Source organism: Manacus candei, unplaced genomic scaffold (genome assembly GCF_025592945.1).
Source record: "Manacus candei isolate 608988 ecotype Guabito, Panama unplaced genomic scaffold, ASM2559294v1 h1tg000078l, whole genome shotgun sequence".
Lineage (NCBI taxonomy): Eukaryota > Metazoa > Chordata > Aves > Passeriformes > Pipridae > Manacus > Manacus candei.
In genome coordinates this window covers 3,036,057-3,100,930 of record NW_026138126.1, presented here as the reverse complement: position 1 = coordinate 3,100,930, position 64,874 = coordinate 3,036,057, and the positions used below count along the sequence as shown (strand labels likewise).

The window sequence follows — 64,874 nt, the reverse complement described above, 5'->3', positions numbered from 1 at the left end:
GGCAGGGTTAGATGGGATATTGGGAAGAAATTCTCCCCTGAGAGGGTGGAGAGGCCCTGGCACAGGTTGCCCAGAGAAGCTGTGGCTGCCCCATCCCTGGAAGTGTCCAAGGCCAGGTTGGAGGGGACTTGGAGCAACCTGGGCTGGTGGGAGGTGTCCCTGCCCATGGCAGGGGTGGAATGAAATGAGATTTAAGGTCCCTTCCAACCCAAACCATTTTGGGATTCTATGATTCTGTGACCTTAAAGCCAGATTCACAGAGCTACTCCATCAAGTTCAAGACATACAGACATTAACTGATTAATCTTCATGGTCATCTTAATTTTGGTGCAAGACCATCATAAAGCTTTGAGAATTATCCTTTGTGAAATACTTTGAGATCTTGGGCAGAGCATACTTTGGAGCTGCAGAAAGGATTCCTTTCATCTCCTTGATTAATCATGTAATATGTCCAAGAGAGACTGATCCCATGCACATACTTTCTTATCTCCCTAGGCTCGTCTTCTCCCCTCTCACGTGCTTACTCAGTAAACTTCACCTTTGACAGAAGCTCTGGCTTAAAGAATCAGTGCTCCTGATGCATGCAGCATTTCTGACATTACAGTGCACGATGGAATAAGTAGATATTTCTTTCAAGGGGGAGACAAAGGTTTCTGCTTTGACCTTTCTTCACTAAAAACTGAGCTCCCAACACACCGGGAGCTGGTTTGTTTGTTTGTTCAACAGCGTAATATTGAAATCATTCTCTCCAGCGAGACCATGAAAAAGGCTGAGCCAGCCTGGCCAGACACGAGGAAGGGAACAGGTTACTGCAGCTGCTGGAGGAAAATATGTAAATAGCTCTATGGTGACTGGGCACCCAGCCAGCTGCAGTTGGGCTGCGGATTTGAAAATTAGGCGCCAAATGGTTGTTTTGAAAAAAACCCCGGATTTGTTGTCGTTAGTGCGGAGATCAGTGCCAGGTTTTATGTAACAGTGCAGGGGCGTGAGCGCTGCCCGCTCCCATCCCACAGCTCCCCCGGCTCCAATGACCTCAGTGATTCCTGGAGCAGCGCTGGGATTGCTCCTGGCTGATAAAGCGTGCTTTGTGAACTCGGAGGAACCTCATTCGGAGCCAGCCCCCACCCTCCTCCACTGTGCTCTCCGAGCTGCCAAATGTCTAAAAGATTCGGAGCCCGAACTCCACGGAGCGCTGAGAACCGGGGGCTCCCCTGGCAGGCTGCAGAGACACTTCTGTCTTTGGACCGCTGAAAGTACAACTACAGTAAAATCCAGCTCTGAAAGGCAAAACTCACAGTGTTAGAGAGACTACTGGCCCAATATTTCATTAAAGGTGATATGAATAATCCCTTCCTCGATTTAGAGTAATTTTTCTGTTCACCGCTCTGAACAGCAGCTGCTCTTCACTGCCCACGGCTCCGGCTCCAAAGGCTGCCACAGCCCGACGGGGAGGAAACCGGGAGATTTTTCCTACCTGGCCAGCTCATCTGTTTCCAGTGGTGCTTTCACAGCATTTCAGTGCCAAGAAATCTGTCTCCCTGTTACTTTGGAATAACTCCTGAACTCTGGGGAGCCAGCGAGGGTGAGACTCGGAGGTGATGCTCCCCGAAGGCCGGTGGGTCACACCCGACGCGTCCTCTGCGCCCCCGGGGGAGGCTGCGAAGGAGCCGAACTGCAGGAAACCTCCGTGGCGCTCCCGTGTGACAGACGGGGCTGCTTTTAGTAGGTGCTGTTATAAGCAAATCACCCGGAGGACAAATGACGAAGTGGAATTGTGAAAAGCTGGGGAGCCCTGAGTACTGAGCCCCCAGCGTCTTCCTTTGCCACTTTTCTGTTGAGATGGGGGGAATATATGAGATGTATTTTGAAGTAAATTCTCATTTCTTTCGGTACAAGAGTCTAAAGGGCCACCGCTCACCTTCCTGCCACAAAGGAGTGAACAATCCCAAGTACAGCCTGGAATTCTCTCCATCCAGACCTGGTTAATACTCCCCCCAGTGTAATATAACTTGACTTCCGCCTTGATAAGGAGGTAAATGCTGTAGCAAAAGATTATTATTGTTCAAAGTTCCTGCAAAACATTATGTGCTGGGATCAGAGATAAATACACCCTCTACAGCAGGGTGTCTTGTCTTGAAAAAAATCCTTGTCCTTAATCCTTTAACCCCACAACTGTGCACCTTGTTCCTCTTTGCTCTTTTTTACATCTCAGCAAACTTTGTTGTAGTGGATGAGGAAGGTTTCATCCATGACTCATGGCATACTGTTCATTTTCTCTACTTGCTTTGGTGCTTTCTGCTCTGACATTGCTGGAAGCAACTTTATTCAATGAAAGATGAAATTCTGGAGAAGAACTCTGTGGTGAGGTATGAGTGCTTCTTCCAGACTTGCAGTCATTGCTAGCAATTTTTTTGAGCAGTAATGCTGAGGCTAGTTTGAGTTCAGACTGATAAGAAAATGTTCTGAGGCAATCCTTGCCCCTTCCTGAAATTAATGACAATATCTGAGACAATCAATTAAACATTGTCTGGCTGTTCTGAGTGAGGGGAGGAACACGAGGGGAGAGTTAGACAGCTACAGAAAAGACAGAAATAATCCTGCTATTAAAGACATACAAATATAAAATGTAGAATGAGAAGGGGGAGGGCATGGCAGCAGCTGCTGATAAACCAAAGCAGCTGAGGTAAGAAATAGCAGTGGAAATCCTGTATCCCCAGTTCTGTGAAAGTGTCATTATGAAATCCCAGTCATTACGAAATCCCAGATAGCATCAGGAAACTAGTCACACCCAAATGTACAGGAAACTTGTCAACGAGTGAGAAGGTGCTGTGCATGAAAGGATGCACAAGGTTTTCCTTTGTCTTTTACATACTGGAACCAATTTCTTCATTTACCTGATGGGAGAAGCACTCCAGTGCTAGACAGAGCCTGTCCCTGATGTCTGTGTCTGACATCCCAAAAATTTATTCTTAACCTACCCAGGCAGTCAGATATGTTGCAAGTGCCTTTGAGCCAGAGCTTCAATACTGAGCCCAGGGCTCTTCCAAGTTCCTGATTTTGGATCAGGGTGGGACCTGTACCTGCACCAGCCTCCTCCTCTGCTCCACTTTCCACAACAGGAAAACCTGGGAGAGTGGGTGAGGCAGGAGCCTCAGCGTGCCCTGAGCAGGTTCCCAATCTGAATGGCCAGTAAAGCAGCCCCAGGGATTGCCACAGCCCTCTGCTCCCCCAGCCAGGTAGGGCTGACACATCCCTAGATTGTCCCTTTGGCAAACACTAAATTACTGTGTCTCGTGATAACAAATCCATTCCAACTGGTCAAAGCAGGAGGAGTTTATTGTAAATAAAATTGTTTTGGGCAGCAAAGAACTCTCGAGGGTTTTGATGAAAAACTAATTGCTAAATATTGAAAGATGAGTAACCACACTGACCCTGGTCCAATATTAAATCCCTGTCATAGGAGGCATCCAAGAGGACCAGTATTTGAACAGATGCCAATTCCACAACTAAAGCATGTGCTGCACTCCCTGGAAAACACAGCTGGTGAGTGGGCTCTCAGCTTTTGCACTTCCCTTTCTTCCCTGATGCTTCTTCTCCCCATCTCACCCTCAAAACATTCTCTTCTTTTTAGCAGAGATAGGAAAAGTGAACATACGTGTTCAGGTAACAAGGAGGGGAAACTGGCATCAAGGATGAAAGTGTGCAAGTGTTCTGGTTACTGCTAAAGAAAGGGACTTTCTAGAAAGTATAGGAAAAAAACCCAGGTATTATTATTGAGGCATATTTCAGGACGTATATTTTGGAAAAAAATATTTTACTTCAACACAGTAAAAAGCAGCACTATGAAAATATCCAGTAAAATTAGAAGGCAAAAAAAACCCCAAACAAACCCAAACCACACTAACTCTTGAAACATTTAAAGTTTCTAAGCCATTATCTACAAAATTATAGATATTTGTCTGTCAATTATTTTTGACAGACAAAACAATAGGGGAGCTTGGGCTAAACTTCATGAACAAAGGGGATTTACATCTGGATTATGTTGTCAATCAAAAATCGGCAAAAGGTTTAAAGAATTTCTAAAATATGACAGATGCACAGAGCATCACATCAAATCACAAGAGAAGAAATGACCTAACCCAAAAATGCTTATACAGAGGCTTGCTTTCACCATTCCTAAAATATTTTTTTTCTGGCTCAACACAACCAAAGTTAATAGCTGGTCTTCCACGAATTTGTTGGTGTTGGAAATCGGATACTAAAGACGGGAAAAGTTCACTCTGAGTGCACGGCTTGATGCTCAGAGGCGTTTTTTTTGTTGTTGTTGTTTGCCCGGGGGAAGCCGGCGCTGCTAAGAGACGCTCCGGAGTGCGGGGCAGGAGCTGGGGCAGGGACAGGGGCTGGGCCTGGAGCCGGCCCAGCAGCAGTTACAGTCCGGAGACAGGCGCCAAAATTCAAACCACGCGCGGTGCTCGCCGCGAACCCCGAGCGCGGCTCAACAAAGGGCAGCGGGCGGATGGGGCAGGATCCGAGCGCCCCGCGAGCAGCGGCCGCAGCACCCTGGGATTTGTAGTCTCTCGTCGCCGCTTCCTTTTCCAGGTGAATTCAAGCCAAAAGCAGCCTGGGTTCTGTCGGAAAGCTGAGTTTCACACCAAGGTGCGCATCAGACCCCCGCCAGCAGAGACCCTGGCGCAGGGAGGTTGTGGACCTGCCTTCGGAAAGGGCAGGGTCTCTGCCAAAAATGTTACGACCCGTCCCAGAAAAAGGGGAGGAGGGTAACCCAGGTTCTTATCAATAATTCCCTTGGGGTGGATTAGAGTGAAACGACACTGAATAATCGGTGTCTGAAAACATATATTGGTAAGGTTTATTTTAACAATTCTGTATCAACAGGTATGCCAGCATTTTGGGTGTTGTCATATAACAATGTGACATAGAGATAACTTTTGGGGGGGGGAGAAAATGCATAGGGGAGAGAAAGACAGGATAAGAGTAAGGGAGAGTAAGGAAAAAGAAAAGATGAGTGAGAAAGAAACATATATAGCCACCACCCACTGGATCCAGCGATGCAGCTTGGCAATCTTGAAAGCAATGGTCTCGATTCGCAGGTGGTGGGGGAGAAGGAGAACCCAAAATCTCGCTTCCATTTCAGCTCTCCCTCATGAACTCCCTCCGGGTAACCCACTGACACCCACGGCTCCTCAGGCTGGGGAGGGAATCCCTGCCCTCAGTCTCGGAGGGTGAAGGGGCAGTGCTATCCCCAGAGAGGTGGGACAGGCACTCTGCTGCATACAGAGGAGCCAGGACAACTCTTTTTGTACTGGATACACATTTTGAGACAAATGCATTCAGGTGAAAAACCCGTGATTTACCCTAAAGATAGGCAGTGATGGCAAGAGAGACTTACAGCTATTTGACAACAAGGGTATTGAGCATCCAGAATTCCTGGATTTATTCAGGTTTTTTTCAGTTTGAGGTGTACTTGTTATTAGAACCTCAAATCCTCTAACATGAGCATCGTTTTAGTTCTGTTTTGAGGACAAACACCTACTTTTTCACCCTGGCTACCTAAGTTTCTTTTCACGTGGTGTGCAGTATTTTCTTGCTGTCTTTCTTGTTTCTCTATCCAGACCTGTCCTCTCACCTTTGCATCATGCTCATTTTACTTTTTCTCTTTGCTCTCCACATGGACGAGTCTGTTTTTAGTACCTCTCAGGCAGAAAAATCTCCCTTTTCTCAGCCCTCCCTGGTAGCTAAAAGGCCCAAGAGCAGGAAGAGCTTTGGGAATGGTAATCCAGTCTCTACCAGTTAACGTGCAAGAACTGACAGAATTTGGGGTCTTGGGGAAAAATACTACTCCAAATCTTCAGGAAGGGAAAACTTCTCAGTGGGTTTTAACGAGTACAGAGTTTGGCTGCATTCCCTGGGACTGCAAAAGGATTTCAGGGTAGCTTCTTTCTGGAACGACCGGACCGGGAGGCACTGCACCCTCTCAGTAAAACTTAGGAAGAAGTTACTGAATTCTTGAAACCGACAGATCAGCTCTCCTAAAAACTCGCCCTTGGGAAATGCTGATCCGTGTTTTCTCCAAGACTCTCCACGCCCGATTTCAGCACACAGCCGGTCGCTGACCTGTGCAGAGCCAGCAGCAAAGCACGGCAAGCTCACACAGCCCACACGGGCCTGTGGACGATGTTTTAGGGAACTACCGTGAAAACGCACAAACACAGCCTGTCGGGGAACCCGTCACCCCACAGGCCCGAGCCCCGCGGGCTGACCCGGGAAGCGACCCCAGCGGGAGCAGAGCCGGGCGAGGCTCAGTCCTGTCCTGTCAGTTGTCCCGGTCCCTCCCGGCATTGCCACCAAAACCTCTTCCCCTCAGGATCGGCCCCGCTCCCGGGTCTGTCCTTGAGGCAGGACCGGAGCCGCCACCGCTGAGCGGGCGCGAAATGGCGGGCGCGGCTGCGGCCCCGCGGCCATCTTGGCGCCGAGACTGCATGTCCCAGGCGGCGCCGCGGCGGGAGGGGCCGCCCGCCCGCCATCTTAGCGCTCCCTCCCCCGGTGCGGCGGGATTGAATGAGCTGCCGCCCGCCCGCCCGCCAGCCCAGCGCCATGTCAGGCACCCCGAGCCGCGGCACCCCCGGCGGGACCCCGCTGTCGCCGACCCGCATCTCCCGGCTGCAGGAGAAGGAGGAGCTGCGGCAGCTCAATGACCGCCTGGCCGTTTACATCGACCGTGTGCGGGCGCTGGAGCTGGAAAACGACCGGCTGCTGCTGAAGATCTCGGAGAAGGAGGAGGTCACCACCCGGGAGGTACGGTAGGGGGTGAGGGGCAAGCAGCGGCGGCCCCTGGGGCGCTCCGTGCCGGGGCAGGTCCCGGCCCGGGCCGTTCCCGCCGTTCCCGCCCGCGGCGCGGGGCGCGCTGTGGCGGCTCCTCCCGCGGCCGCCGCGCCATGCGCGTCCCGCCGGGCGGGGAGCGGCGGCTCTGCGGGCACAGCTCCTGCCCGCGCGGGGCCTCGGGGCCGCCGGGGGCTCTTGGACCGCGGCGTTGGGCCGAGGGGCGCGTTCGAGGCGGCTCAAGCCGGGATTCGGTGGCGGGAGCGGGGCTGCGGCGGGCGGGGCCTGGCCGGCGCCGCGGTCGGTGCGAGCCCTCGGGTGCCCCGTAACCAGCACACGCGTCCCGCCCCGGCACCGCCGTGCTGGGTGTCCTGTCCTGACGGCTGACGCGATGGGATGGGAGATTTGAAAGCGTTTAGGCTGACTTTACCTCTCACCCGAGGAAATCTTTCACAGACTCCCCCCCCCCCCCAAACGGTCGGAGTCCAATCCTTGTAAACGGCTCTGATTTGCTTCCTGCGATTTCGGAGGCAAAACTCAAATGCTCCTTTTTCCGAAGCCACGCTCTGCGTTTCCCTATTCTGTGGTGTCCGCTTCCCCCCAGGACTCTCGTTCCCCTGTGGAGGAAGGATGTAGTAGGTGACACACTGGGGACGGTCCCACCCATCCTGTGCCAGCCCAGACCCCCTCAGCGAGGTGCGGGGTCCCACCGCCGAGCTGAAGTTGCACTGCTTTGGAAAGCCTGTCAGTAAACAAAACAGCCCGTGCTGTAGCTACTGGGATGTGATGGATTGCTGTGCCGCTGTGTAGGCTTTTTAAATTTTTTTTCTTTTTCCTTCTTTCGCCCTTTAAGAGTCTGGTTTAATGATGCTCAGGGTGGTGGGAGGAGGGTTTAGATTAGGTTAGTTTAAACAGACCAGATATGATAATGTCTCGTTTGGGGAATGGTTGGTGTATCTGCAATCAGTGTACGTCCAAGACTGAAGTACCTTTGAAGTCCCTTTGTATCTCTTAATTGTAACATTTAGGTTTTCAAAATAACTAGATATTTCTAAACGTGAAACATCACTATGCTTGCCCCATGTGAAATCATGCTGTAAACAGAATAAGTACATCTAGTTCAAGGAACTTCTGTGCTGTAGATCCCTGGAGACTAAAAGGAGTATTCATTTGAAATGAAAGAGCCAGAGTGTAACTCTGTTGACAGCACACGTGTAGCAGGAGTAGGAGGACTATCAGACAACGTAGATATAACCTCATTAGACTTTAATATGAACATAAAGGAACTCCTAGTAGCAGTTCCGTGTGCTGTCCATTCTGGAAAAGTATTCTGACACAGTAATCGGAAAATGAACTTGAGAATTTTGATAGGAATCTTTTGGTTACTTTGCCCTTGAGTTTTTTCATCCAGACTTCAAAAATGTCTTAATCTGTAGATACATTATAACAAACTTTTTCATCAAGCTCTTCTTTGACACTGACGCTTCAGCTCTTCTCTGAACCGCCTTTGTTAAATACTTTCCCCATCCCTTTTGGAAGTTCTTTTTATTCTTTACATATGTCCACAGAGGGAAACTTTGTAGTTTTATTGTTTTAATGCTGGATAGTGCACAGTGGTTTAGGACTGTGGGAGCAGTAAGATTTCAGATGGCTGTCAGATTTTGGTTTTACTGGAATGGGAGAATCTTGTCCTTTAGCTTTTGTGACCAATTTAGTAAACTGGATTTTCTGCTGACAATTCGGTTTCCTTATTAGCTGTTGGAATTTCCATTCATAAAATGATTAGGCTTAGTGTGAAATAAGATATTAATTAACAATAAACCCTCCAAACTCCACAAAACCCAAACAAACCCCAAAGCAACTTCTGTGTAGAAGCACAGTTAAACGCAGTCCAGTGGTATCAGTGTACCATTCTGTCTACATCATTAGACCTTTATATTAGCTCTACATGCTTATAAGGGACTATTTTCTTTTTTTCAGGGTGTTCAAGATGAAAATTCCCATTGGTTGGCCTAAATTGTGTGTAAATTTGACTCTGATCTTATTTATTTATTTATTTATAAAAGCTGAATGAATATTCTGTTATTTTTGGCTTATCTTTGGTAATGGCGGAAAACCTCCTCTGTCACAGTGGTAGATGCTTGTTGTGGGGTGCAGGCAGGAGGGGCTGCTCACCAGTGTTAACAGCAGAGACTTTTACCTTGAGAATAGATGGGTTCATGATCCAAGGTGGACATGCCAAAGCTGAGGATGGCTGTGGCAAGCAGCAGACAGGAGCATGGTCTCATGAGACAGGTGCTTTTCCTTTGCCTGTCACTCCAGTATCCCACAGTGACCACACCTGAGCTGGGGGAGACCATTACTGACTGACATGACCTGGCATGTCCTGAGTAATGGTTGACCCTGACACTCCCTGCATGTGTGGGAACAGTTTTGATCTTGTTCTCAAACCTCTGGTTTAGGGTAATATCTTCTAGATGAAAGAAATTCTACTGATGCTGTTCAGGCAAGGACCATAGTCCCTGTTCTGCCAGAGACTCTTTAATCATCACCTGATCAGGATGTTCTTTTTCCTTGTTGTTTTAATCACCAGTTTGCAGAAGATTGCAGAAAACAGCCACTTTCTCCTCTGTGTGGCAATCTTGGCAAGGCTTTAGGATGAAATCACTGTTGGGGTTTTTGAGGGACATGGGGCTGCCACCTCTTAACAGTAGAAAAAAGGAACTTTGCAGTTGATTAATCTTTAGTTCTTTACTAATTATAGCCCTTTCCCCTGCTTTTTCTAACTCTGTTCACTGGTGCTTTACCTTTACTTGTGTGCAGTAGGCCTTCAGAGAAATAAGAAATGTACCCAGTAAACCTTCAGACAAACGGGCTGGTACGGAGCAGAGTTCACAGATCGTGGTGGAACTTGGTGCCAATCACACCAAGGTCGTGGGTTCAGTCCTGCTGTGGGCCAGTCACTTAAAAGTTGGACTCTGTGATCCTTGTTGGTCCTTTCCAACTCAGAATATTCTGTGAAATGCAACAAAAAAAATTTCCTGTGTAGGTGGGGGAACATCTAATTGTCCTCATTCCATCTCTGTTCTCCTGCATCAGTCCCCTTGTGTGGCTTAGCCTGTGACAGAAAAGAAATTGAGCTCATCCCCTTGGATTTTTTTTCTACCTCCCTAGTACATGACTGATGCTGTTCTCACTGTGTTGGGGGTCACTGTTCCAATAACCCAATTTGTGAGTCTGTGGGGGGGAATAATGGAAGGGCTAAGAGGAGAGTCCTAGAACTCTCCTCAGTTCCTTTATCCTGACTCCCTGCCCTCCCCTGCAGTGCTTATGGCTGCAACCTCACAGAACAGATGTTTTGATGGGCACAGGAGGGATTACTGCACTGTTCTGAGGACACCCTACTGTGCTCACCCTCTGAAAGGAGAATTACAGAGAAAAATAAGATCCCTGGGAGCCTCAGTCACTGACAGCAATTGCCCTTGTGACAAAAGCAATACCTGTGGGGTCTCAGCTGGGGGGACAGAGGGGCAGAATCCCCCCTCCCCTGCTGCCCACACTGTGGGATCAGCCCAGGGCACGGGGGGTTTCTGAGTGCCAGCACACATGGACAGGGTGTGTGGAGCTTCTTATCCACCAACACCCCTAAGTCCTTCTCCTCAGGGCTGCTCTCAATCCATTCTCCACCCAGGCTCTGTTTGTGCCTGGGATTTGCTGTAGAATCCAAAACCCTGCTGCCAACAGTGGTTGTGCAACCCAGCCTTGGTCTGCAAGACCTGTTCAGCCAAGCTCTGCACTCTCTCCACACCACTGAAAATCACCCAGAGCCATGTAGTCAGGTTTGATACTTTTCAGGTCCCTCCTCCCACTATCACTGGTGCCTCTGTGGAAGAGCAGAAGGGACAAAATTCATACAGTCAGGTGAGGCTCAGCAGCCTCTCTACAATGTCCACAATACAAGCCCCTGGGAAGCAGCAACAAACCTTCCCAGATGACAGGTTAGGTCACAAAATGGGTCCTTCCACTCTGAAAATATAACTCCCATCTGAAGGTGATGGAAGAAATAAAGCTAAAAGCTCAAACCAGAGTTCAGAAGGAATCAGATGGACAGGCTGCAGCCCAAGCCACTTCATGCCCATGTGCACCCAAAGCATAACTCTTCCTGCACAGAGGCCAAGCTGGACACACTTCAAATTGCATTACAAATGTGCTTTCACTTTTTTCTCCTCTTCTGATTGTCAAAGAGCCTGCAAATTTGTAATTGGGCAACACAGGGGACAAGAAAATAGAAAAAAAGAAAACAGATGTTTCCATAGCAGACTCTGAAAGACAAGACTGCTGGATGCTCTCATCTACCAATCTGTGCTGGGAGCACTCAACAAAGCTCACTGGGCAGTGGATCAAGGGCAGACACACCAACAAACCACTTGAGAAGAGCCACGAGACGTCACTCAGTGAAGACAGGAAACACATCAAGATGGAACTGAACCAACATACTAGACAAGAAACATGCTCCAGCCAACCACAAGGGACTCCAGCCAAATTTGGTGATGCAACATTAATCTCATTAGCATGCATTAATGTGCAAAACACGAGTTTATTCCCACCAGGTGTGACTCGATATGTTATTTACTCAGATATGGACTGACAAAGGACTGTCAGTCAGCTGTGGCTCAGACTCACCAAGAACACCAGTCAAGTTCTCAAGAACAATGAAGATGTGTGTTGTGTCACCTCCCAGGTGATGTCTGTAGTGCCAGAAGATCACTTAACCCAGGAGGCTACAACTTGAGTGACCCAACACCCACAGCAGCGTCTGAACATGGATTTTGCAGGTGGCAAAGAGGCAACAGCAGAGCCACATCCCCTGGTCATGACAGTAGCTCTGGTGTACACAAAGGGCACAGCAGCTCCAGTACTGGCAGACAAGTGGAGACCAGGTAGGACTGCAGCCACCTGCACTGAGGGACATCAGGCAAGGGAGGGGATTGTCCTGCTCTGCTCTGCACTGGGGCTGCCTCACCTGAGTCCTGTGGCCAGGTTTGGGCACCACAATTTGAAAAAGACATGAAGGTCTTAGAGACTGTCCAAAGGAGGGCAGTGAGGATGGTGAAGGGTCTGGAGTTGAAGCCTTATGAACTGAGGTCAGTTGGTTTGTTCAACCTGGAGGAGACTGAGGGGACACCTCATTGGGGTCTTCAGCATCCTCCTGAGGGGCAGCAGAGGGGCAGGTTCTCATGACCAGTGACAGGACCTAAGGGAAAGGCTGGAGCTGAGTTGGGGAGATTCAGGTTGGATATCAGGAAGAGGTTTTTTCCCCCAAAGAGTGGTTGGGCACTGGAACAGGCTCCCCAGGGAAGTGGTCACAACACAAAGGTTGTCTGAGTTCAAGAAGCATTTGGACAATTCTCCCAGTCACAGGGAGTGATTGTTGGAGTGTCCCGTGCAGGGCCAGGAGTTGGACTGGATGATCCTGATGGGTCCCTTCCAACTCACCATGTTCTATGACAAAGTAGGTCAAACATATCTACCAGTGGGGCTGGTGAGCCTGCTAAGTACTTTAAACTGGGAATGATAGGGGAGGGATGGATTCTGCTCTGGTAAGGCCAGGTGAGAAAGTGGTGGATGGGGTAAGCAAGTAAAAACCTGGGGTTATGTAAACAGAGGAGAAAGTAACAGGAAAAATGATGAAATGGAAACACCCCAAGCTTAGGCATGTAAAGAAGGAGATGTCTGGGGGGGACAGCCTTGTGAGGATTGCTCTTCTGCCTTTCCTGGAGAATTGTCACACTTGAGTGTCTCCCTGAAGTGCCTGTAGCACTAATGTGTGCAGCATGAGCAGCAGACAGGGGCAAGGAGAAGTCTGTGGGCATGTAACAGAACACTGACCTCTTTGGAATCAGGGATAGCTCACATGTCTGGAGTGCTGTGCTGGACAGATGGAGACAAGCTTTTCAGGAAGGTGAGGAGTTGCCTTTCGTGAGAGAGAGCAGTGGGAATGCCTGGAGCTGTGCCTAAGAACAGGTTATGAATTAACTGAGAGCTCGTTGGGCAGACCAAGATGGGCAACGTGGGTCAAGAACCTGATCTGATCGAGAAGATGTAAATGAGGCCTGATTCAGACAACTTGATGAAGCCTCACATGCACTGTCTTTGTGCTTTCCTGGACCTATTACTTAATAAATAAGAGAGAACTGGTCAGGGCAGTGACCATGAGACAGTGGAGTTCAGGATCTTTAGTGGATGGACCAGAGCAGGAAGCAGGACCACAACCCTGGATGTCAGGAGAGCAGACCTTCCTTAGCCACTTCAGGGCTCTCTCTGGTTGGAAGAATCCCAAGTTTCCAGCCCTGGATAGAAAGGGGTCTCAGAGAACTGGGTTGACATTCAACTATAATCTTCTCCAGGATCAAGAGTGGTCTGTTCCAACAATCAGAAAATGGAACAAAGGTGAGAGGAGACCTGTCTGGATGAGCAAGGAGATCCTGGCTTCAGTCAGACATAAGAAAGGCCAATGTACTTAAAGCCTTCTTGTGGTCAGAGTAGCCTTCAGGAATCGCAAGCCCCTGAAACCAGAGGGAAGGTCTTTTTACAACACCTTGCTTTCTAGAAAGATTTTATTCTTAATGGCTTTTTTACTTGTTTTAACAAACTCCTCAGAATTCCAACAGTCGTAGATTTTTTTTGTTTGTTTGTTTCTTCTCTTGCTTCTGCAAGGATGCTAAAACCAAGTCAACTAGTTCTTGGCAAACCTGCTCCTGGGTGCTGCTGAGAACCAGGTTTCTCTCTTGTGGCTTTCTGGATTAGCCACTCCATGGGCACTCACTATTAACATATGAAAATAAGAACAGATGTCATCTCCTGGATTGGACTAACTGAAACCTATTAGAATTACACTTAGAAAATTGCGTTTTCTGCTTCTCTGATCTCCTGTAATGTCTCTGTTTTCCTGGGTCAATAATCACTGTGTAAATCAATGCTGTTCCTGTATTCTGAATGCTGCATGCAGTTCTCTTAACTTATTTTAAAATATCTAGAGCCCGTAAGGAAAAAAAATATGAGCAGAGCAGCAGAACAATTTCTGACCAGGAGCAAATCTGGAGAAGAGATGAGGAGAAACCTGAGGTTTCCAAGTCAGGAGTCCAAACAGATTTGTCTAGGAAGCAACCATTGAACATTTCTCACAACACAAAACATAAAGGCATGAAATAAAATTATCAAGCAGTAGGTCTTAATCTCCTAGCTGTGCTTGTGTGATACTCTCTGATGTGAAATCCAAAAGCTAAATTGATTTACAATAGGATTAGACAAATTAGCAGTGTTTGGTGGCTGCTGGGGTTTGGTACCTGGAAGCAATCTTTGGCTCAGAATATTTTTTTTTTTTTAAATTTTTAGAAGCTGGGGTATATGGGAGTGAAGAATTGTGTGGTGCCTTGTTCTCTATACTTTTTCCATTCAGCATTTGCTTCCAGCTGCCACTCTTACTGCCTTACACTGGAAGGGTTGGCCCAGGTTTCAAGTGTTTGTGTCTTCCTGAAATGTGGGGAGCAGGAAACAAGGGGTTGATGTAACCCAAGCAAGGTGATGAGAAATGCCAAATGGAGGAAGGAGTTGGAACTGATGGATTCTCCTGATGGAAGATGTCATCAGACAGGTTGTCTCTTGAGTCAGGTATTCCTTGGGGGTGTTCCAGGGACAGGTAGGTGCTGTCTGGTGGTGTTCTGCACAGAAGTGTCATGAGACAGAGAACCACAAAGGGGCTTCACAGGTGCCAGAAGCACTTACTCAACTTGCTTCTCTTGTTGCTGTGGATATTGGCTGTTCCTATTGACTTTTTGTTTGTTTTTTTTTTGTTTAATTTTTGTCCAGAGAGGGCAGGTGAGGCTTGTCCTAGGAGGTCCTGCTTTGCTTTAACAGCATCTTTTTAAGAACAGCTGGAAGTGTAACTGTACTAGAGACCAAACTGAGTAGCAAATGTAAAGAAATTAAAAAAGGGAGTGGGCAGAAGAGTGTCTGTAGAGTCAAAACAGAGCAATATCTTATATGTGCACTAAACAGTGGCACTTTTGGAACTGTACTTCTCTGGAGATTTTCAGTGAATCATTAGACTCTTAAGTCAAGTTCCTTCCACCAAAACAGAGTTTGGGGGGTGACAGTTTCAGGGAACAGAAATACCTTCCAGAATTTCTCTCAGTGCTGGGGTAGAAGAGTGCTTTCTGTGAGTAACCATCTTGGACTAGAAGTGTTGCCAAGCTCCTAATACCAGGCCAGTTCTGCTGAGCTGTCACCACTTGTTCTCATTTGAGCCTACTGCTGCATTTGGATCTCTTTTCTCTACTTGACCAGTGCTGAAAATAAACATGATGCTGTTTTTTTGTGGTCTAGAAAGACCATCTCAAACTGTCCCCAGATTCAGTTTGATCATCTGAAACTTTGATCAGTGTTATCACAAATCCATATTCTCTTTGCATCCCGTTGTTAGAGTTCTAGCAAGGGCTCTTTGTGGTTTTGTTTTCCATTGATTGAAGGTGTTACTGCTCCCAGCTCTCTGCTGCTGCCTCCTTTTGCTGGAAGCTGCAGCGTGTCCTTGTGTCTCAGTTATTTCTGTCTGCCCAGTGTATTAGCTTGAAATTCCAGTGAAAGTGGCCTTTTGGCTCTGAATGGACCTGTGTGGTTTTTTCTCATGTGTGTTGCTGAAAGAAGAGCAGAGAAGAGGTTAACATGCTGCAGAAGAAAAATACATGCTAAGCTCCTACCATGAGCTGTGAGTTATGCCATAAACGAGTCGGTCCTTTCTAATTAAAGCATCACAGACTCTGGTTGTCTTTTTAATAACAGGTTCAGAAGCAGCTTTCATCATGATTTTTAGATCCATCAAGCTATATTGTCTCTACACAGGAATTACATGAAGTGTTTGTGCTTTGTTCAGATTACTGGTTTTTGGTGTTTTTAAGCTCTGCATTTTCTGTAATGCCTCAAAAGCATAAATTCCTTAAGGCCTGTTGTAGGTATCACACCAGCAACACCTCTTTGTGACAGTATTCATGAAAACCTCAGGAAAAAGGCTGCCTTCCTCTGTACCTTGAGGTGCAATTCCAGCTTATGCCCTGGAGAACTGGGAAGGGATTTGTCCTTGTGTCCTGCACTGTGATTTAGTGTGTGTCTCTGAACCTACAGCAATACAGCCCCAAGTTCCTGGTAGGTCTCCTGGGACAGGATTTGAGCACACTGAGGAACCAGAGGGTCTAACAAAGGGCTGGCATTTGAGAAGGAGAGCTGTAGGTGCAGTACCTGATGGTGCAGAACCAGTGCTTCACCTTTGGGCAATTGTATTTTGGATTGCAATTTGCAAAGACTGTACTTTCACTCAAGGATCATCCATAATGAAAGGCTTTACAGCTTAGAATCTCCAATTTTTAATTTTTTTTTCATTGTGGAGTTCTGCATGAAAGAGTTTAGCGTAGTCATGGTGTGCTTCTTCATAGAGCTTGCTAAGTTTTGTAAGTGACAATACAGAGATGTGTTGGCTTGTGTCAGAGAGAGCCTCTGGTGAGTCTGTGGAGAAAAAAACAACCCCAGCAACCCAAAACTTAGATGGAATAAAGCTTGAAAGAATTAATTCTTAAAAGAAAAGAAGCAAGATTGCATGGATAGATGCAATCTAAGGTGTTTCTGGTGTGTGGTATGCTTGTAAACTAAGGCTTCTCAGCCCTCATACTGTCACATTTTAGTTAACTTCAGAAGTTTTATGAGAAGTAGAGTCTTATCAGGAACTTAATTATATCCTGGCTGCTTTTAATCAGTCTCTCTGAAGACCAGATGGTTGTGTCTGTCATTGGTGCCACTCTGATGCTGAAATAGTACTTCTAGGAATAGAACATTTTGCTTTCTTGTTTCTGCATTTTATCTTTGTTGTGAAATTTCTCTTCCTAAAATTTGTGCATTCTCGTTTTGGCTTCTCTCCCTCTGTGATTGCTGTGTTCCTGGATTTAGATTAGTAAATACAACTCAGCATATTCTTTGATACTGTGATGATTGTTCTGGTCCCTTTAACAGAAGCAATAGCAACAATCTTATATGGCCTGAACATTTTAGCTATCTGATATACCTTTCAAATAATCTTCCATTCTAAAAAAAAACTAAGGTGTAGAAGACTTTAAGGTGCCTCATGCAGTCTGAATAGCTAATTGATTATGTGATATATTGAATTGGGACAGGGAGAGGTCTGGAGATCCTTATCCTCTGAGGTAGAGAACTGGAGTACAAGTTCATTTCTGAACAGTTCACATTTCTGGAGTTCATCTGGTTTCAGATACTTTTTAGTTTTATAGTGGAAGAGCAGCAGAGTCAAACTGGGCCCTTGGGCTTGTGTTCCACAAAATGTTTTAAAGTGTTTATAAAAAAAAAAACAAACCCAAAGCAGCAGTATTAGAAATGAGAGCGAATAATTTAAGCTAAGATTGTAGGGTGCACTGATCTGCTGCAGTTTATCTCTTGGGAGGACTTGCACACTTCAAATATAGTGTGTTTTGTTATGTGGTACTGATAATGAAAACTAAATCTTGTCTTTGCCCATTAATTGAAAATGTTGAATATAGAATGTTCTTAAATAGCAGAAATCGATACCATACACCCTTTTTTTCAAAGAAGCTTATGTGAAAGCTGGTTCTGTGTTTGTTCTCTGATAGTCTTTGGGATGTTCTCACACCTGAATACTTTTTTTCCCTTAGGTGAGTGGAATCAAGAGTCTCTATGAGTCTGAACTGGCTGATGCCCGAAGAGTTCTGGATGAAACTGCCAAAGAGAGAGCTAGATTACAGATTGAAATAGGAAAACTGAGAGCAGAACTTGAGGAGTTCAATAAGAGGTGAGGAGAGCACTTTTATTATTTTTTTTTCTTTTAATTAGAATAGGCAATACCTGTTGTGGGAATTATACCATTGATGCTTCTTAAACTGCCTTTTGGAAGCAGATCAATGAGGAGATGCAGGTTTGTCAGAGGGAAATGCCTCTGTTAGTTGGTGCAGCTGATCAGAGCAGATAATTGCACCAGTATATCCACAAATGTATTTGCAGGTCTAAGATGAATATCCTGTGATTGGAGCAATTTGAGGCTGAAACAAGAGGCTGTGCCTGCTTTGTCCTGTTGTACCTCCCCTTAGGTGAACATGCACGTGTGCAGTGCCTGGTAATCTGGGCTGAGGAGCTGATCTACATTTAAACTGACCCATCCAAGGAAGGGTTAACTTTAAAACAGTATCAGTTTTATTGTCTGGTTCACTGTCACAGAAATGGAGGGAAAGGGAGCAGTCTGGGAATGTGGAAGCAGGGTTGCCTTGAAAACACATGAAGCTACAATGTAAGTGTGCTGGAAAAAGACCTTGTACTGACTACATTTTAAAAAAACTGCTGCTCAGTCTGCATCACAGAGAATTAGCATAATCAACTAGCTCCAGAAGCCAGATGTGATCTATTATTTCAATTCCCATGGGAGTTTTTGTAATCAAATACATACTGTTTAGCAGTAGAAACATGATTTTAAAATTAATATATGTGGTGGCAAAATCAATTTTTACTTCTGATTGTATTTTGGTACCTGTTTTAATAGATAAGATTTGGGAATTACAGACTTTTCCCGAGCAGGTCAGTATGTACATCACCTCTGTGTGAATGCTGTTGGCCATAAAATAGCTTTTAATCCAACAGTGCCACTACAGGCCTACTGTAAGTCACTCATCTCCCCTTATTTGCATCTAAGTGGTCATAAAAGGAATTAAGTGTTTCTCTCCTTTGTCTTTTTTTTTTCCTGACTAGCTGGTTGATTTATGGTAAAGTATTTTTTGTTTTCTCTGTAAACTTTGCTGTATCAGTGGCTATTCATTTTCTGTGCTGAGCCCTCTTTTTAAACACAGCCATTGGAGGTATTTTGTGTGCTTTCCCCTAAAACAATTGTCAAAAGGTGAAATGGCACCTGTAATTGAGTGTGTCAGAGTGAAGCCTGTTGAAGCACAGTCCATACCCCAGGCCTGCCTGTGGCCAGAAAACCTGTGCACTGGTATTTATGGACTTGGTTACCTCAACTTTTGTTAACCTTGGAAAACCCCTCTGGTAACTGGGTCAGCCATAAACCTCTGAAGTGAAGTGAGGTGAATCCCACCCAGCCCTACTGGGAGGTACCTGTTGGGACTGTTTTTCCTCTTCAGAGCCTCAGGCCAGCAGTCTTGGCATTTGTTTGAGATGGGATATTTTCCCTGCCAGTTGGCACTGTGTGGTCATTAAGGTTGTCTCTCTTGTCTCAGTGACAGCAAATACTTTGCTTGCTTGGCTTTTAAAGTAAACTCCAGAAGAGAGCAACAGTGGTAACTGGGAATTTGGTTCACCTCTCCTGTTCTGCAAGGTGTTATTTCTGTTTTGACTGAGGTATCCTTGTCAGAAGTGTTGTCACTTGGCAGGTAATGAGAATCCAGTTGATTCCAGTTCTTTAGGCTTTTGATACCACTAAGAGATTTTACAAATAGCTTGTTGTAGAAAGTTGTACACTTTTAAAAGTGATTGAAATGGTGTTTTACCTCGGATCACATCCCTTGTCCTTTGTTGGGACAACTGAGATGCCCCTTTACCAGTCACTTTCAATGACTGGTTAATTCTACCAGACTAATTTTGAACTTTTTATTTGTTTGTTTTCTAAGATAAACTAAATATGAGGAAAATATACCTGGTTTTCTATTTTTCTCTGTTTTTACAGTTCATAGCAGTAGAATTGAATTCTTCTTTGGCTTCAGAGCTGCTCCTGCCAGATTCCTTCCAGTCCATTCAGACTGTGCACTCCCAGCTCTGAGGGGGGTGAACATCGGGCTGCAGCTTCCTCTGCCTGCTACCCCACATGTAGGGACAGGACAGGGGGGGAATGGCTTCAAGCTGAGAGTGGCTTTAGGTTAGATATTATGAACAAATTCTTCCTGTGAGGGTGGTGAGGCCCTGGCACAGGTTTCCCAGAGCAGCTGTGGCTGCCCCATCCCTGGAAGTGTCCAAGGCCGGGTTGGATGGGGCTTGGAGCAACCTGGGATAGTGGAAGGTGTCCCCTGCCCATGGCAGGAGGCTGGAATGAGATGAGCTTTAAGGTCCCTCCCAACCCAAGCCATCCTCTGATTCTGCAGTCACTGAAACATTTCCCATGAGCAAACTTGGCAAAAGCTTCTGGAAAGAAAGAGCTCTTGAGGGTTACCCGAACCTGGTGTTTTTTGAAGCACTGACACATCTCCCCAGATACATTGACTGCTGTTGGGAACTTTCAGGCACCTCAGGGACCTCCAAAAGCAGGTTGCACTTTTGTAAAACCTCTGTCACGTTTTTGCATGAAGGCAATAAACCAGGCTGAAATTATAAATGAAAACAAAAATGTGAATGAAGGTGGCTTGCAGTGTTCTCAGTGTCAGTGTCCTTGAAGGAGCAGAAGTTACTTATCGCTGTCAGAAATTCTTTATGGTGCTTTGTCAGGCTGTACATCCAACACTCCTGTTCATTCCCATCCCTGGAAGCACTCACTGCCTGGCTGCTGTAGGTGGGAGGAAGCAGGAGGCTGTGTGAGCACACACTGCTGTTCATGCTCGGTGTGAAGTGGCATTTGCCCTTTGGGTCCTGCACAGGCAGAAGGCTCCCAGGTCTGCCTGGCTGTGACACAGAACAGTGGCTTGTTTTACTACACAACACGTGTGCCTCGGTGGCCTGTGACATTCTAATTGCTGCTAAATAACTGTCTTGTTTAAGAAGTCATGTTTTGTCTATATGTCTCCTGCAAGCTGCTGAGTCTGAAGACACTGCACATATGTTGCAGAACAGAATTCACAGCGACAGATTGGACCAATGATTAAGAAAAATCAGTTGCAGTTAAATGAAAACAAATTCCAAGATCTACACCAAGGAATGCAGAGAGGACATGAGTCTTCTTCTTGTATCTAGAGTGCATTGCAAAATAAGGGTGTTGACTTAGAAAAAGATGCATATCATGCTGAACCTTGTAAGGAAATACTGTCTGTAGGGCACACCAATACCCCATCACAGGGGATTTTTGTTAAAAAAGATAAAAAGCTGTTCCCTGCATCCTGAGTGGTGTGAGAATAGAACAGCGAGCTGAAGCTGCAGCAGGGAGGGATTTACTGCACATAACAAAACAGTTTTTTAAATAACATAACAACACAGACCTAGAGAAGCTGCAGAAAGTCAGTATGTTAAAGATTGATAAATACTTGGTGGGCAGGAGGAAGATGACCTTGATGATCTCAGCTCAAATAATCATATTTAAAGCAGCTGGAGATGTTTTGCCTGTAGTGAATATTGCTGAAGAAATACTGTTTTATTGCTGAAAGGTGACCACGTTTCCATAGTGAATTACTTTATACTTTGTGTGGGAATATGTCATGAGGAATAGGCTTGGCCACATCAAATAGAAAACCCCGGGGATGCTCAGGCCTCTTTGGGGATTGCATGTACTCCTCCTCATGGGCTGTACTCTGAAGTAAAAGATTTCAGCAGTTTAGTGTGCTGTGCAGCTGCAAGGTGAAAAAATACTGTTTACACCACGTGTGTATTGTCATCTCTCAGCTGCCAGAGTTGCCTTCTTGTTTTCCCCTTGCCTGTCCGTGGCATGTTCTTTGCCATGCCATGAGTTTACAGCTGCACGTCCCGGGGGTGCTTCAGGTCACTGATGAGCATTTGCAGGTTATGCAGGAGCTGTGTGGGGCCTGATAAAAGGTGTCTGATACCAAAACACCTGTGGTTGTGACCAGGACACGCTCAGGATGGCTGTGCACCTGTATATCAGTGTAATGAACTGGTGTTCTTGCAGCTACAAGAAGAAGGACGCGGATCTGTCTGTGGCCCAGGGCCGCATTAAGGACCTGGAAGTTCTGTTCCACAGAAGTGAAGCAGAACTCAACACTGTCCTGAACGAGAAACGCAGCCTGGAGGCAGAGGTGGCTGATCTGCGTGCCCAGCTTGCCAAGGTATGCCAGGGAATGCTTCCTTGCTTTAGCACAGACAGGCTGTGCAGTGTGAAATCCCCTTTCTTTCTTTCCAGTTAGTTTGTAGTGTGAACATTACTGATCCACCTCGCTTACTGCTGAACCTTTGCCTGCCCCTCTTGGGATGCAAAACTAAGAAATCCCTGTAAAACAACCAAAACAACATAGTGGTTTGGACATTTTGCTCATCAAAAGCTTTTTTTCTAAACATTCTGATGTTTTTATATTCATGGGATATCAGGTTCCTAAATGTTGTCCTTTGTAAGGTCCTGAATAATTTTACACTTGTGCCAGAGTCCCCAGTGGGACTATGCTGGCAAGAAAAAGAAGGTGCAACACACTGTGCTTGAGGAATTAATAATCCTCAGCTCCAGTATTGCAGTGTATTGAAATAATCCTACATTTTAAATAGCTGGTATGCAAAGGTGAAAGCTTGGTTGAAATATCCATTAGCACACACACATTCTTGTTCTTTTTTTGTTGGTGGTGTTTTTTTTTGAGGGTGGTTGGTTGGTTGGTTGGTTTGTTTTGTTTCTTTTTGTTGTCAGTGGTTCATTGGTTGTTTTTTTTTTTTTTAAATCAGTGGCTTGACATTAGATTTGTTATTGTGAATAATTGGTCCAAAGACATCAGATGAAGACCATAAAGGGTTTATGGATGGAAAATAGGAATCTGGACAAAATAAAGTCATTCTCTTTAAAATTCTGTGCTAGGCTGAAGACGGTCATGCTGTGGCTAAGAAGCAGTTGGAGAAGGAGACACTCATGCGTGTGGACCTGGAAAATCGGTGCCAGAGCTTGCAAGAGGATTTGGATTTCAGAAAAAATGTGTTTGAGGAGGTATTATCAACCTAATAATCTTGCTATAGTCCAAAGTTTAGGCAGGTTTTAATCAAACTGACTATGAGTAACTAGTTCAGGTAGGGAAAATTAGTATTATTCTTCCTTTAAATGAGTTGAGTAATAAAATAGTTAAAGGTTTTGCACCTTTTTACATGGTAAATCAGTGGTGGAGCTGGCATGAGAGCCAGGTGACAAGGGTATTGTTTCATTGGCAAGTGAACTAATGGAGCAGCTGACTGCTGTGGGAAAGGGAAAGTTTTGTTCCCTCTCTCTGAACCTGGTTGCATGGCCCTGCTCCTTACCTGCACTGGCTTTGGTTATTGTTGGACCTGACTATAACCTGGTTTTATTGACAAGAATAGTATGCAACTGCCCTGCTTTTTGCAGAGATAGTTCTCTTCCTCTTTAGTGAGTGGCTCTGGTGAGGACCAGAGTTTTTGTAAAAGTGGGAATTGGGAAGGGGAAGCGTGACCTTCTCTCTGTACCAGATGTGCAGTGTTACAGCAGTTTATTCCATCCTTGGTGGCTCTGCAGACTCACTCAGTGAGAGTTGCCACGTGCTTCTGCCCTTCATCTCACCTATGCCAGGTGTGATGTTTGGCCCCACCATGCACCAAATCATTTCAGCCTGGTTAGCTAGTAAGATACTTAAGAGTTTTTTAGTTGAATTAGTTGAAAGCTCAGCTAAGTGGCTGAGTTTTGTTTTACCAGAATTCAAATGAGTGCCCAGACTGGTTTCAGGGATGGGACAGGCCTGTGTGGCTAAGGACAGGAGACAGGGGCTGGAGCAGGGCAAAGAAACCAACCAGGGAGATCACCTGGAGTTGTACTGGCTGTTTTCTCACTTCCATGCCCTGAAGTGGTTGGATTGATGCACGTGACTGCAGTGATAGACTTTTATTTGGTTGTAGGACCTTAAAATAACTTTGCTTCTTGAGGAGAACGTGTTGTTACTGACTGAAGGTGAAGCTAAATGAGACAGCAGAAGCTAATCTTAAAGCTTGCTCTGCTCAAGGGTGGGTGTTCCTTTAGCCATCCCTGGAGCTCTCTGATCTTTGCATGGACCAACTCAGCACAAAGCAAAAAAGAAAAAAATTTTCTTTAGGTTAATAAATGGGTTTACTTCAGTGAAGGGTCCAAATCTCTTAGAATTAGAACATCATGACTGGGAGTGTGGCAAGTCAGGCCTGCTTATTCTAGTGGTGTTGAAGTGCTGGATCAGCTCAGCCCTTCACCTGATCCTTTGTAGTCCCCCATGACATCCCTGAGGCCTCTGAGCTGTCATTGCCTACAGTTACTGAGAGACTGCTGCTTGCTAGTTTTTTTGGTGTAAAAATTCACCACAGAAGGGAAAGCTTCTCCCATATCACTTCAGGGCACGTTACTGCCAGTAAAAGGGCACGTTTCTGTAGATTATTTTTAGATGTAGAGCATTTCTGCAGAACAGCCAGTAAAGTTGCTCTGAATTTGTATTAGCCTGCTATGACTTCAGTGTGGGCATGCAAAATTGAGCCTTGCTTTACTTGCTGTTCTTCCTCATGGCCCATCCTGCTGACTTCAGGCCTCCTCCCAGTACTCAGGACCACTCCCTGGTTGTTTGTCCTGCCCTGAAGGAAGAAATTGTTTTTCTCATACCACACTTTCAGACCTGACCAGGTCTCTGCATGGCTCAGCTTGAATAAGTGCCTGAGTAAGCCTTACCTTACTAGTTTGGGACCAGTGTTCTTAGGCACAGGAAACTCATACTTCTCTAAAAATGAAAATTTCTTAGTACAAAGTCTGACCATAAAAAATTATATTCATGTCTTCAGGATTGCTTGGGTTGCTGCTTTATTAATACTGTAATCAAAATCTAACAAGGAAGGGTCATCAAGTATCTAGAAAAAGATGCAGTTTTTCTCTATAGTGATTTTTTTAATATATGTAATGGTCACAAAAGGTGTTAATTTTCATCTGATTCCTTGCAGACTGCTGTTGTACTGTCAGGATGTATATTGAGAGGGAAAGGGTTTGTGGTGCAGCACATGGAATCTCTTTGCTGTCTAAAAATTAATGTTTTCTTCTACTTTCTTCCCCCCATTTTGCTTTTTGTAGCATAAAACAGCTCCTTACTTAAACTCTATATGGCTTTTTTTGAAGCTGTTTTTAGGTTGGATCACTTTAAAGAATTCTGTCCTGCCAAATGAGAACAGTAACTTGCATCTGTTGGTGCCCACAGCAGTTCCCAGGCTTAAAGGCTCCTCTATACTAAGTAGTTAGCACTGAAATAGTTAATTGTTGTCTGAATTTAACTGCTTGTGTTGTTTCCCTCACTGTGGGAATTTGTCCCTCTTTTTCTGTTGCCTGTGTAGGAAATCAGGGAGACAAGAAAGCGCCACGAGCATCGTTTGATCGAGGTGGACACCAGCCGCCAGCAGGAGTACGAGTCCAAAATGACTCAGGCTCTGGAGGATCTGCGCAATCAGCACGATGAACAGGTCAAACTCTATAAGCTGGAGCTGGAGCAGACCTACCAGGCCAAGGTAACCACTGCTGTCAGACTGGAATCCCAGTCTGGGGGAGAAAACCATTTTCACCAGCCCCGCTGTTCGTAAGGAGACCAGTAATTATAATTTGGGGAGGCTTTTTTCCAGTGTTCAGAGGCTTCCTGTGGGGCTTGAGTGCAGGTGCATCTTCAGGGAGGTCATAGAGGTCATAGCCAGTCAACATAAGAGAATGAAAAGATGACAAGATTTGAACAGGGGAATGATGAATAAATTAAGTTGCTTTCCCCCCCGCCCACATAAAAGATGGTTGTTATAAATGAAGTTGGAATGTGAAGGGAAAGAGGCTTAGCTGTGAACTTCCTTCTGTGGATTACTAGACAAAGATGTGTCCCTGTTAGAGACCTGAGCTGGGGAAGAATGTGATGTCAAAGCAGATGGTTGAGTTTAGCTGCTGAGTGAGTCCAGGATGAGATGGTCTTGGGTAAAAGCTCACTTCTTGCACAGAACAGATGTGGAGCTGCTGGAGCAAGTCCAGAGGAGGCCACAAAAGTGATCAGAGGACTGGAGCCCCTCTGCTATGGAGAGAGCTGGGAGAGCTGGGGTGTTCAGCCTGGAACAGAGAAAGCTTGGGACAAACCTTTTGCGACCTTTGAATACTTAAAGAGGGCTTATAAGAAAGAACATCATGATCTTTGGTAATAAGTAATAGAAATTCTAAATATGAGGATTTGGGACTATGCCAGCATGACTATAAGGTTGTTAGAATTCAACTATTCTTGATTTTAAAACTTTACAAGAAGTAATGGAGTGTGTAGTTGAAGCTCCTTCAAAATCCATAGCCTGAAGAAGGCTCTGTGTGCTGCTTAGAACTTAGTGAACAGCAGAGCTAATGAAAATTGATTTTTATAAAGCTTTGTGCTGTGTGGCTAAAAAACATCTGCCTGTAACAGTTCTTAGAATTGGGTCAGTTTAGTTTTTGGGTGGATTCCATGGTGTGTGGCAGAATTGTTGAAGTCCAGCTGCAAGGCATGCAAAGGATGCTCTTTCTCACTGTCTGCTTTGATGAAACCTATCTTGTAACCAGCTTTGAGCTCCGTTGTTGCTCTCTAATTTGGTTAAAATTAGCCACTGGAAATGGAGCTTGTTCACTAAGTGAATTTAAGAAAACAAATTGTATGTTGGCAATTACTAAAGAGAAAAAGGTAAAGTGAATAAACCAAAAAAACATTGTTTTGCCTCTGGGGCAGGATGTCATCTGGAGTGCCGTGGGTAGTTTTATTGCTTCTTGCAAAAGTACTACAGAGTAATACAGAGCAGACTGACAAAGACAATTTAGAGTATGAAAGAGGTCATGCATGAGGAAAGTTTTAAATGAAACTTCACCTGGAAAAGAGATGCCTTTAGAGAAGGGAAAGATACAGTGGATGTCTATAAAAGGGTAAATAGCATGGGGAAGGTGAATGAGGAGTGATTGTTTATTTTATTTTCAGTAGAAACAGGGACATTGTTTCTTCTGAATCTGCCACTGGACATTCAAAGAGGATTGTTCTTTATTAATACAGAACTACACTCCTTGCCCCCATAAATTCAAAAAACAGAGACAAATTCTTGCCTGAAAAATCCACTGAGAGAGACAGTAAGCAGCAAAATATTGTCTCTGGCTTAGGAAGTCCCTGAGTTGCAAATGGCCAAAGGAGACATAATACCTGTGGAATATTTTATTGAGTTAGCCCTTGGGCATCCAGGGAACTGTTGGACCAAGACATGGACTTGCTAGGCAGTCTTTGCTGTTGTCCAATGTGCTTGGTCTTAGGACAAACAGGCAGAGAATGGTCACTTTTTTGGAAACACTAAGGCTGCTTGTATAATGAAAGGTCTAACAGACTATTTTTTTAATAGCATAAGCAAATACTATAGGAATAGGTCTGAAATAGATTTTCCTGGTCCTTTCTTGCATTTCCTTAATGTTATGCAGTTCTTATCCTAAACTCACCAGATGTCCATTTAAAATTTTTTGAGATTAAGTGGTTGCTATTTTTTTACCACAAGGATATTGTAGGGGATCTAACTCAATGCAGGGGATCTAACTCAATGCAAGTGACCTGTATAAAACTTACCTTCCAGCTGGAGAATGCCAAATTGTCCTCTGACCAAAATGACAAGGCTGCTGGTGCAGCTCGAGAGGAGCTGAAGGAGGCTCGCATGAGGATAGAAGCTCTCAGCTACCAACTCTCTGGCCTCCAGAAACAGGTAAGGGAACTAAATTTGCTGTCACCTTGAACACAGAGCACTGTTTTGTGTGGATATATTAACGTTCCTGGCCCTCCATATTTTCTGAATTTTACATAGAGGAGTTTTTGGTTACGTTCATTTGGGAGGGAGATGAGTTTTAACCTGTTTTGAGTGGAACTGCCTGGCTGCCAACTGGGCTCTCCCTGCTGCTCTCTGCCTAGGCCAGCGCAGCGGAAGATCGCATCCGGGAGCTGGAGGAGATGATGGCTGGTGAGAGGGAGAAGTTTAGGAAGATGCTGGATGCAAAGGAGAGGGAAATGACAGACATGAGGGACCAGATGCAGCTTCAGCTGACGGAGTACCAGGAGCTGCTCGATGTTAAATTAGCGCTGGACATGGAGATCAGTGCTTACCGAAAACTCCTGGAAGGGGAAGAGGAAAGGTAAGTACAGATTCCAGTTTCTTTTCTAAGGACTGGCAGGTGTTGTTTTCATTTCTTACACTTATTTTTTACCTTTTTGAGCAGGAATGCCCAGGTTTTCTTTCACTGAAGTTATAAGGGCTTCACACCACAATGTGTTGTATGGAACACTTACGTGGAACACTTGTTGTCAGCTGAACACCATCTTTATTTTATTTTGGTTTTTGTAAGGTTTTGGAGTACAGTTGAATATATCATTCCGTGCTTGGTCTTCATCTCTTTTTATTTAGGTGCTTGTACATCTGCATTTTCCTGGTTTTAAATCATGTGGCCTGAGAATACTGTGTTTAGTGGCAGCTGTGCTGGAGGGGAGGGTTAAGTGATCTGTGTCGCTCTCATTAGCACTGCTTTCCCATGTCATGTATCATCCTGCCAGAGTATCCTCAGGGATGGGTAGCCCCCTCCTCCTCATGTATGCAGTCCTCTGGACACACAGAGCGAGGCTGCTGTCAGCAGCACATCACAGTCTGGTTACTGATGATATCCTAGCTTTGTCTGCTGTTCCCTGGGTGAGTTAATTCAAATGCTTTCTTGATTGCCTTAAGGTTGAAGCTCTCTCCAAGCCCCTCCTCCCGTGTCACAGTCTCTCGGGCTACCTCCAGCAGCAGCAGCAGCAGCACCTCCCTCGTTCGCTCCTCCCGGGGCAAGAGAAAACGCATCGAGGCCGAGGAGCTTTCGGGCAGCGGGACCAGCGGGATCGGCACCGGCAGCATCAGCGGCAGCAGCAGCAGCAGCAGCTTCCAAATGTCCCAGCAAGCTTCAGCTACAGGAAGTATCAGCATAGAAGAGATAGACCTGGAGGGCAAATACGTTCAGCTGAAGAACAACTCGGAGAAGGTGAGTGTCAGCAGAACAAGGAGGAGCTGAACCGAGACCTTACACAGCCCTTTGCAGCACAAGCAGGTGCAGCCACGTGGAGAGGAGGAACAGCAATCTCAGGGTGCAGGAATTAACAGGGGCACTGAAGAGTTGAATGTTGTGGTGGGTTAACGTGAGTGTAATGTTTGCTGCAGGAAGAGAACACAGTTTGTGTTCCAGATGTGTAAACGTGTGCTGGAATATTGCTTATGGAAACAGCCTACTGTTGTCGTGTGAAATGAATACCCTTTAAAATTTTGCTGAATGACCTTAAGGGATTTACAATTTAGACTCTTACTGGATATAGAAAAATACTTTCAAGGTGGAATGCAGATGCCTAACAACCATGCAAATAAATTTATATTCACGTTAATTTAATAACAAAGACCTGAAGAAAGCTCAGATGCCTGTATGCTCTGTTTTGTTCACTCTAAATAACCTTTTGACTCTCTCCATTAGGATCAGTCTTTGGGTAACTGGAGGCTGAAAAGACAAATTGGAGATGGAGAAGAAATTGCTTACAAATTTACTCCTAAGTATGTCCTCAGAGCTGGGCAAACTGTTACAGTAAGTTGTACTTCCAGTATGTCAACAGCGTATTCTTTTGTTGATGCTATGGCAACAGTTGTAAATCTTGATGTTTGGTACAGCATGATTTGGTGTATAACTTTTGGTTTCATGGATCTCACTTTAGAAGAGCAGTATTTCAGTTACAAAAATGCAGAACATAAATACCGAAATGCTAATATAGAAATTCACTATTTAAGACCATTTTTGGGGCATAAAGTTGAAGAAAAAGGTGTTTTGGGGAACAGTTCAAGGACTGTTTGTTGTCAAACACCTTTGCCCCAGTTTGGAACACTAATCCTGCTCAACCTCTTAAAAAAATGGGAACATTTCAGAGCATTCATTCAATCTAGTAGACTGTAGTTAAGTTTAGGACTACAAGTAATAGTATAGTTAAAAGTAGGGTAAAACAACCATTGGAATTCAGAAAAAACCCTGGTATCTAGAGAGAAGTAGGAGAATTAGAGGGAATTGTATATTTAAAAGAAAAAAATTGCATGAACAGCTAATTCCAGAATGTCTTTGTGACTAGATCTGGGGTGCAGATGCAGGGGTATCTCACAGCCCCCCCTCTGTTCTGGTGTGGAAGAACCAAGGCAGTTGGGGCACCGGAGGAAACATCCGCACTTACCTCGTGAACTCGGAAGGAGAGGTAGGCTGTGTCTGGGCTGGGGAGCTCCAGACTCTGTCACTTGAGGGGGGGGTGGCATGGCACAATCCTGATTTCGAGATCTCCCCTATTACCTTCTAATATAAGAGTTTATAACACTGACAAAATTAAGTATCTGTATGTATCTGACATTTTTGGGATGTTTTTGAAAGCTTTGATCATCGTGGTGGTTATGCCCATAGACATTTTTTTTCTATTTTATAAAAACACCCTGCTAGTAGAGAATTTATTTGGAATTTGAGTATGTACTTTCAGAAGAGACAAAGAAAAGAAACACTGCTGGCAATTCAAAGTTCCCTTACATAGTCCCTATGACATTCTGGGGTGCAATGTGAATATTAATGTAGGAAGATAGCTGTCATTTCCATGTTGGAAGCATATCATGAGTTGTCATTTGACAGAGGTTCCTGTATATTCTGCATTGTGCTACATCTGCCCACAGTTAATGTTTCAAAACCATCCCTGCAGATGACTTTTGCAGGGGAGAATATGTTGTTCATAAGTGTGCCATTATCCCAGCAATAGGAAAGGGGAACAGACCACATTTCACCAGTTTCTGTGCTGCCTTTCTTGCCAGCAGTTCTCTGGAAGCACTTTGTGCACAGTATGAGGTAGGAGGGAGGATCACTTGTACAAACAGAAAGCTAACTGTCTCAGTATTCAAACTGAGTGGTCAAATCCATGTCTGTTCCCACTGTGGTTACCTTTAGTGTTCCTGCTAAGAACTGTATGTTAAGGACAACTTTTTCCACTACTAGAGTTTTGCACCTCTGATTTCCAGGGTGCAAGTAGATAGAAGAATTTCTTACTTCTAAGAAGTGTTAAAGATAATTTACTAATAGAGGAAGCTTCCTGGGGTTTTAGAATTCTTTTTTAGTGCCTGGCTTGGAAGACCATGCTGATAACCAACATATACAATTGAGATTGAATATTTAGTAGAAATTGGGAATATTCCTAATGCTGTGTAATCATAATGAGAAAGTTTAGTTTCTCACATTCCAGTGTGTCTCAGACAGCTCCTACCTGTGTCTGCTGTGACCTTGCATAAAACTGAAACATGTCTGCTTCCTCTCAAATCCCAGGGTAGTGAAAGAAAATTCCTGCAGCTAAATTACATTACCATGCCTTTTAGTGCACACAAATAGGAATGATGTGGTTTGCAGGATATTACCAGTATTTGCTTCCACCTAGGTCAAGTTGCTTTAAACCCTCCAAAATTTAATAGGGGTGATATATTGATGGTATAGCAAAAACATAAGGAACAGATAAAAACTACTTCTCTGTCATTTTGTGTAGGAAGTTGCAGTGAGAAGTGTTACTAAATCAGTAGTTGTGCGAGAGAATGAAGAGGAAGAGGATGAAGCAGAGTATGGAGAGGAGGACCTTTTCAACCAGCAGGTAATCAGATGCAGAGCAGATGTTTCACTTGTGCCTCACTGGTTGGATCAATCAGGTGTGAGATTTAGGGAGTCCCTTCAACTTTTGTTGACCATTCTGAGCATCCTGGTCCATGTTTGCAGTGGTTGCCTGGAACCCTGCAGCACTGCTGCAGTGCCCAGGGAGAGGACACTGTGATTGCTGCTGGGATCCACCCAGGTAGAGCTCGGGCAGTGGCTGCTGCCAGCTCAGGGTGTCTGTGGCAGAGAGCTTCAGATCACACATTTACAGCATTACCAGGATGTGCTGCTCTGTAAAACAGAGCTGTGGCATTCTTGCTGCAAGCAGAATATAACCAGATAACCACTGCAAACCAGGGAAGGGAGGTGCTTCTGTCGCTGCAAGCTTCAGCTTACTGGTTTATTTTATGATAGATTATACCTTCTACATCTGAAATAAACTTGTTTTTTCTTAGTAATACCACCTGTATGTTTTGATAACACTTGTGAAATAACCAACCAGCAGCTGGCAGAGTGAAAAGGAGAAAGATGCTTCATACAGGTGATAGCAGAAAATATTTTAAATTTATTTGAAACTCAAGCAATTTGTTCCCCTGGTCAATGGCTGTTAGTAGCTCTTTTCACAAAGAACTGATTCTGTGAAGGTTTGCAGGTGAGTTCTGAAAGCTTTTTGGTCCTCAGGAGATTAAACAGTGTATTTGTAGTGTAAAGCAACTGAAACAGAAAGTTTTTCTTACCCAAAGCAGCAGCTTTGCAGCACAGATCTCTCTCGGATGGAATCAGCATCTGAAATAAAGGGAGGAACTTGCTGGTCTAAAGCAAATGACATCATGATTTTTACTTGTCATCTGTATCACTGCTGAAAGTACAAAGACTAAATTCAACTGTGTCTGTCTTATTTTAGGGGGATCCCAGAACAACCTCTAGAGGATGCTCAGTGATGTGAAAAAAGAAGACAGAAACTATTATTTGCGCTTTTTTCCCTTCATTTATTTCCTTTTATTTTTGCTATTTTTTCCCTCCGGAGCCACTGAAAACTATTTTTATATGCATCATCTGATTTCTTTGAAGTTTACTCCTTGGTACATTTTTATAAAAAAATTTAAAAAAAAAACCTTTTCTGAACAAAACTGCCAGAATTTTTAATAGATTTCTTTATTTTTCCCTCTTTGTTGAAACACTATATTGGAATACAATATTTTTCCCCACACAGAGTTTAAAGTCTTATGTAGAAACCTAAAGCAGAAAGGAGATTTTTAGCTAAGATGAGATGAGACTCCTTGAGTGTATGGTAAAACTATAATTACATATTATAACCAGGATAACCCCTTCCCCCAGAAAAGAAGTTTTATGAAGTGGGTTCATCTGTAGGGCCCTGGGAGGGATTCACAGAGTGTTTCCTCCACAGTTGCAGAAATGGTAGTATCTTGCCTGCTATCCTTAGGAAAATTAGGTTCACTCAGAATGGTGTCAGACAATTGCAGTGACACAGGGAACCTGCATTTTAGGCATTTCTGACTCAGGACTGTGCCATCATGTCCTGCTCCCTACTGGTAAAACCATCTGAGTCTGTCACCCCCTGAGCTCTGTGTCACCATTCCAGAAGAGGGAAGATGGTATGTTCTGCTTCCTGAATATACCATATGCAATCAATATACCATCCTAAGCTGGAAGTGTCAAACCCAGAGTTTGAACTGTTTGATTTTCAGGGGATTTTGCCCTTGTGTCAAGTGAGACCCTGTTTAGTCATGGACACAAGTTGTGATGGTCAGTATTTACGATTAATGCTTCTGACATGTTCAGCTTTAAACAGATCGATTAAGATTTTAGAAATTAAACATATTTATACTTTTGGCAATGATAAATACTGGGGATTTTAAAGGTTATCCCGTGTAAATGTTGACTTTTTTAGTCAGAGCTAGATGCAGCTTGTTCATACTTCTCTTATGTTCAAAGGGGCGTTGTCAGGTATCCTAAGGAGCAATATTTGCAAAATAGTGCAGAAATAGTTGAATGACTTTGAAGCAGTTCAAAGGAGCTGCCACTGTTCAGGACGTGAGTGTTGCTGTGCAGTGTTCAAGTGCTTGGGCACAGTCTAACAAGGAGCAAAGGGAGAATAATGTTTTTTATAAAAAATGCTTTGTATGGGTAGCAGGTGATTTTTATTGCGATTTTGTGTCTGACAGTGTCCCTTTTAGCTTAAGGTTTCTGCTGCTGCATTTCTCTGGAGATAAGTCTGACTCCCACGAGGGTTCATGTTCGTACAGTGGTGCATCTTTAAGCACAAGGAAAAATATTTGACTGCTCCAAAGAATGCACTGGCTACTGTACAAGTGAATGTTTTTTTTTTTAACTAGTTATCAGTATGGATACAAAATTTGGATACCATTTGATTCCAGCGCAGAAGGGTGTTTTTACCTGCACTCTCGAAGTCTGATCTTGTCATTCAAATAGTGTAGACTCATCAGACAAGTGACAAGGTTTGGATGTTTTCGGTGGCTTTTGGACATTGTGTTCTCTGAACAGTATTGTGACTGACAGATATAACCTAGAAAGTCAGTTTAGTGGCTCTGACTGATGGCTTTGTCATGCAAGCAGGGTGGGAACAAAAGGGGCTTTAAGCTTCAGCATTTATTTTGCCAGTTTGGAAATAAATCAAAGATGCTACTTTTCTCTGTTGAAGTGGGATGACTGAATTGCTGAAGTTAAAACTAATAGACATTTAGAATTATGTTTTAATCCATTATCAGAAGATCCATTACAAAAAAGCAGGATGAAGATTTGGCTTTTTGGGCTATGGGATAACTCCATTGATGTACTTGGCCATCTTTCTAATGTAATTTTCCCACTCTGCTTGAGTAGAAGATCAAATATGTAGTAAATCATGTCTGTCTCTCTGTAAGATGTATCTAGTGAAATTATGTTTCTCAGACATACTGTTATAATTATCTTTTCTAAATTTGTTGTTATGCAAATGAATGCAATCAATGTAGACTTATTTTTGCAGCACACCTTCCAACCACTGGACAGCATTTCCCTTTCTGATCCACAGCTTCTAGAATATACTGACATAGCATTTGAGGGCTTTTTGCTTTTTCCCTAAAGATCTGTATTTATTTTTTTTACACGGGCCAGTTTTTGGGCTGCTTATTCTTTAAGATTGTTCTGTGATCTTAAATACTGAAGCAATGAGCGTGGAGTTCATTTGCATTTTTTCTGTGATTTTTGTTTGTTTCCTGTAAAGAATGGCCTCGGAAGGGCAGCTTGAATGAGGAAAAAACCTCTTGCTACCTGAGCCATAGTTTTCTTAACAGCTACTGTATGGGGAGTGTGTCTTCTTGTAGCCTTAAAAACTGGTGCTTGCAGATCTCTTGTGATGAGCACTGTGCCCTTCAGTAACAGTCTGCAGAATTTGTCCTTAGATTTGGAACTGTGTCCTTTAACTCTGGAAACAGTTTATCTGATTCTCCAGGACCGTGTTTAGGTATATGCAGGTCACACAAACCAGTGATGGACACTGTGGGACAGCCAGTGGATGATTCTGTTACCACAGTGCTTTTTAATAGGCTACTAAAAATATGATAACTAACTCCTGACTGTAAATTACAAGACACAGAAGAACTACTGTATTCCATGTACTTTCTCTTTGTGTGTGTGCACCTTCTCCAGGCACCATCCAGTCCTCTTGCTTTTGATGCTGAGCTTCAGTCTAATGGTGCTGTCCTAGTAAAGCTGGTGCACCAGACTGGGAGGCAGTTTTGTGGCTTTAACAAAACAAAAAGCATTGTTTCTTTTTTTCCTCTGTCTTTCAAGGATTTTTGTCCCATTTTCAGGATATTTAAAGATTTTTGTTCAAATCCAGTGTTCCCTTGCCCCCCTTTTTCAGTCTGATCCTGTATATGAACCACTCTTGGAGAAACTGGAGAATGGTCAGCAGTTCTACTCCAGTGCTCATACCTGGTGTAGAGCTTGAAGGAGAAACAGATTCTACTTGTCTGGAGGAAAATGATTTTAAGGTGTCTCTGAAGAGGGAAACAAACCAGTATAGCTTTTATCAGAGTAGTTACTTGAGCATAACTACCCATATGGATGTTCTGATTCCAGAAAAACAACTTTATTCTGGATGAAATAGAAAAAGTTTTTCCTATGTGTAGATCATAACAGAATATGATATAAAATATGGACAACGCATCCTTCCCCCTCCTAAGCTCATACCACATGAAAATGCTTTTTAGAACAGGTCCATCCATCTGCAGATCTGTCAGGAATGTGGTGTCCTGTGGAGTGAGGTGTGGCCTCAGAGCCCCTGGCACTTCATGCCACTTCTTTCTCCCTTGCTTCCACATTTGTTCCTTTAAGTGTTGCATTGCAGTGACTTACTCCAAGGAGCAGAGTGGCTGGGATTCCCTTGTTGCTGCACATCTGTATTTCCAGGGGTTCCTTTGTTGCTGCACAACTCTAGCTCCCGTGTTTCCCTCGTTCCTTGGCTCTGGCAGAACCCATTTGCACTGACACGTTGCTCACTTGTCTTCAGCTCCGTGTCGCCGTTAGACAGGAGTTGGCTGCATAGTCTGTGTTCGTAGCAGGAACCAAAAGTCTCATGAAGAAAATAACCCTCTGCTTCCCGTGGCTGAGATGTAAAAGCCAGCTGAGCGTGTGTGCAGCTGGCAGCAGTGTGGGAGCTGTGCTGTGGGGTGGAGCAGACTGTACTGTGAAAGGAGATCACTGCGTGTGGTGTCTGCCCTCGAGCAACGGGACACCTCATGGTCAGTTCAGGGATCTTACTGGGGTTTACACACCCTTTTTTCTTGTTTTTAATGCTCATCCTGTATAAAAGCCCTTTAACTGCAACCTGAACAGAGGTTAGAAGAGACATGTAAAAATCCTCTCTGTACCCCAGGACATTGGAGAATCTTAATTTTCTTCACATCAGAAGGGTTTTGATGATGCAGGAAAACATGCATGCTGTATGTTCTAGATCTCCTGTAGCCACTTCTCTCACATTTTCACTGTTAAGCCATTCTCTCTCTTCTTTCTCTATCTTCTTTTGAAAGTCTTATCTCTAAACAAAGGCATATTTGATCCTGGATTTTATTGACACTGTTGGGTCCAAACCCTGTGTGAGCAGGAAGCAAAGCCTTGTTGTGAACCAGTGAGCGGAAGGTGAGATAGTGATTGCATTTTTCAAAGCACTGTTTTAGCTGAATGTCAGGACAAATGATATTGGAGAAATTGTTTTCTCATTTAAAATGGCCTGGGAAACAGAATTTTGATTTGCCCTTCAATATGCTTAGCTTTAAACCAGTTTAAAATTATTTAAAGGTGTTTGGTTTTTTTATACAAGACCATATTTACATGCAATTATTATTTGTAAACATAATGCCTTTCTTGAAATGCTAAGGTCTAGAATGAAAAGGATGGCCAATATTGAAAGCCTCTATTCAGAATAAGCATAAGCAGTGATTTGACTTGAAGTTGAGGAAAATAAAATGTGGTTTATTGAACTTCCAGATTTTCTACTTAGCTTTTACTGAAGTGATGATTCTGTGCTGGTAAGGCAGATGTTACTGTGTATTCAGCTACCCAGATCATTACACTAAAAGTACAAGCAATAATCTATTCTAAGTTTAAGCCAAAATGATTTCCATTTGGGCACAAAATGCAGTTGAACTTTTATTTTCATAGCAGTGATGCCTCATGACTTGAATTGTGATTTTTGCTTTTTAATTTTTAAATTTTTGGGGGGCACAATTTTGATTTGGCTCGAGGGCACTGCTCAGTGCAGTGACCGCCTCCAGTCAGCTGCTGCAGATGAGTTTTTGGAAGGTTCAAGTTTTTAAAATAAGGAATTGTGAAAAAGGTTGTGAACTGAAACACAGAAGACAAAATTATTAAACTGTTCACTTGGAACTTTAAAAAACTACATAATGATCTAGACTTTATCATTTCAAAGTGTTTTTTTTTTCTTTTTAGAATATGCATGCCAAATGTCTTGTCTTTTTCAATGATTTGTAATATACATTTTATGACTGGAAACTTTTTGTACAACACACTCGAATAAATGTTTTGCATTTTACTGGTTCCCTTCTTTCTTTTAACCAACCTCGAGGCCATGTGGCCCGTTTGAGATGATTCATCCCCGGGGGGACCTTTCTGTGTGGAGAGAGAGAGAGAGAGGACACAAAGAGCTGTCCCTGCTCCTAAGACTGATCAGCTGAGTGTGTCCCAGCAGGGATCGCGGAGTGTGTCCCAGCAGGGATCGTGGGGTGTCGGGTGTCCCAGCAGGGATTGTGGGGTGTATTCCAGAAGCAAACCAGCGCTTTCCTTAAACGGGACGCAGTGCTGGTGGAAAGTGCTGTCCTCTCCGATCAGCAGCAACAAAAACAGCAGGAAGAATATCAGGAGCTGGAGCAGGAAACCATCCCCTTCTTCTCACCCTTGCACTGAAGGCGTTTTTCCATTTAACCTGCTTGATCCTGACGTGAGAATGAGAGCAGACACCGACCTCCGGCTGGGATGGATTCTTAGGATGGGCAGTGTTGCCGCGCAGCTTCCAGCCCACTTTCCAGTCCGTGCTGATGAAACTGTACCTTAGGCGGCTGCCCCATCGTTAGCACTGGCTGGTGGTGCTCCTGTGAGGTGTCGGAATGCCTTCTGGTTGAAGTGGACAGACCGACAGACAGGATGACACGGTTTGCAGTACCCTGAGTGCGGGCTCTAGCCAGTGAAGACTAGAGCAGTTTGGGCTTCAGCTCTGCTGTCAGTTCCTTCTCTCGTACCAACTCTTTCCCTCACATCACATCTTGCCCCCGTGGTGTCCTCTCCCGTTTGCTTCTACCGCGTTCCAGAGCGTTCTTACTCAACGGAGGAGACCGCAATGGAATTGAGGCAGAATTAAGGGCACGAGCCTCTCCCCCGAGTCACGTCAGGCAGAGGAAACGATCGCCATCGCCTGGAAGGGTGAATTCCAGAGAGAACCCACCGAGGAGCTGCTCTCTGGGGGGAGCCCAGCTCAGACCGGGGTGTTCCGCCGCAGGGCAGCCGGGCAGCGTTCGTCTCTCTGGTGCTGCCGGTTTAAAGCCCCTTCCCCTCGCCCCTCCGCGGGGCTGCGCTGAACGCCGGGACTCGAACGCTGTGTCTGACTCGGGCCCGGGCCGACCCTGCCCTGGGGAGTCCCTTCGGAGCTGGCCGGGGTCGGGGCCGGCGGTGACACCCGCGCTGGGCACACGGTCCCCGCGGCCCCGCTGAGGCGCCGCCGGCGCGCTCGGGTCGGCCCCGCTCGGGTCGGCCCCGCTCCGTTCGGCCCCGCTGAGCCCGGCACGCTCGGTTCGACCCCGCTCGGTTCGGCCCCGCTCGGTTCGGCCCCGCTGAGCCCGGCGCGCTCGGTTCGACCCCGCTCGGTTCAGCCCCGCTCGGTTCGGCCCCGCTGAGGCGCCGCCGGCGCGCTCGGTTCGGCCCCGCCCGGCGCGGGGCCCGCCGGGAGCCGCAGTCCGGGCGCCGCCATTTCGCCGGCAGCGCGGGCACTGAGGGCATGGAGAGCGGCTTCGGCTCCGACTTCGGCTCCGGGGGCGGCGGCGGGGGGAAGCTGGACCCGGGGCTCATCATGGAGCAGGTGAAGGTGCAGATCGCCGTGGCCAACGCGCAGGAGCTCTTGCAGGTCAGGAGGGGCGGCGGGCGCGGGGGGCTGGCTCGGTCCCGGTCCCCGTCCCCGTCCCCGTCCCGCTCCCCTCGCGGCCGGAGCCCCCGGGCCGCGGGGCCGCTCACGGGCTCTCTCCGCAGCGCATGACGGACAAGTGCTTTCGGAAGTGCATCGGGAAGCCCGGCGGCTCCCTGGACAACTCGGAGCAGGTGAGGGCGGGCGGGAGAACCGCGGACCCGCGGTGTCCGCGCCCGGGGCGGCCGCTGAGGCTTTCGTGTCCCGCAGAAGTGCATCGCCATGTGCATGGACCGGTACATGGACTCCTGGAACACGGTTTCCCGAGCCTACAATTCCCGGCTGCAGCGGGAGAGAGCCAACATGTGATGATGCGTTCCGGGCCAGGAGGGACCATGTGGGGAAGGGACGAGCGGCCAGTCCAGGTGGTTGGGGGTGAATCCTGCTGCCTTCCCAGCCCCTGCCGTGGCAGAGCAATAAACCCTCGCTAAACCTTTTGCATCCATTGGCCTTTATTAGCACCAGCCCCAGGAGCGAGTGATTTTTTTTTTTCCAGCCTTGAGAGCCACCATGAGCTGCTTGATTTACTTCTTGCCCTTCCCAACCGTCCAGACTGGCCAAGGCATTATAGCACTTGATAAATCCCTGCTGAAAGGGCTGCGAGAGGCAAGGAGCCTTCTGTGGAAAAGAGGGGCCAAGCCAAGCCAGCAACACAGTCCCTTTGCCCGGGATTCCAGCATGGACCCAGCCATCAGGTAGTCACCCAGTCCTTTTTCATCAGTAGAAAAGCTGCCATAATATCTCCACATGCCACCTGGACTCTTTCTTCCCTTGTATCTGTGTATTTCTGTGTGGGGCTCACTTTGGGCTCATAGGCTTTGACTTAGTACAAGCACAGTGTTGGGGAACAGGTTGCAGCACAGCCTTGCAAATAGTTGTGCCAGCACAGCTGGGGGATGGACAGGGTTGGGAAGTGGATGGATTAATTTCTTTACAGAATAAAGTACTCGGGTTCATTTCTTTATAGAATAAAGTGTGTTGTGTTGCTGTGATACTCTCTGACTTCTGGTTTGGCTCTGGCACAGACGTTCCATCTTGGAGCCTACCTTCTAGGCATCATTTTTTTGAGGGAGGTGCATGTCTGCAAAAGAGAACTGTGGGTCTGCTTTGGTGCTCAACTCTGTATTACACACCTCTCCTGAAAAGCTGGGTTTGTGCTGTATAGTCAGCAGTGGGTACAGCAAGAGGAGAACATTGGAGATTAACAGTGCCTGGGTCTCTAGAGAGAGGTTTTTTGAAATCCCTCCTTTTGGAGATCTGCATTTTATAAAAGATTTCACTGTTTGCTGGGACATGGAGACAGATGAAGGATGTTGTCTCCATACCTGCTGGGACATTCAAAGGGATGTGCCAGAACCTGATTTCATTTAATCTCCCAGTGTGGTGGCTTCTATAAAGGGACTAAAGTGTTCTTACACAAGGTAAAGTGAGGAGATAATTGGGTATTTGAACTTGCTGAAACTGGAGTTTCCCTTCCAGATTGTCAGAATGACTACTTGAAAATAAAGTGCTTTCAGCCGTGTTTGCTTAGGGGCCTTTTTACTTTTATTTATGGCTGTATGAATTTTATGGCACTGGCTGTGCAGCAGTCCCATTTCATTCATGAGACCATCCCACAAGTGTTGCAGCCATGGATCTGAACCCATGTGGAGCTCAGCCATGCCTGGAAGCCAGGTCTCCCACCTTGCTGGTGCTCTGGCTGGGAAGGTGGTGGATCTCACTGCCAGCTGGGTTGAGACAGAAGAAACCTCTTGCTATGCCCAGATGCAGAGCTTAAGCACCAAAAATGAGGAAGGGGTCTGGGGTACAAGCAGCTGTTCAGGTTTGGTGGCTGAATCTATGGGGAGATGTCTGAGTCTGCCCAAGACTTGGCACATGAGCTCTGCAGCAGTTTTTTTCTTATGAACAGAGTTGTCTGCCTGTCATATGCTGGCTGGTGGGACCTGACCTCCTACTGAAGGAGTTACATCCTTGCACCCTATGTCAGCACTTTGAATTTTTCCCACCTAGCTTAACCAGAGCAGTGCTCTGTATGACCATGCCTTAATCAGTTTAATCACCTGTTCCCTGGTGCAAAAGGGGCTGGGGGGAGGTTGGGTGGGTGGGGGTGTATGGAGGGTGTAGAGAAGCCTTTCTTGATCCTCTAGTACAGATCAGGGCCTTTGCAGTCTGAACTCCAAGCGTTTCAGTCCTGTCTTCTCTTGGGATCAAATGGTGAGCCAGAAGGTCATCACTGAGCTCTCAGGCACTGAGTGAAAACAGCAGCACACCCTTCCCAAAAGCCACTGCACAGCACAACAGCTCCATCAAGGCACTGAGGTCTGAGGCTTCTGCAAGGGCATAACTTTGGGCTGGGACGAAGTTCACCAGTCTCTTGGCTTGGCTTTGGGATGACAGCTCACAGGCAGAGGTCAGCCAGACTCCATGAATATCTGCCAGATGTTTCGGGCACCCCTCCAACTAGAAAGGTCATGTTTTAATGCGTAGGATGTTTGGCCAGGTCTTAAGTTGGGACAGGCCTCATTTATTTATGGAAAATGTCTAGAATTTGTACCTTTCTATGCAAAGCAGTTATCAAATGCCCTGGTGTGTCACAACCAGCGGGTCACACAGCACTGGCATGTGCTTAATACCTGCAAGGCCATCTTCACCCCTTTGCAACATCACAAAAATGTACAACAGCTGAGGGATTAGTGCCTCCTCTGGCAGTTACTCCTCTCATTCGTTGCCTTCCCTGAGTGGTGAAATGCAGTTTCAGAGCTTGAGGTTCTGCGCAATCCAGCCCTGGACAGCTGTGACTTTGGTGTAGACACCAGGGAAGTATGGCCTGGCACAGCCATAGCCCCAGCTTGTGATTCCTGCTAGAAACCACTTCCCTGAGGGTTCTTTACATGCCAGGGGCCCGCCTGCATCGCCCTGCAGAGAGAGGAAAAGGGTACAGTATCAAGCCAGAGGCAGCCCAGCTCCCCCAGCTTTGAGATGTTCTTTCTCTCTGGGACATGGGCATTTGCTCTCCTGCTCCCCACTTCCCCAGGAGCCACATTCCAAGCTAGAGGACTGCTCAGTGATGTGCCTGCATGAACAATGTGAGGTTGGGGTTCTGGAACGTGGAAGAGTGTGTTTGGAGGTACAATAGGATCATGGAATAGGCTCCAAGGTATCCCCGTGGTCCTTTGCTTGGTGTTACCTCTCTGTGTTTCCCTGACCTGTCACGGGTTGGTGTATGCATGAGGTGTATGCAGGATGGACGTGGATAAAGGCAACAGCCATGGTGGATGGACAGACAGCTGAGCTGGGGGAGGCAGGGCCCTCCTGAGGGAATATAGCCTGGGGACTTGGCACGAGCTTGCTCTGTCCCAGCCGCAGTGTTTGCTGCTCTCACTCACTGAACAGCTGTCGACGGTGCCCTGTGGGAAACCAGCACACACCATCCTGCTGCTGATCTGGACAGGGTAGAACTTCTTGCAGGCCTGGTCTCCGATCATGTTCACTGCTGCCTTTTGCAGATGCTTTGACATGAGACCTGAGGAGACAAGTATTGATGTTAAAGGGGTGCAGAGCACGTGAGAAGCAGAAGCGTGTGTAGCAGTGGGGGCTCTGCAGCCTTACTCGCTGGCCAGAGGGAGAGACCTGCTCTGGGAAAGTCAGTCAGGCCTGGTTCCTCCCCAGCAGAGCAAGCACAGAAAGGTCCCTTGAGTGTGTTACTTTGTCCAGCAGCTCAGCTGACCAGATACAAATGGCACTGGGTCCTTGTGCTGCAGGAGCAGAGCTGGAGCAGCTGCTGTGGGGATGGGGAGTGTAGTGGCTGGCATGTAGAAAGCTTGGGAAGGCTCCAAGAGGGCAGAGGTGTGGCTAAATGGATGAGTACAGTGCATGGTGGCAGGGGAGGAGATGGTAGTGATACCAGGCCTTGCCCAGCTTGGTGTTCCCTGCAGGGTCCAGCCTGGCCTGGGACAGTGGTGTTTGGAACTGTAGGTGTTGAAGTATGCAAGGTAGGTGGCCAGTGTGGCCATCATGGATGTGAGGGGGCCCTCTCAACCAGTACCTCCTTCCTTCGTGGAGCCCCAGCCTGTGATGAAGCATCTGGCCCCTTCATGGAAGATGTGAGAACTGTCTGGGAGACATATCGGTCTGATGGTGTTGCTGAACTTGACAGGTGTGCTCAGCTCTAGCAGTGCCACATCATAGTCCAGGCTGTAGATGTTGTAAAAGGGGTGCTTGTAGATACGGAATATTTTCTCCATTTTGCCATCGATGCCACTCAGGAAGGGTGTTCCTAGAAAGGCCACCCACATTTTGGGGTCACTGTAACTGCAGAAAGACAGCAAACCTGGCTGTTAGGAGCACGGCCTCACAAGGAGGGCCATTCCTCCTCTTGTGGGGCTGGGATGCACTATGGCCACACCTTGTGAGGGCAGGGCCCCTGTCTCCAGCACACTGGGCACACCCAGGTTTTGCTCCGCTCATTCTTCTCCCCACTTACCTGCAGGGGCACACCTGTGATAGGGACCGTGTGCCTCTCACGGGGCACAGCATCCCAGCCACGGTGCTGGACCGCCAGGGAGGGCAAGGGCAGGTGGGCTGATGGGACTGGGGCCAAGAGCCAGCTGGCTTCATTAGCCCACCCCAGACTTACATGTCAAAGCAGTGAGCTGCAGAGAGCAGCCAGCGGTCGGCAATGAGGACAGCCCCGCACTTGTGCTCCTTCCGCCGCAGCCACAGGCTGACTTGCCAGGGCCACTCCCCTCGAGCTGCACTGCTGCCACCCACGATCTTGCTGAAGGCCAGAGCAGTTGGTTGGCCACAGTCTGGGACAGAGGAAGAAGCACCGTGGTTTTAAATGAACATAAGTGAAAAGGGGTGTCTGCCTGCCTTCCACAGCCCCTGCCGTGGGACAGCCTTCTGGGGGGGGGGTGTGTGCACAGGGCAGCAGGATGTGATGGATTCCATTCACCCAGCTGAAGCAAGGCTTGGCAGACAGGGTATGGTTTGTGAAATTGTTATCACAGATCACACCTTCCAGGGCTGTGGTATGTGAGGAGGGAACATTTGGATGGACTGGCTGAGCTATCACACAGCAAGGAATGTGCAGACCAAGGAGCAGTCCCAGGGATGACAAGACATTTTCTGGGCTGCCATGTTGTGCAGAGTTGTCTTGCCACCTTTGTGCTACCAGACTGGCTGGCCAGAAGGCTGGTGTGCTGGAAATGGTTTCTAATATTTGTAGCAGAGGAAAAGAGGCCACATCTGGCAGAAAATTTGGACCCTGCTCATCCAGCTTTATCTTGGTTTAGATTCTGGCAGAATAAGTAGGACCTGGACTACAGTGGGCTGGCCCAGGCCCCCAGTGTCCAGTGTGGGGCCCAGGACAGCCAGTGTGGATGTGGTGGGTTGCACTGGGGAGTCTGGGCCGTGCAGACCAGGGCTGGCAGCAGCCACGGGCTGCAGAGCAGGACTCACCGCAGTTGCGCTCGTCGAAGCCGTTGCTGCAGTCCACAACATCATCACATTCAGGGTTTTCTTTTCCAATACACACCTTGCTGGAACACTTGAAGGTGAAGCTGGTACAAGGCACCACTGGAAGGGAATAACCCATGGCCTGCTCAGTACTCCCTGTGATGGAGGCCTCCTACCAACATGTCAGTACATCTGTCATCAGTGTTACCTGGGGCTTGGGTGGGCTTGGCAGGTTCAGTTGTTCTCAGAGCTTCAGAGTTTTCACTCGTGTTTGTGCTCATCTTCGTTCCCAGGGTGGTTCTGCTGGTTGGACCTGCAGCTGTTGTGCTGGGCTGGGTGAGGATGGCTGTGCTGGAAGTTCTGGTGATGGCTGAACTGGAAGGAATGCCTGTGCCAGGACTGGGCAACTGTGAGATGGTGTCCAGGATCCAGTCTGTGAGTTTGGTAACTCTGGAGTACACACCAGGTTTCATAGCCTGGGCACAACCATATCCCCAGCTCACAATGCCAGCCAGGTAAAACACTCCTGGGGTCACCTCACAGGCCAAGGGCCCACCTGAATCTCCCTGCAGAAGAAGCAAGGCAATGGCTGCTCAGTACAGTCTCCCCCAGACAGGTCTACATGGAGCTGCCCCTCAGCCACACCAGGAGCATTTAGCTACCCCCAACTCTTCTTTCTTCAGCCTTGGGTCTGTCTGCTGCCATGCAGTGTGTGTGCAAGGCACGAGTCAGACACTGAAGGTGGGGTCAGTGGCTCAACCTGGCTGCACAGATACGAGTGGCATTTGTCCTGAAAGTTCATAGCTCCTGTCAGCACCGCTCCACAGCCACCACCAACTGCCCAGGTCTCACTGCCACTGGAGGAGACCTGCTTCATCCAGCATTCATCTGGCCAGACACAGCAGTGGGATGTTGGTTTAAGTCATTCTCAGCTTGGTGGAGCTTTATACAGTTTTCTAAATCTCGCTGGGCTTTTTGTGCTAAGGTGTACATGAATTGCACAGCCTGGCCACAGCAGCCTCAGTAAATATTTCACAAGGATCTGCTGAAGGCAGAGTTAGCCCAGCTTTCTGAACAGTCCACAGAGTAGAGAAATCCCACACTCTTACCTGGCATGAGTCTACCATCCCCTCCAGGAAGCCAGCACAGATCATTCGGTCAGTGAGGGAGAAGTTGTAGAGGAAGTCACAGGTGTTCTGGTCTATGATGGCCACAGAGGCTTTCTGCAGGATCTCGGGCTTGGTGGCTGCATGAAAAACATGGGATTAATGAGTGCAGCAGAGGAAAGTGGGAACTAATGAATTTTAGACTGACAACACAAATTTTGGGAGAACAGGCTCTAATCCCACATGAGAATTGAGTCCTATATGACCTATTTTCTCAGCAACCCTGAAGCTTCCTGGCTCACCCCAGGGTGCAGTTCTGTGTCTGTGCTAAGGATCCTGCACCCAGCTGTGTCCCGTGGTCCTGACAGCTTGTGGGTTCCTGGTCAGCTGGGCTTCTTTGGTAGCACACGTGCCACTCTCAGGCCTTCTCCCTGCAGTGGGATCTTTGCTTTTTCCAATTGCTTGGAACATCTCTGTGACTGAGCGTGGCTGCTGTGGCTGACATACCATCCTGCCAGAGCTGCAGCAGGCCCTGAGCCAGTGCCTGACTCTTGCTTGGCATGGCAGAGCTACTGAGAGGAGCCCAGCAGGTTTCTCCTGGTTCCCACCAAGCTGCTCTCTCAATTTTCGTGTTTGCTGGCGACTCCTAAATAACTGTGGTTTAAGGTAATGCTCTGTGTGCCTTTGTTCTTGCTTATTCTTGTGTTTCTGTCAGTTCCTGACTGTCCCCATTGCTGTCCCCTGTCCTGGACTGTGGGTCACAGTGGCACAGGCTTTGCTGCTCAGGGTGTCACTGCCCCAGGGCACATCAGCATCACTGCTTACCATTCCCTTCCTGGAGGTCTCCCCACCCAGAAATGAGGCATTTCTTGCCAACAGGAAACTTCTGTGCAGCAAGTGGGAGGCACAGAGGCTGGATGTATTTGTTGAAGACAAGAGGCCTTGCCAGCTCCAGTACAGCCACATCAAAGTCCAGAATCATGGGGCTGAAGAGGGGGTGTGGGATCACTCTTGTTACATTGACTTTCACTGCATTCTCGTCTGTTCCATTTAGTGATGTTGTTCCCATGTAGGCTTCAATCTCTTCTGGATTTGTCCTGCAAATACATAATTCTAAACATGCATGCTCACACACAGATGATTGCAGACAGTTTTACAGGATCAGCACACAGCAGAGCAGCCCTACTAAGTCAGGCCCAAAGAACAGTTGCCAGCAGTGGCAGCTGTTGGATATCTCCTGAAAGCAAATGAACATGTAGTAATAATCCTCTCCTTACCTCCAGAAATTTATGATTTCAGGACTGTTCTGGTACACAGGTTGTGTCTCTGTATTCAGTAGGTCTTGATGGATTTGGGGGTTTTATTTGGATTTTTCTAAAGTTGTGTTTTTTGGTTTTTTTTTCACCCTATGTGAATTTTAAATATTCAGCTTAATGACATTTATTAAGAACTGCTTCCTTTTGTTTGTTTTCCACCTGCTTTTGGTGGGTTTGACTCTTAAAAAAAGAGTCAAAAGGCGTCCCCTAATTGTACCCTCCATCATTGCACAGTCCCATCACACTTTCCCTTCCCACCAGTTGTTTTTTTCCCAGGTCTAGTCTGATCTATTGTGTCTTGCTGGTTATGATGCTGTTCCACACCCAGCTCATCCCCAAGCCTTGTGTTCACCTTCACACAGTGTTACTCCAGCCCTGTGTGGAGGTTGGTGTGCTGTGGATTACCACCAACATCCTGCTCATCTCCCTCGTTCTTCTGACTGTTACTGCATTCCTGTGCTCTTTAACCACCCCTGCCCACAGCACTGCTGCTCTCAGGGGAGTATCTGAATGTTTCTGACCTCTTGTTTTGAATGGCAACACTCAGATGGAGATGGATGGAGATAGCTGATGGAGACCACCCTTGTCCACAGACAGACAGCACTGCTGTGCCTCATTTCACACCTTACATTTCACTCACTGCTTTATTGCCCAGCTGTTTAATGCATGAGATTGTCTTGAACTCCTTCTCAGTTAGTTCCCCACCCTTTCTGCCTTCAGGAATTTATTCCTGACAAACGTTATCCTCTTGCTACTCATTTCTTTATCTAGGCTGCTTACAAATCTGGGCTTAGGCTCTTGCAGAACAGAACACACCATTTTCCCTTTACCAGCTGACCACGTGTCTCTATTTTGTATATTACAGACAATTTTTAAGGTTAAATTTATTAAAGAAACTCTTGTGGCATCTGTCCTTTTCCACCCCCTCTTAGATGTGTTGTCCTTGCTCCCTGCCCAAGCTGGGGTAACTGTCAGAGGACAGAAATTGTGTGAACAATTTCTATTGCATTTCTGAGACTTTTCCCTTGGCATGGCTGGGTGCAGACAGTAAAAAATACTATGCCACTAAAATGGCTACAAGAGCTAAGTTAGAACAAAGGTGGATTCATGCCACATGCCAAGGAGGAGTTCTGGCAGGTGAATAAAGTTTTCTCATCTCCTATGACCACCTGTTGTGATCCAATTAGCAGTGGACAGCAAAGTATGTTTTCCTTATGTATCCAGTGTAGTGTGAACAAGAACTAAGCGTCATGACCACTATATAAACTGTCTTTCTTCTAATAAAGCTGACATTTTGCTGACCATAATGGTCTGTGAGCATTATGTTCATGCCTCTTCACTAGTAGGTAACCCCTCTCTGCATCATCCCAACCTCCCCACAAAACCCCTTTTACTGTGACTCTCTAGTTATAGCAAAAATTAATGTCTTGTTTTGTGGCTCCAGTGCCACGCTGTGGTTTTGGCAGCACAGCTCTGTGGGGAAGGGCAGGGATGGCTCTCACTCGTTGAAGCAGTGAGCTGCCGACAGCAGCCAGCGGTCCCCGATGACGGTGGCTCCACAGAAGTGCCTCGAGTCCTCTTTCAGGCTGACTTGCCAGGGGATCTCTCCTCTGGAGGCATCTGTTCCTCCCACGATCTTGCTGGGTTTAGAGAACCCAGGTCGTCCTCCACACTCTGAGCAAAGTCAAAGCATGACTTGTGAGTACTCCAAGCAGAAGACAAGGAAGGAGAGACACTTGCTCTCTCTAACCAGTAAGTCTGAGCAGGGACAGGTCAGGGCTGAGGTGTGAGGATCTACCCAAGCCCTGTCTGCTGATCATGGCAGGGCCTGATGGTGGCTGTCTTCATCTGGGCTTTCACACTAACTGCTGTTCTGCATCTTGCTCTTGGCACATCCTCAATCCTGGGCCTTTCTCAAAGGCAGAGTAATCAGCAGCTCTGTGCCTCTTAGCCTTGCCATTACAGATAAAAACTTAATCCTAAATGTAGAAAAACACCTTACATCTGCATCTCCCTGCAGAGCTGCTGGGGGCTCTTGGAGCAGACAGGTCATCCTACAGACACCTGCCCTCCTTCCCTGCAGGGAGGAGATCTGTGTCTGCTGTGAAGGTGCAGCCACCAGCTTTGAGCTGTGGGGAGATCCACAGGTGGCAAACAAAAGTCAGTGGTCAACAGGTTAAATACTGTCAGACACTGCTGTGCCTTAGTGCCCTGTCCTGGACTTGCTGGAGCAGATGAGTCACTCAGATGAGATTGCACAGTCAGTCATACAGGCAAAGGAGCTGCATGGAACTGCACAGGTACTGAGTGACTTTGCCAGGCTGCTCTGGTCTGAGCTGGGACAGCCACACAGTGTCACATGTGCCTTGGCCTTAGTCCTTAGGCAAGGGTTGTGGGGCTCACCCTACAGAAAGTCAGCTCAGCTCAGCAAAAGAAGGAACCTGGCATTTGGAGCTGGATCTGCCACTCTTCCTGCCAAGGTGCACCACTCATGGGTGCTCATACCTTGTGGTCTCCCTGCAGTCACTGGCCTGCTGGCAGCTGGGGCTGGTGAGGTGGTGGGGGTTCCTCTGATGGTGTTGAGCTCTTCAGCACTGACCACATTACTGTTGGTACTGGAGTGTATTGGAGGGGCAATGTGGGCTGTGGAGCTGGGGAAGGCAGAAATAGCATCCAAGATCCAGTCTCTGAGTTTGGTAACACGTGTGTAAACCCCAGGCCTCCTGGCTTCAGCACATCCAATCCCCCAGCTCACGATTCCCGCCAGGAAAAACCTGCCAGATGGTTCTTGGCAAACCAAGGGCCCACCAGAGTCACCCTGCAAGAGAAGCCAGATGGTGAGCTCTCCCTGGGGATGCACTGAGCTCTCCCTGGCCACCTTCAGCATCCCTCTGCCAGCTGGGGTCTCTCTGTCCCTCTGTATCTCATCTCACTTCATATTTGCTCCAACCTAGTGATGACTGGAGCATCTCCTGTGCTGGCCTTTGGCTGCTCCTCCATGTGGGCACACTGTCCTTCTATTAAGTAGTAGCCTTGTGCCATTGATATGCCAGAAGAGCACAGGGACATCCTCTATAAAATAAAGGGTTTAACATTTCTACTGATTTAATCATTCATTAAATTGTTGCTCTTAAAGGTTAAGCCCAGCAGCTCATACACAGACAGATGATGGGTGTTCATACACAGCCCAGGGTGACCATGCTAATCTTTGCATCAGCTTTTCTTGATTTGGCCTGTGGTTCCCTGGTCAATTCTTTGTTATTGTGGGGCCCTGAGAGTGTCACTGATGGACATGTGGTGTCTGTGAAGCTGGCAGTGCCTTCTGGGGGTGACACTGCTCTAGATCAATAATGAATAACCAGATGGGTCATGTTGCTCATCCATCCTTGGATCTTCCATTGTAGGCCCCTTCTCTGGTGTTTGTGTTGTATTTGGTCCAGGAATATGAAGCACTACCACCACAGCAGTGCAGTTTTGCTCAGCTGGTGGCTGCAGGTTTGAATAGCTCTGCCAAGCCACAGGGACAGCTCTGGAAATCACAGCCCTCCCCCACATCACAGTTCTCCTCTCTCCACTGTGAAAGGCAGGACTGTCTCCAGGTGCCTACTTGCAGTTCCAGGCTGCATAAAGGCTAACTAAAGAAAACACTCTTTTGTTCACCAAAAACTGTTGTGTATATTTTAGTTTCCAGTGCTGCCCTTTGCCATCTGGATTTTGATCCAAGGGCCCGCCTGGTACATTGGTAGGACCAGCCCTGGTTACAGCTCAGGAAGTAGAGAAAAATAGTTAATTATCCAAAAGACTAAGCAGCAGTGCCCTCCTCTAAGCACTAGAGAACATCCTCATTTGTGCAGTCCCTGAGCTTGGGTCCAAGGCACAGCCTCAAACCTCAGGGGGGAACCATGACCACAGTGTCAGATCTGCTTCTTGAAGTGTCCCTTGGTGCATACTGAGAGGAAAAGACTTCTGTGGGGAGCTGTGCCAGCTTCCCTGAGCAAAGCTTACCTGGCAGGAGTCAACCTTCCCCTCCAGGTAGCCAGCACACATCATCCTGTCTGTGAGGACGTGGCTGTAGAGGCTGGAGCACAGGTTCTGGTCCAGCAGCTCCACTGTTGCTTTCTGCAGGAACTCGGGTTTCACCACTGAACGAGAAGGACACGACTGAGCTCAGCTCAGGGAGCCCTGCAGGGGACCAGCAGCCCCAGGTACAGCCACCCCAGCTGCCCTGAGTTCCCCTCCCTGGGGCCTCCTGCCCCACACACACCCCACCGTGTCTCCTCTGCTCCCTGCCCCGCTCTGCTTACAGAAATCCTCCTTGAGGTAGCCCCAGCCAGAGATGAGGCACTTCTGGCTGGTTGGGAAGTGATGGCCTGCGTCTGGCAGGCACACGGGCTGGATGTACTTGGTGAAGGTGACAGGTCTCTTGAGCTCCAGCACAGCCACATCATAGTCAGCCGTGTCAGCATTGTAGGAGGGGTGTGGGATGATCTGTGCAATGTCCATTTTCACTGCGCTGCTGTCGGAGCCTCTGAGGGAGGTGGTCCCTGTGTAAGCTGCCCACATGGCCGGGTCCTGAAACCTGGAGGAGACACGGCAGGGACTGTGTGAGCCTGCAGGCACAGCACTGTCCTGCAAACCCCAGCTGCCTCCTGCCATCCTGCCATCCACTGTGGGAGTGATGGACACTCCCCATGCTCCCCGTGAGGGGAACCAGGCGTGATGGGGCAGTGTGGGGCAGAGATGGCAGGTTTGGAAAGGAGAGGGAGGGAGGGAGATGGTGTGACCAGAACTTACTCAGCAAAGCAATGAGCAGCAGACACCAGCCACTTCTCCGTGAGGATTGCAGCACCACAGAAGTGCTCGTTGTTCTCTCGCAGGCTGACCTGCCATGGGAACTCCCCTCTGGACGCCTCTGAACCTCCAACTATCCTGCTGGCAGTCTGCATGGCAGGGCGGCTCCCACAGTCTGAAAGGGATGAGAGAGCCAGTGCATCAGGATCCTGCCTCTGTGCCCCAGCACCACGGACTTGGGGGCAAGTGGGAGAAGCTGCTTCAGCTTCATGAGTGCTCCCAGCACATGCTCAGACAACAGGACAGTGCCTGGGATGTCACAGGCCAGGCTTGGAAAGAGCACTGCAAAGCACTGGCCCATCACAGCATCCTCTCTGAAACTCTTTTAGAGCAAGAAATTCTGGGGAGAAGCATCTTGACTAGTTTGACAATCTCAGCCACTGCCTCATGATGTGCTCCCAGCAGCTCATGGGTGTTGTCCATCATGTGGCCCATGTGGCTCTTGTCCATCATGCCAGGTCACCAGGAAGGTGTCCCTTATCACAGTTGGTGTTTCTCAGGGCCCAGCTCCCCTCATCCTCACACAGGCATTTTCTATTGGCTTGAAAAGTCATGCTGTGTCCTTGACTCTCCTCAGTGCCTGGAAGCCAGTGGTGTCACCCCTGTCACAGTCTGCAGCAGTGCACTGTGGCCTGTCCCCCACTGTCCAGGAGACCTGCTGTGAGAGACTCAGCACAGCCCTTCCCTCAGAGCCATCAGCACACCCTGTCTGCCTGTCACAGTTCTTTCCACATGCAGTGGGTGTTGCAGCAGGTGACTGTGTCTCCAGGGCAGCTCCCTGGGGACAGCAGGGCTTGAGTCATTCCTGTCTTCTGCAGCCCACCCAGCAGCTCTGCCCTGGTTTCCCCAGGGGCAGCCACCACAGGGCAGTGTCCTTGTCACTCTGCTCCCTGGCAGGGCTGGAGCAGAGCAGAGCTGCAGCTCTTGCTGAGCTTGCAGGGCCCTGGGCCACCAGGTTATGGACAAGATATCTGCATCCAGGCTGCTGGTGAGAAGGAGGAGGAGGCTGCAGAGTGCAGGTTGCTCTTCCTGCTGCCTGGCTCTTACCTGATTTCAGTCCAGATCTGTGGGGAGAAGAAACCTTGCTGGGACCTGTGACAAAGCAGAAGGAATAGGAATCAAAAAGGGCAGCCCAGGAGCTTTGGGGACTGTGCTGTTCCCAGACTGGGGCTGCTGCAGGCTTTGCTGCATCATCTTCTCCTGCCTTTCCCTGCCCCATGGCCAGTGTGAGCTCCTGGCCTGGGTCCCTGCTGGGGAACCCTGCTCAGCCATGGGACAGGGGAGGAGCAGCCACCTACAGCTCTGTGGGCTTTGGGTGATTCCTGGTACAGGGATGAATTCCCAAAAGCAGTGAGCTGCCTCCTAGGAGCAGACTCCAGGTTTGAACCTATGCAGGACTGTTGCCTAAAGCCAAGGGGAGTCTGTGCACCCTCCACCTGGGCTGCACAAGGCTCCTGAAGATCCAGGGATCCTGCCCATTGTGGCAGAGGGAGCTGCAGAGGAGCCCACACCTTCATGTTTCCCAGGCACATGTTTTTTTAAATCTGCTGGACCTGAAGTCCTACAGTCACAGGCAACTCCACAGTCGCTGAAGGGAAGGAGAATTTCTTGTCAGGTGGTTTCAGAGAGTAATTCAAATATGAGAAATATCTACCTAAGCTGTAATTATTGCTACAACTCCGAGGGCTGCCTAAGGACTGCTGTGCACTTGCAGGTACAGACAGCTCAGCAATTAGCCTCCCAGAGCTCAATCCCCTGTCCCTTAGGCTGGTTCTGGCTGCTGCAAGAAAAGCCAAAGAAACTGCAGTTTATACTTTAGGCTCTGTAGTTGCTGTGAGCCCCTCAAGCTGCTCTTGCAGGGCAGAGCAGCAGGACAGCATTAGTGCTGGAGAGGTATTTGGGTACCCCACAAATGTTTGTGGAGCAGCAGGCAAGACCTAGGCTGGTCTCTGCTGCTGTGCAGTGAAGCTGGGAGCCAGGCAGGGCATTCCATTGTTTTGTTGGGTGCCTGGCAGCACCCCCATTTCCAGCACTGCTGCTGGGCATGAAGCCTTGACTGCACATCCAGAGATGAAGCCCTGCAACAGTTTGGCTCTCTGAGACACAGGTGGTGGCTTTGCTGTGTGACCCTGGGTGGCAGCAGCCCCAGCACTGGGCACCCTGCTCTGCCTGCCTGGCAAGGTGGGAGGGCTGTACCTGTGAGAGAAGCTGAGGAGATGGTCCCGTAGGCAGCCAGGGACAGACCCTGCCTGCGCAGGGCAGCTGCCAGCCCCTGCCTCAGAGCTTCCTCCTCCAAGGCAGAGCTCAGGGGCTGGGAGTCCTGAGGGGTGAAGGAGAGGCGGAAATGGACGATCACACTCGAGTTTCCATTCCTGCTGGGAGACAGGGAATCAATGGGGACATTAACTCTCCACAATCAGCACAGGCTCCTGTGCTCGCTGCCTACAGGGAACTGAAGGGAAACAAAACTGACTCTTAATAATGTGATTCTTAATAACTTAAGGTTTTCCTGGAGATGTTCTCTGGGTTGAAATGGTCATTTGTGGGTTTTTTTTGGCCCAAAGCTGTGGTTGAACAAACCACATCCCTCTGCCTTTCTGACTGCGCTTCCAAATGAAAGAATCCAGAACACTGCTGCAGTCCCAGAAGAAAATCCAGCCTTGATCAAAAACCAGGTTCTCTTTGTACTGGTTTTGAACAACAGCACAGGTGTGAGCTCACCTTCTTGGTAAGGCCTGTCAGAATGCCCTAAACATGAGCTGCAGAGTCTGCAGGGACAGCTGCCCACACTCACCTATAGCCCAGGATAGTGCAACCAGTGCAGCTCCAGTCCAGCTGGGAGTCCTGCAGACTGGACAGAAACTGCAAAGCAAAGAGTGATGGTCACACACTTACTGCACAGAAGACCCCAGGGAGGTGGGACTAGATTATGCCTGGGATTTAGCAGGGAGCTGGAGCTGCTGAAGCATCTTCTCTTGCCTCTGCAAGCAGCAGAAGCAGCCACGTCCAGCTCATGTCTAACCCTTTTCCCACCCTGGCTCAGGGCATGAGGCAGTACATCCCCTCTTTATGCTTTCCTACCTCTTTTGCAAGGAGCAGGTGTGAGCACACACCTCCCACACCACAAATGCCTCTCAGGGCCCTGACAGGGCCTCTCAAAGTGCAGCTCAGTCCCACAGTGTACCCTGCTGATGTTTAAGAAGTCCTAGTTTCCCTCCTGCCCTTGGCATCCAGATTCTGCTGAATGAGGACACTCGAGCTGGGCCCTGGTGAACCACCACAGTATTTCCCAAGTATTTTCTTGGAAAGCCCAGATCAACTCACCAGCCTCTCAAGAGCAGGTGTCAGCACCCTGTAGTACTCTGAGCTCTCCGTCTTCAAGCTGCTGTTGAACATGATTCCTTGCAGCTCCACTGTGTGCTCAAAGCTGGTCTCTCCTGGGGGATAGCAGGCTGCCAGAGAGGGACAGTGTCTGTCAGAGGCAGCTTTCCTCACTGCTCTGGAACATGGATCTCATCATGTCCTTTAAACCCCCTGGGTTTGGCAGTGACTGTCTCTGACCACCCCGGCTGCCTCAGGGGTGCCCCACGACCACACTGGGATACCCTGCACACCTGCAGGAACAGCATCTGGCACTGAACTAGTTTGAACTTGAAAATGGTGGATTTTTGTCAAGCCTGAAACAGTAGTTCATGAACAGATGGGTACAGCCTGGCAATCCCAGGTTGGCCCTGTCCTTGCAGAAACAGGCTGGGGAAAGGTTTGCTGGGTACTGAAGCCAGCTCGGAAAGGACTGTCCAGGTGGGATCTGTCAGTCCTTTCTGGGGTGCTGGCCTCAGGTGGCATCTGCCATGGGACACCAGAAGCAGCAGGAGGGAGGAGGGAGAGGCAAGGAGATGGTGGTTGTGCTCTGGAGTGGGACAGTAAAACAGGCAATGGTTGGTGGCTGCAAGGGGCTGTGATAGGTGATGGCAGGGGTGGTGAGGTACAGTGACAGGAAATTTGGGAGTCACAGAGAGAGATCAGAGGATAGAATCATTGAATCATGGAATCATTTATGTTGGAAAAGGCCTCTGAGATCATTGAGTCCAATCATTCCACCAGCACTGCCAAGCCCACCACTAAACCATGTCCCCAAGTACCACATCTACACCTTGTAAATCCCCATGGGGATGGTGACTCCACCCTGGGCAACCTGTGCCAGGGCTGGATAACCCTTTCAGTGAAGGGGTTTTCCCTAATATACAATCTGGTGCAACTTGAGATCATCTCCTCTGGTCCTGCCCCTTGTTTCCTGTGAGCAGAGCCCAAACCCTACCTGGCTGCACATTCCTGTCAGGGAGTTGTGGAGAGTGAGCAGGTTCCCCCTGAGCCCCCTTTTCTCCAGGCTGAGCTCCCTCAGCTCCCTCAGCTGCTCCTCATCAGACTTGTGCTCCAGACCCTTCCCCAGCTCCGTTCCCTTCCCTGGACACTCTCCAGCCCCTCAGTGTCTTGTCATGAGGGACCAAAAACTGACCCCAGGGTTTGAGGTGGTGCCTCAGCAGTGCCAGCACAGGGGGACAGTCACTGCCCTGGTCCTGCTGGACACACTGTGGCTGGTACAAGCCAGATGCCAGGGGCATTCTTGGCCACCTGGGCACACCTGGCTCATGTTCAGTCACTGTCAGCACCCCCAGGCCCTTCTCCACCAGGCAGTTTTCTGGCAGGACCTGGCACTTTGCCTTGTTGACCCTCACACCACTGGCCTTGGCCCATCAATCCAGCCTGCCCAGTTGCCTCTCTGGAGCCTTCCTGCCCTCCAGCAAATCAACACTCCCATCCAGCTTGGTGTCATCTGTGAACTGACTGAGGATGCCCTCGATCCCCTCATCAAGATAATTGATAAAGATATAAAACAGGGCTGGCTCTGGGGAACACCACTGGTTACCAACCCCAGCTGGATGTAACTCCAGTCACCACCAGCCAGACACTGAAGAGGCACCTGAGCAAGCCACGAGCAGCCAGTTTCTCCAGGAGAGTGTGGTGGGAAACAGTGCAGAAGGCTTTACTGAAGTTGGGGTACACTGTATACACAGCCTTTCCCATATCTACTAGGTGGGTCACCTTGTCATAGAAGGAGATCAGGCTGGTCAAGCAGGACAGGAATAGAGCACATGTGTCATGAGACACTGAAGATGAAGTGCTCCAAAGTCACATATTGAGAACAAGAGTTGACTACAGCCCCTGTTTGTGTGTGTACATGCAGGAACTTGATCCCATTTTGTCTTCAGCGGGAGGATTTGGAGGATTTTTGCCATGAGCAGTGCAGACCACTTCTCTTTTGGAGCTGATAAACTGAAAGAATGTACCCAGCTGCACACTCACCCAGCAGGATCCCCAGGCAGAGAGCTGTGGCACTGCCAGCCACAGCAGTGGCAGCAGCAACCTTCCAACAGCAGCCTCTCAGTCTCCTTCCCTGAGTGCCTTGTCCTGGCACTTGTCCTGGCTTTATCTGGTCCATGCTTTTTAAGCAGCTCTACAGATTAAAAAGAAGAAGAGGAAAAGTATAAGTGAGATGAAATGTGTTGTGCTGGCCGTGGTTACCCCAGGAGCTTCAAACATCACCACGAGAAGTGAAGGGATGGGCACACACTGCACTCAGGCTGCACTCTTGATGCACTGAAGATGCCCAGATGGGATATGGTGCTCCAAAGGAGATCTCAAAAATGCCAAAAATAGAACAGTTATCTTGCTTTTTTTTTTTTTTCTGGTCTGCAGCCTTGCTAGAACAAGCCAACCTGCATTTGGCCTTTATTTGGCCAACATCAACAATTGGGTGTCAGCAGGAATGAAATAGCCTGGGATATCCACTGTGATTCCAGCAGTCATTCAGACAGGCTGGTTTTTGCAACAAGCCTGGTGAGACAAGGAGAGGCACTGATTTCCTGTGGCCCTAAAATGTATTAAATAACTGGATTAATATTTCTCCCTCACAGGCAGGAAGAAGACACGTAACCCTTCCCTTCAGACTGGGCAGGATAAAGGCTGTCTCAGACAATTTGTTTTGTCAGACTGGAAATCCACAGAAGTCTGACCTTGGCCAAAGGTCCAGAGTTACTCAGCTTCAGAGTGAGTTCTTCGAGGACTCAATCTCTAGAGGCTGGGAAACTTCAGATTTACAGGTGACACCAGAAGGGCCTTGGCAAGGCACAGTCTTCTCTCAGACTTACTCTGCCTTGATCCTGACAGCACCAAGAGCATAAAACCCACCCAGCTCTTCCATCCTCAGCTGCAAAGTGTGTCCTGCCAAGGGACATCTCCCCTGGTCACCTCCTACCCACTCAGAAGGTGCTGTGAGAGCTTGGGCTGCCACAGCAGCGATTCACTGCTGCTCTAAGTCAGGCTGTGACTTCGGGGAACCTGCAGAGGAACAGCCCTTTCTAATGTAAATGCAGCCAGCAATGAAAGGAAGAGGGGAAGAAAGGCACCCAGGACACGGAGCAGCAGCTCCCCGTTTCAGAGGAGCTTTTCGTCAGCAGCTCTTTAAACTGAAGCTTCTAGATAAGAGATTTTAAAAGGTCACTTCTTTGTGAGGCAACAAACAGAGGGAAAGGGGAGAGGAAGGGAGAGTCTGTCCAAGATCCCTCTTTTTTTTTTAGCAGACCTCCAAATATTCTTTTTCAGCTGTCACTGAGCCTGGCACAGATAGGCACTGTGGCCCCTGGTTCCTCTAACAATATCTCCATTTGACAATTCAGCTCTGGCTAAGAGGAGACAGGTAGGGAACATTCTTCTAGTGGTTCTTGTGACCTGAATACATACAGATGAGGGATCCCTCCTCCACTCTTTTCAGTAGGTTTTAGAGCCACTGCCTCTCTTGTCGTGTGCTGAATGTGGGACCTCAGAAATCTAGTCCAGGTCTGCTGACCAGACCATCAATGGACCTCAAAGGTAGGACAGCTGCATCTGAGAAAAAAATCAACACCACAGACAAAACTGGCTCTGGCTGGGTGTTTTTTTAACAATACAGTCTTGGCTGCATATAAAAGTCATATTACAATAACAGGCACTTGGAACCCTAGAAAGAAGTTTATATCAGTGATTGCAGAGGTATTTTAACTGGAAAAAATAAGAGTATTTAGAGAGCATTTTACTTCACAAAACAATCAAAACTTGTCTTTGCTCTCCCTTTTAGCATAAGGAAAGTTTACTTTCTTTTGTTGTGAGTGGTGTGAGTTAAAAAAAATAAAAGGACATATAAATGTAAAGCCCATTTTGTAAGAGTGAAGTAGAGATTGTAATTTTTTTACTGAAAATAATAAGAACTAATCTGTAAATACATAATGGAGATCTGTAGCAAGGAGCTACACACAGTGAAAAACACTGTGGCATAAAATCAGAGGAGCAAAAAGTAAATTTTTTTGGTGGGGCAGAAACTAGGAAAGTATTAACAGTCAGAGGAGCACGAGTTTCCAGTAGGAATTTTGAGAAAAAAAAAATGATTTTTCTGTCAGCTCATAAATTGAGTGATTATAAAATACGATGCCCCCGACAGCAGGGGGTGGGGAACTCTGACCTAAGAGAGTCCTCTCTGTCCTGTCTCAGGGAGGTGTCTTTCCACTGCTCCATTTTAGCAGGGAAGGCACATCTGATGTGCTGCAGAGAGTCAGCAAGAGCTGTTCTGTGACTGTCACCATCTCCAGCTGCCCCCCAGGATCTGCTGCCGTGCTGGGAGGTGGCAGCCCCGGGTTTTGTTTTCTCTGTAGGAGCCTGGACTTTGCTCTAAGGCAGCCTTGAATCATCCCATAGGATTTCCTTGGAAGACATATTTTATTTCTCAGCAGGTTCAGATAGGTAAATTACAAAATATTAAGTAATACTGTAAAAATATTCATTTATCCAATTAGCCAAACTGTCGCTAACACCCAACTCTTCTCGTCAAAGAGGACAAGCAGCACATGTGTGTGTGTGTGTGAGCACACATGGGTGTGTGAGAGCCCACATGAGTGTCTGAGAACATGCCTGTGCAGTGTGTTGGGGGCACATCACATGCAGGAGTGACAAGGGGACAAGGCAGGGCCACCCAAGGAGGGCCACCCCTCTTGCCTGTCCCTGCTGGGCACTGATCCAGCCTCACCCTGGGAGGTGTCTCTGTTTCACTCAGGTGATCCCAGGCCATGCACACCTGCAGGACTGGCCCAGAGCACAGTTCATCTGTTCAGCATAAATTGTGCTGGGCTCCTGTTGTCAGGCAGGAACTGCCTTCTTGCAAAATGCACCAGCTCCCAGGGCTGCAGCACCACAGTGGTGTCCCAGCACCTTGCTTGTGACTGCCCAGCAAAAGGGGCTGGTTTTCCTCATTTACCTTCCCATTCCCCAGCCTCTTCCCTTCCACTACTTGGTGCTTCTTGTCCTTCACCTCACTGTGTCTTCCCCTTCATGTCTTCACCTCCTGAGTCTTTTCCTTCTGCCTTCCCAGCCCTCTCCAGCCCTCAGCCTCTCTCCCTTCAGAGACTCCTGTCTCACACTGCACTGCCCCAGGCTCCCTCCAGCTTCTCCCCTTCCCAGTCTGTCAGCCCCTATCACAGCCCTCGACCACAGGGACACGAGCTGAGCCCCCTCTCTGAACTGTTGGCCAGAGGAAAGACAGACAGGAAAGAACCAGTGGTGACCGTGTCTTCAAAAGTCAACTTTTATCTGCATTTACAGATAACGAATACCAGGAGACCCCAATGTCCCCTGATGGTGAGTTTGGGCTGCTCTAGGATCTTTGTGCTTCGTTTCTGTATTCCAGATGATTTTTTTGGGATGGTTTTCTCCCAGGCTGTGATTACAGAGGGCAGCAAATATGCTGCAACCATCCGAGTAACCAAGTGTTAATAAAGGCATTTGGTTTATCCCACGGTGGGGCAGTGTGACTCTCAGCACAGCAACACTGTGTCTGCTGAGCCTCCAGGAACAGGGGTTGTAAAACTGTGTCATGGCCTGAGGTCACGCCTGTGAGTCCTCACCCAGACAGAGCCTTTGCAAAATGTGGCACAGATATGAAAAATATGCGACTTGCTGGAGGCAGAACACAAGCCCAGCAGCAGATCTACCTGCAGCCTCAGCAAATAATGAGCCTGTGGCCAAAGGCAAGTGAAGGACTACTGATTTTATCAGCAAGATAAGACTTGGGGCACTTCAGAGGAGGAACACAGTAGAAGCAGAGTATTTCTCCAGAAGGAGGTAGCCCAAGATGAGTAAGCAGACTCCAGCCTGCCTCATTTGGTGGGTTCACCACATCTGTGTCACCAAACCATGAGCTTGAGCAGGAGAGAGAAGATGGCCATTTGCTGTAAGTGAAAGCAGAAGCATGACCAGGGGAGGTGAGAGATGTGGGTGTGCAAACAGGTCTGCTGGCAGAGCGTGGTGGTGGGAACAGCCAATCCCAGTTAAAATGGGGTCAAAACCTTGTGATTTTTTCCTTACAGTTGGGAATTGACGTGTATAGAAATGGGGCTAACTTGTGGCACCAGCTACTGAGAGAAGGAAGGTAGGATACCTTCCTAGGGGAGTGGATTTATAACCAGCAGTACCTGTTGGGTGGTGGTGCAGTGCAAGGACATGTCAGTCTGGAGAGGCCAAGAACCATGTGCCAGTTCCCCCTTATGGCTCAGGGGTCCCTCAGAGCCACTCTGGGAGTGGGGCTCCAGAGAAGGGAGTGTTGGAATTCATTCCAACACTGTTGTTTCCTGGTGTCTTCCCTTAAACCTTCTGAAGAGATGATGCTATGCCATAAAAAGAAAGTTGAACAGATACAGGACAGAGCTCTCAGCATCAAACCCACCCCCATGACCAGCAGACACAGGTTTGGCTAACGTGGCCTTTTTGTTTCGTGTGCCATGGATGTCACTGGCCACCACGCTGATTCCTTGGGCCACCCAACACTGCATGTCTTTAATCCTTTTGCTTTAACCCATCTCCAGTTTCTGTAATGGACACATAGAACTGTGCACGGCCCCATCTCTGCAGGTTAACATTCAGAGGGGGTTGTGCTGCATTTGAAAGGCTGCACCCTGCTTTCAAGCAGAAAGAAACACTGTCACCTAAGAGGCTGCAGGCTCTGGACTGAGGACAGCTCATGGGCCTGCAAGTGAGCAAATCTGAAAGTCCCTACTCACCTGCTGCCCTCTCCTTGGAGGTGCCTCTGGTTCAGCTGTAGTCCTGCTCTCAGCAAGCCCAGTGACACTGTGCTGGCCTTGTTTATTGTCCCTCTTGGTCTGCAAATGTCTCTCAATTTACAAGTAAGAAGATCCTCTTCCTGCCTGCCAGCTCAGCAGCCCCAGCTGGGGCATGACAGACAGGCTGGGCTCCCTGGTGCTGGTATTATCACTGGTAACAAAGGCTCTAACATCACTTCCACCTTGGAGACACTCAGCCCTGAGCTCTCCCTTTGGTAACAGAGTACTGGGCGGATTTGTGCCTGCAATTACTTCTTAAACTTTTAGCCGTGGATTACACAATAAAATAAAGGCAACTCTCCTGCCCCCTCACTGTGCTGGATTGAAAACTCGGTGCAGATAGTAAATACTGAATGCACATGGGGAGTATCCAGTAAGTCAGGAAGCCTATGTTTGTCTGGGTACTTTTCACAGGAGGAGCACTATATAATTTGATACTTTTCAGCTCATGAATGGCCAGGAAAAACTCACATGCTTAACTCATGGCATCTCCTTTAGGGACATCCACTCCCTTGGACACTTTGCACTGGCCCAGTGCAAAGGCTGTGGAAGGAATCCTGGTCCCAATGAAGTCAGTGGACAATACTGGGACCAGAGGATCTTCAAGGAACAGGGGCTAAACTCGATGTCTTCATTTTGCAGATAGGCACATTTTATTCTTTCTTGCCAGCTGACATACATTAAAAGCAATGTGCACATTACATTTTTACCTAGCTTCAGCTGTTCCTGCAGGTTGACAGGCAGGCATCAGTGTTCATGGGCACAAAACCCCCACGCTACCCTGAAACCAGTCATCTGCAATGCATGTTCCCTCAAAGGGAGAGATCACAGAGAGAAACCAGCCAGTGATGAAGGATATCAGTCAAGCAGCGAACTCACAGCACCTGAGTCAATGGGATTTTTGTCATTAACCTCAGAGGCTGCAGAATGAAACTCTGCATGTATCAGTACACAACAGTGTCACTGCTGAACTCCAGAGCTGGGGCTGTGACCATGCACAGCTTTGGCCCAGCCCCTCCTGTCTGAGACCATCCCCAGGCAGAGGCTGCAGGGTGTTGCCCACATGGACAGCCCAAATCCTGCACTGGGCTGTGTTGCCTTGCTTGGCACCTCACCCACAGGGACCCCTTGAACAGAGTACAGGGGCTGTGCTGGGCTCCCTGCAGACCAGCCTCACTTGGCAGACAAGTGGGTGCAAAGCAGGGCGACTCTCAAGCCCTTTCCTTCAACCGTGGGAACAAAGCACCATCCAACTGCAGAAACACTTATCTGAGCTCAGATAATGGTGCTGTTCCCAGCCCATGGAGGTTGCTTACAGCATTTAGGTCTGCATTACTGCCAAAGCTTTTTGTTTCCCATAAGCTACCCTGAACTTTCTTTCTAGAATATTTCGTAATTTGCTACAGCTTTTAAATAATATAGACCATTCCCTGCATTTGTTTTCCAAAGTGTTAAAGAAAATAAAATGTTTCTCCTTAACCAGTACTTTTGGACAAGAGGGTCTAGAGGTCACTCTCCACTAAGGTTCATCCATTAGGTCCCACATGTGTTTGCTGATTAACAGACAGAAGATGAAATGTCCTTCAGAAACACACAGCTGGCAGAAGGGTTCAGCTTCCACAGACATTCAGTGGGGAGCCCATTTCTGTGGCCAGTGGGTTTCTTTGGTCCCAGGAGCAGAAAAAATTCCCCTCCACTCATTTGTGCAAAGTGGTCCCAACCTCCCCTGAATCATGTTGGTGTTACACGGAATTGAAAACCACTAAAAAGCACTTCAGCATCACATTATAAAAACTACTGAGCCTTAAGCAAGCAGGCTTATGTGCTGAGGAAGCACAGAAGTCGTTTCCCTCTCTTACTTTCAATACGAGGTGAGCTTAGCTGCTTTCCCCACAGGCAATGAATTCACAAACCAGCTGTTTCCTCAGAACCAGCAGAGCAAGAGGGATTTCCCCGAGTACGGGGGGAAACCCAGCAGGAGAAGCAGCTTCAGACTCCCGCTTGTCTGGAAATCTGCGGGCGCAGGCAGCAAAGCTGCTTGACCCTGATGGAGAAGCGAGGAGGAGGAGGAGGAGAAGGACAAGAAGGAAGAGGAGGAGGAGGAGGAGGAGGAGGAAGAGGAGGAGGAGGGCTGTCCGAGCCCCATCGCCGGGCAGGAGGGACCGCGGTGGTCGCGGAGCAGCACCCGCGGGTGGGTTCGGCTGTGGGGGAAGGCGCAGGTTCTTCTGTTCCCATCCGAGCCGAGAGAGCCCGGCACCTTGGAGAAAACGAAAAGAGCCCCTAAGAAGGAGCAGGGACTCACCCGCTTTGCTCTTCCCGTTGCCGCCAGGTGCTTTCCCCGGCAGCTTCTCGCCGAGCTCGCCCGGCCGGGCGCGGAGGGGGCGGTGGGAGGCACGGGGGGAGTTCGCGGCGGGGCTTAAAGGCACAGCCTGAGAGGCAGGGACGGGTCACCCTGAAGAGCTGGTTTGTCGCTTCGCTGAACTTTGGGTCTGAGCGCTTCCCCCCGCCCCTCGCTCTCCCTGCCCGCGCCGGAAAGTGGAGCAGCGATGGAGCAGCTCCTGCCTCTCCCTCCCCGGCCACGGGACCTTCCCGGCTGGGCAGCTCCCATCCCCTCCGGCAGCAGCACCTTTCACCCGCAGGACAGAAGGGAATAATCGCTGCCTGCAGTGGGGTGGTTCGTGCACTGAGTTCCCCCCGTCCTCCCTTCACCAGAGCTTGTCACCCCTCCCGCTCTGAGGCCGGTGGGTGATCGGTCAACCAGCACTCAGAAACAGCGAAGGGAGCACTGTTACAAAAAACTACGAATTTCCTCAGTCAGACATCCACAGCCCTTGCAGT

The 64,874-nt window shown here is 47.9% G+C and overlaps 3 protein-coding genes across 4 annotated transcripts; 2 read left to right on the top strand and 1 right to left on the bottom strand.

The window, feature by feature from the left end:
* The first annotated feature begins 6,100 nt into the window (after nt 1-6,100).
* LMNB2 (lamin B2) lies at nt 6,101-37,466 on the top strand. Its single transcript, XM_051810650.1, has 12 exons — nt 6,101-6,813; nt 17,568-17,704; nt 21,683-21,839; nt 22,571-22,696; nt 25,051-25,221; nt 27,310-27,435; nt 27,639-27,859; nt 28,444-28,735; nt 29,216-29,323; nt 29,856-29,975; nt 31,290-31,391; nt 32,295-37,466. The coding sequence occupies exons 1-12, from the start codon at nt 6,577-6,579 to the stop codon at nt 32,334-32,336; spliced, it is 1,839 nt and encodes a 612-aa protein (XP_051666610.1). The 5' UTR covers nt 6,101-6,576; the 3' UTR covers nt 32,337-37,466.
* Nucleotides 37,467-38,866: 1,400 nt separating this feature from the next.
* On the top strand, nt 38,867-40,098 carry TIMM13 (translocase of inner mitochondrial membrane 13). Of its 2 annotated transcripts, XR_007908218.1 has the most exons (4): nt 38,867-39,047; nt 39,170-39,238; nt 39,315-39,469; nt 39,601-40,098. XR_007908218.1 is itself a non-coding variant. In XM_051810793.1 (3 exons), exons 1-3 carry the CDS (start codon nt 38,922-38,924, stop codon nt 39,411-39,413), a joined length of 294 nt encoding a protein of 97 aa, XP_051666753.1. In that variant the 5' UTR covers nt 38,867-38,921; the 3' UTR covers nt 39,414-40,098. The 2 variants fall into 2 exon arrangements, 1 of the variants encoding a protein (XP_051666753.1); XM_051810793.1 differs by having other exon boundaries at nt 39,315-40,098.
* A 434-nt stretch (nt 40,099-40,532) lies between these two features.
* Nucleotides 40,533-64,626, bottom strand: TMPRSS9 (transmembrane serine protease 9). The gene is made up of 19 exons (XM_051810583.1): nt 64,339-64,626; nt 57,199-57,349; nt 55,159-55,286; nt 54,629-54,696; nt 54,031-54,206; nt 52,882-52,926; nt 51,778-51,949; nt 51,288-51,562; nt 50,989-51,125; nt 49,489-49,801; nt 48,486-48,657; nt 46,493-46,764; nt 45,671-45,807; nt 44,770-45,127; nt 44,565-44,681; nt 43,741-43,912; nt 43,150-43,415; nt 42,491-42,627; nt 40,533-42,020 (listed from the first exon to the last, which is right to left on the bottom strand). Exons 2-19 carry the CDS (start codon nt 57,332-57,334, stop codon nt 41,859-41,861), a joined length of 3,243 nt encoding a protein of 1,080 aa, XP_051666543.1. The 5' UTR covers nt 57,335-57,349; nt 64,339-64,626; the 3' UTR covers nt 40,533-41,858.
* Between the last annotated feature and the right edge of the window lie 248 nt (nt 64,627-64,874).

Coding starts and splice junctions, on each gene's coding strand:
- LMNB2 (XM_051810650.1), top strand. CDS start 6,577: ATGAGCTGCCGCCCGCCCGCCCGCCAGCCCAGCGCCATGTCAGGCACC. Junction 21,840..22,570: donor TGCGTGCCCAGCTTGCCAAG/GTATGCCAGGGA, acceptor ATTCTGTGCTAG/GCTGAAGACGGTCATGCTGT. Junction 22,697..25,050: donor GAAAAAATGTGTTTGAGGAG/GTATTATCAACC, acceptor TTGCCTGTGTAG/GAAATCAGGGAGACAAGAAA.
- TIMM13 (XM_051810793.1), top strand. CDS start 38,922: ATGGAGAGCGGCTTCGGCTCCGACTTCGGCTCCGGGGGCGGCGGCGGG. Junction 39,048..39,169: donor ACGCGCAGGAGCTCTTGCAG/GTCAGGAGGGGC, acceptor CTCTCTCCGCAG/CGCATGACGGACAAGTGCTT. Junction 39,239..39,314: donor CCCTGGACAACTCGGAGCAG/GTGAGGGCGGGC, acceptor CGTGTCCCGCAG/AAGTGCATCGCCATGTGCAT.
- TMPRSS9 (XM_051810583.1), bottom strand. CDS start 57,334: ATGGACCAGATAAAGCCAGGACAAGTGCCAGGACAAGGCACTCAGGGA. Junction 43,416..43,740: donor GCAGCTCACTGCTTTGACAT/GTAAGTCTGGGG, acceptor GTCTTTCTGCAG/TTACAGTGACCCCAAAATGT. Junction 42,021..42,490: donor GCACCGTCGACAGCTGTTCA/GTGAGTGAGAGC, acceptor CTCTCTCTGCAG/GGCGATGCAGGCGGGCCCCT.